The following is a 72,089-nucleotide window of genomic DNA, read 5'->3' as shown; positions in this document are numbered from 1 at the left end:
GTCAAAGGGTAAAATATGGACGCCGATGTTTTATTCTTTCCACCAGTCGGCGACCCACAACACGCGTGATTGTCGCGGCCTGACACCAATCGTCAGCCGATCGGCTCCGCGCGGATACCACCGCCGATCTCCTTCTCCCTATTGGCAACAAAGGCATTGATCGACCGGGCGGCGAGAGGAAGAAAGAAGGGAGCCCGAGTGCCATCACCAACATCAGCGAAGGGATGACACCGATGCCTCTCGAGTCCCGACCGAGTGAAATAGATCATCCGCTCGGGAAGAAGAAAACAGTAACAATGCTTCCTGAGGAGAGATAGGCATGATCGCCGAAGGGCTGACCAGCGGCGATTCCAACAGAGCCAGGAAGTCATACGCTCGGCAATTGGAGATTCACGCCGTGGGATGCAGCAAGGAGAAGGCCGAAGGGCCCCAAAACAATTTCGGCCCCAACGACTTGGAGGGGGTGGAGATCCCCCACGATGACGCGCTGATTATCCGAGCGGTAATCACTAATTACACAATTTACCAAACTTTTGTTGATACAGGGAGTTCGATGAACATTATTTTCAATAAGACATTCGATCAGTTACAAATTGATCGAAGTGAGCTGCTGACCATGACGATCCCATTGTATGGCTTCACGAGCAATGAAGTACTACTGCTCAAACAAGGTCGCTTAGCCATCTCGCTCGAAGAGGAGCTACTAAGGAGAACCAGGACCACCAACTTCATAGTGGTGGACGCACCATTGGTCTACAATATCATCTTGGGCCGACAGGCCCTCAATGAGTTTCAGACGGTAGTATCTACTTGTTGCCAAAAAAATCAAGTTCTCGGTTGAAGGGCGTTGGAATTCCGTTCTATTTCAATTTCTCTGTACAAAAAAATTGTACAAGAACAGAACTTTTTTAGCAACCCGCATGTTCGATCAATCATGTGTTTGATCAATCAAGCAAGTTCTTGAATGATCAAAACACACTTTGATCGAAGTACAAGATCGTTGGCCTCTTGTGTTGGTATTCCAAAAACGATACAAAGAAAACTAACTAATTACGCAGCGAAATTAAAGAACTAGTTGTACCTTTTCTTTGTATTTAAAGACCTCTTGATCTTCTGTCGTATTCCTCTCCTCTTCTTGGACGTCGTGTGGGCGACGATCTACCAAAACAATGTCACCCTCCTTCTCTTCTCGGTTTCCAAACCGCTGGCTACAAAAGGAGGCTCTAGGATGGGGCACCTTCTAATCTTCTTCCTCTTCTTCAAGCCGCCGGCCACCAATGGATTGCTAGGAAAGGGCGTCGGCCCTAGCTAGGAGAGGAAGGGGGGAGCCGACCCTAAGCAATGAGAGGAGGGGGGCGGCCCTTGCAAGGTGAGGAAGGGGCGGCCCTAGTAAGGTGAGGAGGGGCGGCCCTAGCAAGGGAAGAGGGGCGCCGGCCATAAGGAGAGAAGAGGATTGTGGAGAATTAGAAAATTAGGTTTTAGGAGTCACCACCTACTCCTTTTTATAGGCTTACCGTCGGTTACAAAGAAAGAAAAATAATATAATTCTGTTTTTAAAAAATCTCTCTTTCTATAACCGAATTCTGTTTAGAAAAAATCTTTCTTTCTATAACCAAGTTAAATCAAACCAAGTTAAGTTAAACCAAACCAAGTTAAGTTAAACCAAACCAAGTTAAGTTAAACCAAACCAAGTTAAGTTAAACTAAACCAAGTTAAACCAAACCAAGTTATGGATGGGTGGATGCGAGGCTTTATATAAATGCTACAACAGGGACCTAGAGGAGAAATTAGTTTAGGCCTCCTGATGGGCTTGGGCTTCCTGTGTTCGGCCCGGCGACCTTCCGCGGAAGCTGCAGGCTCTTGTACTCTCCATTCAGCCAGCACCTGTTGTTGTTATTGCTCCAATATCCTCGCCACTTGAGCCTGTATTAATGCATCGAGATCCTCTTGTGTCAACGTCACTGTGGTGAGTCGTCCAGCGTCTTCCATCTTCTTGATCGGATGTAAGCTACGTTCCCACAGACAACACCAAAATGATCATGTCCAAAGGCGCGAAGCTGGAAAGCCGAGGAGATGGCAGTTTCGCTGACTGGATGAAGACCTCGCTCTCTACAAAACAAAATCAAAATCAGAGAAGAGGTCCCTAGCGTTGTCCCTCCGACGCTCAAGTCAGAAACAGGGGAGGAAAATAGTAAGTACTCAGGATAAAGATTTTTCTTGCCTTCTTCATACCTAGCGTGCCTTTTTTATACCTTTTTTGATGACCTTCCATCTTCCCCTGTTTAATAATATTAATTACCGACAGAGGATGTCTTTGTTTTGACTTCTTCTCATTTAATGATAGATGGGGTGTTCTATTTGATTTTCTCTTCCCTTTATTAATTATCTATTTTATTGCTTGTATAATGCCAACACCATTCTTCGAGTCAGACGAGTGATCCACTCGGCTCGGGCTCCCGGCCCGTGTAGCTTGTTCTTTTGCCGACCGGACTAATTATACTGTTTACTCAGATGGTCGATCAGACAATATAATGGCTAATCGGACAAGGGCCTCTCCTATCGATCGCTGATCCATTTCCTTGGTGCTGATCATCTTGACTTTGCTCTATACTATGACAATTGATTCGTATCAAATAGACTCTTTCTTACCTCCGTATTAGTGGTGAAATATTGACTTTCGTCACTAAATATAGTTTACTATAAGCTTATAGCAATGATGTTAATAATAAATATTTATCGTCATTATTTATTGTTAACGAGTAAAAGATATGGGTGGACGACGAATTATATCGTCACTAAAAAACGTTGTTCTTTGTGTCTGTGCTTCTTCTTTCTGTGTTTGTGTTATTCTTTTCACTGTACACTAACCTAAGGAATAAACAAAAATGAAGTGAAGCCAATTGCCCCGACAATCAGTCCCAACAATTTCATCAGTTTAAACGGTCAACTCAATGACAAGGTGACTCATTGGTGCAGTTGTAAAATACTCGTAAATAAGAAGACGCAAGACCAGAGTTCGAATTCCACCGCGTTAACTCGTTCTTGACTTGACTGAACGAATTAAAAACAAATAAAATAGGCGTTAAGGCGTTCTTGACTGACTGAACGATTCAAAAAAAATATATAGCGTTAAGGCGTTATTGACCGACTTAAAATTAGAACTTTAAGCGCGTTCTTTTTCCAAACGGAAATTTCCATGAAAATGGATCAATCATCTCTATAAAATCGTTAATGGAGATTGAGGAAGCACCAAGCAGTTGTTGCCCCCACTATCCTCTGTCACTCCTTTTAAGCGACTTCTAATGGAGAAGGGGGCGCTATCAGAAAGCAAGCAAATCAGCAGCAGCAACCAGAGGACGAAGCTCTTCAATTTTCTCGCCTTCGTCGCATTCCTACTTCTCACGTTCACAACCGCCGAATCCGCCTACCGGTCGCGGCACCAACCCTCCGCCTTGGCCTTCACACTCTTCTCCTACGCCGACCTTGTGCTACTCTTCCATTGCCTCAAGGTCTTCGAGCGGCTCGGCCCCGACGCCACTCCTCGGAGGAAGGAAGGCCTCAAGGCCCTCGTTTGGCTCCTCGCCACCGCTCAAATTCTCGCCTTCACTTGGCGGGTGGCCGCTGAGATTCCGCTTCCGATCGCCGTCGCCCTGTGGCTCGTGGCTGGCTTAATCACAATCAGCGGATTTTATTTGATGTTCTTTCGCTCCGAGGCAGATGTGGTCGATAAATGCTGCCTCAATTGCAGTCCCCTGGTCAACCAAGAGCTCTCTCCGGACGAGAAAGTATAGAGAAGTGGATGGGAATATTATTGTATTATTACTATAAAACAAGAAAAAAAGAGATTTATCAAAAATTACATATTAAAAAATATTTTTGATCAAAATATGTAAGCATAATACAAACTATAAGTTATTATGAATAAAAGTATAATTTATGTTTGGAATAGGTGTGCTAGCAAATATAACCAGACAACTAAATATTAAAAGGAATGTGCATTTATGAAAATTTTCTAAAGAGCAATGAGGATTAAGTAGTGGGATAAAAAATTGATTTATGATATAGAATGGCATTCCTTAATTAGTATAAAAATATTATGTTTCGATGGAAGAGCAACATGCTATAAGTCTATTATATTAGAAAGATATCAATTGTAAAGAGAAGTTAATAAAATTACTATAAAAAGAAAAAAAAAACTCATTAAAAATATCATATTGGAAAAAAAATTTGATATATGTAAGCAATAATGATCATGATACAAACTATAGTTATTGTGAATACAAATCTAATATATGTCTGGAATAGGAGGACAACTACATATTAAAAAGAATGTGTAGTTATGAATCTAAATTTTTTCTAAAGGGCGTTTAGGATTAAGTAGTGGGATAATAAACTGATTTATGAAATTAATTATAGTGTTAATTACCAATTTCATCTTAAAGTTTACTAATAATATCGCATGGATGTTTATCCCAAAAAATTTTGGATCAATTTTCAACCTGTGTAAATGTGATAGGATAAAATGTTTATTTATCTGACTGTATTTTATAAAAAAAAATATGGAATCGTTACATCGATTCTCTTAGAGTCGGTCCTACGGATATGAAGAAAGATAAATACAGATATATAAATGGAAAATGTATAGCGAAAACGTTAACACTAGATAATGACATTCCGAAAAACAATCCCTAAATCTTTCGACCATAGAATCATGTATTTTTCATCTGTACTATACCCTGCGAACTATCTGACTGTATTTTATAATGGGACGAATGATACAACTGTTTAAGTTGACCTACGTCACATTTCCATGCCATTGCCCGTGTGAGTGTGGTCGAAGTCCGGTCTTTAGAAATCCGGCTTTACCAAAACTCAAAATTTTTCAATTTGTTGTATCCGGACGCTCCAACAGTATCGGCGCTTCCAAGTTTATCATGCACCATTGTTCTTGGTGGAGGAGGAGCCGCTTCCGGCTTTGATTTCGATGTTCTTTGGTTTCTTGGGTTCCGTCGGCTGCGTGCTTCTTATCGCCGTCCTGGAAGGTGGCTGAGATGGACCTGAGGTCTGCGTCCTCCGGCGGCGGAAACTTGCGCATGGATTTGTCCATGCGCCGTTCTGTCGGATGGTACTTTGCGTCCTTGTTCTCGGGGCGCCGGCGCTTGCCGTTGACCACCAGGCCGGTGCGGTTGTTGCCCTCCACTTGCACCTTCATCCCGTTGGGCTTGTCGCTGGGCATATCGATCTCCAAGACGACGGCGCCGGAATTAGCATGTATTTGTCTCAATTGTACTATAAATTTCTATCCTAAACCCATTGTTTTCGCGGTTTATTATATATACAATCAAACAGACCTGTTCATCCGATGATCCCCATCCATCGGCTCATTATATTGACATCTTCAGCGCCTTCTAGAACAAAAGCATTACAAGGCGGCGGCTCTGACGTCGGTCATTTTGAATCCCGGTTCCATTTCCGCATCTCTTTATTCTGCTTTCGTTCGATCGGATCGAAAAAAAAAAAAAAACGGATCCGAGAAGGAGGAGAAGACGGCATGGCGAGGTTTGTTGCCTCCTCGCTGACGGCGTTTGCAACCCTAGCCCTAATTATTTTTACAAATTAGTCTAATTAAAACAAAGATGTCTCCAACAAAGAATACACATTATTTAGGACCAAGCAAATGGGAAAAAAAACAGATTAAAAAAACTAAATGACAAGAGGATTTGGAATTGCTCATCCAATGCAGTCAACTCTTAATGCCCCAACGTGCTGGACCCTTCATAAACATCTCTCTTTTAGGCTCGAAGGAATCACAAACATGTTGGGGCGTGCTAACTAGATCTTTAAGGTCAAGAAAAGCTTTTAGAGAAGAAAATATTAAGCAATGAACTCTTGCAAATTTAGAGTTGATAGAATGTCATTTAGAAATTGGTAGAGAATGGGGGATCGGGATCCTATAGAGAAAGATATAGCATTTAGAGAAGAAAAGAACATGGGATTAAGCTAAATCAGCTATTTCTAATTGCTAGAAATTGTCATCTGGTAGACAAATGCACATGTTTATTAGTTGTCCAATTGGCATTTGCAACTATATTCCTATCTCGTGTAAATTTTCATTGTTATTGTTGTTTTTTGAATCATTGGGTTTCTAGGCATTTTTAGTTTTGAAGGGCTTTAGGAACAAATCTAGAAACATTTACAGGCGTATCTAAAGGGTTTTAGGATAGGTAGAAGGGTTGTATTGGGTTTTATAATCTAAATTCAAATACAAACTATGTTTCTTCCTTAACACTATGTCTTGGCACCTTGCATTCAATTTGCTCTCATCCAAGTGGCTTTTGCATGTTGACTAATTGCAATTTTCCATTTTTCTCTAAGCTTCACTAAAATGCTTTATTTCAACTCGTTAGTATTAATTAGTTGGTTATTGTCAAATTTAAGAATGCATTCTAATATTGTATGATGGTATGAACTGACATGAAAACTCGAGTCAATATTACTACATGAAATTTGAAGTCAATAATACAGTGGCTGCATCTTTCACTCTAAGTATAATCCTGCTCTGGTAATAGAAAGCTGATCATCTGATATTTTAATATGAGATAATATAAGTTGTCACAATATACCTTATTTAAAGTTGATGGTTGGAATCCTTTCTTGATGCATGCACCTCCATATCAATCAGTTGGGTATAGCTCATGTGGACCTTTTGAGCCATGATGGAAACCAGAGATGCTGTTTAAACTTACTTCTGTGCGGCTGCTCTGACCAAATTATTATATGTGGAAAACTTCAGATCTTAAGTAGTTTCTGTCTTCTGCTTCTAAAATTTGATTTTCCATTTCATGTTTTAATCAACTGTGACTGTACTTCAAAGGTATGCCATTTGCAACTATCAGAAGCATGCTAAATACATGCAATTCAATATTGGGCTGTTAATGCAATTTCCATTATTTGTATTCTTTTGTGAGCTCAGGAATATACAGAGGATTATGTCCTTTATGACAATTAAGTATAAATGTTCTTTTTCCTCTGGTTGAACATGAATGTTGTCTGATTCCTCATCTTCTTCAATAGTTTCGAGTTGGATTTTGTCAGGGAAAGAGATAAGGATGAAAATAGAATGCTTCTATGTTTGGTGTTGCTGATAAGGTCTGCTTTGTATTCTTTCAGGCAAAGAGATAAAGACGAAGATGGACGGCTCAACTTTCATGAATACTTAACAAGTTTATTTCGCTTGATAAAAAAATATGACAAATTTTCTAGTTCAACTCATGAGGCAAGTAGATCACGTGAGACACAAGTTAAACAATCCTTTGCCCGACTTTACTTGGATCATGATGGGTGTGCCTTTAAGTGATAAACTGTGTTGAAAATACTATGAAGGCATACAGCTTACTGGGAGAATCTTAACCAGTTAACCATTTCCTCTTTTTAGTTATCTATCTGCAAATGAACTGAAACCCATCATTAATGATCTGCACCTATCAGAACGATTCTTTGCAAGACAGCAAGCTGATGATGTAATTTCCCAGGTATTGTTGAAATTTCAAAATAATAAAATAAATGCTATAAATTTGAATACTTCATGAATCACATTCTGTTTCCTGCATTCATTGGTTGCATTTTCTCAGGAATTATTTTTCTTAATTATAAACAATTTTTAATAAGAAAAATGGGCGAGTAGTTTTGTGTATCTAGTTTCTGCATGACTTGAATACCCCCTTTGCCTTGCCTTTTGTTGATGCATCTATTTGGATTCGTTTTTTTTTTTCCTTTCACTAAGCTGATGAATGATAATTACAGGCAGATGCAGATAAAGATGGTCGGTTAAGTCTGAAAGAGATGATCGACAACCCTAATGTATTTTATAGCGTTATCTTCAGCGAAGAAAATGATTATATTTATCATGACGAATTCTTTTCTGTATCGATCTTCTTTTCATAATCTATATAGTCAAGGAGAATATTTCTGCTTTCACAGGTTGAAGTGCTAACAGATGTAAATGGTGCATGTTGTTTTCTTAAATTTTATCGCCAATAGATATTATTGTTTGGTTCTTCAGAGAAGGTTTTAGCAAAGTAAATTGATTGGGTGAATCATTCCAAAGCGATAAGCTAGATACTAGCTAAGAAGATTAGTCAAGATTTACAAGCTAAAGAAATCTATAAAATCCATTAAGCCAATAGATAAATTGGATTGCGCAAATCAATTCAGAGGCGTAAAATCAAGAATGTGAAATGGGTCAGATAAGACAAACAAACATATCGACAAATGAGATTGGAGGAATGAAGCAAGAGAGTCAAAGTGAATCTATCGAATGGCTTGGCAAATCAGCTGGTCAAATCTAAATTTTTTTTATAATGTTAGATATTCAATAGAGAAGATACCACCAGTTAAAATTTACCAAATGGCTCATCTCATTCCCAAATCATTTATAGATGTTGAAGAGGTGGGTGGTCCTAGTTTGGTGGTGCCAATACCACCAACACTATCTTAGTGTTGGTTTGTAGAGACAAACATTACCTTACAGCAATCAAAGGAAAGAAAAGAAGGTTGTTACATACCGGTAAGAGAGGAATTAAAAAAAAATGATCATATATATATATATATATATATATATACACACACACGTCTCTTGTCCGATTGCTAGTGATGCGCTGAAGTGCCGTTGCTGGCTTGAGTTTTTTTTATATTATTAAATTTCTTTTATTCTCTCACCCCTTCCTCCATTCAAACTTATTTTTCAACTTTTCTAAATCTAAATTTCCCTCGCTCTCGCTCCTTTTGTCGTTGTCTTCCATCGCTCTCGCTCCTGCTAGCAATGCCCCTTTTGGCCTCTCCACTACAAGCAAAGCAAAGACACTATAAACTAAGCACAAAATACAGCCGCAAGCTTCTTCTTGAATGGGCTAGAAACCTTCAAAATACTTTCCCAAATATGTTTTTTCTCTCAGTCGTAAGCTTTTTTTAGTGAATCTCCGTCTCCACCCATCCTCTGCTCAAAACCTTCAAAACACTTTTCCATATTTGTTTTCCCTCTTAGTCGCTCCCTCGCTTAGACGCGCTCACTCTAAAACCTTCATCGTCGCCGCCAACTACCCTTCTGCTCATCCGCTGTAAGCTAATCAAAGGCGCTGCAAAGCTTCTTCTCGAATGGGCTGGAAGCTTCCCAAACTGCCACCACAAACAAAGTCGTTGCTACCACTCCTACCTCTCCATTCTCTCAATCCTAAGCCCTTCCTCCCGTATCTATTTTTCTCTCTGTACAATATTTTTTATTAGAGTTTATGCTACAATATACAAGCCCTAGCTAGCTACACATCGTAGGAGCTACTTGTATAGTAGCTACAATGTGTATCAACTACTTGTACAGTAACTACTACACGTTGATTGATACTTTGATCCTTCTACTTTACAAATTAGTGATGAAGAATATACATGACATTTGAAGTTATGGTGTTTATAGGTCTTCTGACTTAAACTTTTCCATGATGTATTAACTCTTAAACAAATTAGTGATGAAAAATAACTTTTTAATTTGTTTTGTCGTTATGTTTCTATCCAATATTAACTATAACGTGTAGCTGCTAGCGGTACAAGCCAAACAATCTTTTCTTAAAATGTGAATAATCTTTTTTGATAAATTTTAATTTTTTTTTTGTTATATCATGTGTAGGAAACTTGTCAAATATCATTTTTCACATTTCATTTGATGATAAGTCGTTTCATATTACGTTGTAATTTCCTATAATCATAATATATTATTTATACATGATTCTAAATGATGTATTTAATATAAAAAAAATTATATATTGTCTTTATTAGGCGTTAGCCGGGTGTTTATGACACCTGAATAGAAACATCTAGACAAATTAATGGTTTTATGGACGATATACACCAGTCCTTTAAGAATAAAAATGAGGCAAAAAAAACTTTTGAAGTACACTTTGATAAAAATTTAGCACCTACCTCCTTTACATCGAGAGGAAAAAAAAGTTCGTGTGCAGATTCAAATATAATATCAAGTTCAAACTCAGAGAGAAAACTATCGAAAATTAAAAAATTTAGAAAAGTGAAAGATGCATTGGAAGAGATAAAATAACGGTTAGATTCTCTACAAATTAGTGATGAAAAATAGATATGGCAGTTGAAGTTGTAATATTTATAGGCCTTCTAGATTAAACTCTTCCACTATGTATTAACTCTTGAATAAATTAATTATAAAGAATAGACATTTAAATTTGTCTGATTGTCATTATTTCTATCAATTATTATAGTTCACATGTTTAATACAAGTCAAATAATCTTTTCTTAAAATGTGAATAATCTTTTTTGATAAATTTTAATTTTTTAGTTATATAACTTTTTTTAGTAGCTACACTTTGTAGCAGGTAGTAACTCCAAAAATATTTTTAAAATTTGTACCAACTTGGTAAAAAAAATATTTAAATTTATTTAAAATTAGTTAAACATACTTTAAAATTATTGTACATAGTAACTACTACACGTTGAAGTAACTACTATACAAGTAGCTACTGCAACATGTAACAGTTACTGCCTAAGTAATTGTTACACGTTATAGTAACTAATTTGATAGTAACTACTACAAAAGTAGTTACTACAAAGTGTAACAGTTATTTCGATAATAGCTACTACAAAAAATAGCTATTACAATGTGTAGCATTTACTTGGACAATAATTGCTACAACATGCAGCAATTACTATGTATTACAATTTTAAAGTAATTTTAACAAATTTAAAATGATTTTAAATATTTTTTTATGGAGTTGATAAAAATTTTAAAAATATTTTTAGGGCTACTAGCTGCAAAAAAAATAAAATTTATCAAAAAAATATTATTCATGTTGTAAGAAAAGTTTGTTTAACTTGTATCAAATATGTAAACTATAATATTGGATAGAAACAATGACAATAAGACAAATTTAAATGTCTATTATTCATAACTAATTTGTTCAAGAGTTAATACATCATAAAAGAGTTTAAGACAGAAGACCTATAAACATTACAACTTCAAATACTATATCTATTTTTCATTACTAATTCATAGAGAATCTATTTGTTATTTTATCTCTTCTAATCCATCTTTTACTTTTCTAAATTTTTCAGTCAATAGTTTTCCCTCTAAGTTTGAACTTGATATTATATTTGAATCTGCACACGAACTTTCTTTTCCTCTCAATGTAAAGAAGGTATGTACTAGATTTTTATCAAAGTGTGCTTTAAAAGTTCTTTTTGCCCCCTCTTTACTCTTGAAGAACTAGTGTATAACACCCTTAAAATCATTAACTTGTTTAGATGCTTTTATTTAGGTGTTATAGACACCCGGCTGACGCCTAATAAAAATAATATATGTTTTCCCCTATATTAAATATATTATTTAAAATCATGTATAAACAATATATTAATATTAGAGAGAGGTACAATTTAAAATGAAATAATTTACCATCGAATGAAATGTGAGAAATGATATTTGACAAGTTTTCTATAAATTATATAACCCCAAAAAATTAAAATTTATCAAAAAAGATTATTCACATTGTAAGAAAAGATTATTTGACTTGTACCACAAGAAACTACATATTGTAGTTAATATTGGATAGAAACGTGACAAGTAGACAAATTTAAAAGTCTATTTTTCATCACTAATTTGTTCAAGAGTTAATACTGTTGGTGCAAGGTGCGCCAGAATCAAACCTGAGTTTTGATGTTGTCAAAGGTTCAAGTTAAGTCTTGTTATGATCTAATGATTTGGCTAAGTGTGTAGGCTATTTACTCAATCAGGAAAGCCCTAGTCACAACCAGACACTAAAGTCCAAACAGGTCTGGAGGACCTAACGTTTGACAGGTAGGTTGAGGTAAATAACTGGAGGAACAACAGTGAAGTCGGGTTCCTGAAGGGAACAACCTAAGGTCGCTGATCCAACTGAAGAAATCGGGAATATTTTTAAGTTGAGATCAAGACAGTCCTAACTGTTATACTCATGCATATTATTATTCATGTATTATAACTGTGCTAACTTTGTTTTGCAGGAATACTATTGTTATATCGAACTAACTTTGTGTTGCAGAATCATATGACCCCTTGAATTTCAAAGGGTCATAGCTTTTGACTCAGAATTCAGAATCAGGATCTGTCAGCGGTCACGCGTCCAACACTTAGAAACCTTCATTTTACCAAGGGTTCAGTCGACTGAACATGAGGTTCAGTCAACCGATCAAGGCATTTTATTAGTCGGCCGAAAAAAGGTTTGGTCGACCGAACAAGAAAATTTGGCAAAACAGATCAGGCTCACAAACATAGTGTCACAGCATGATCGGTCGACCGAAAATAAGGTTTGGTCGATCGAACAGTAAAAGTATTAACGGAGCATTAAGTGCGAATCTCGGCGAGAAGGGAAGTTCACCATTCAGTCGACCGAACAAGGTTATCGGTCGGCCGAACCATTAAAGATCAGTTAATGCTCGAAGATCAAATCTCAATGAATCTCAGCACAGAAGGAAGGGAGCGGGTTTGGTCGACCGAACCCAGGGATCGATCGACCGAACATCGACGATCTTATAAAAAGAAGCTCGAGGTCTGAGGTCGCGCAATCCTTACTGATCATCTCAAAGCTCTCCTCTGCGCAAGCTGCTCGTGCTACAAGTCATCTACAACTCTTCAAGCTACTCCGTCCGAAAATACCGATCAAAGCTTCGACTTCAATATTTGTCGGTATATTTATTAGCTTGCATTGTAATTAACTCAAGTAAGATAGTAGACTGTTACTATCTTACTCATCCTGCTTCTTTATGAGGTTTTCGGAAAGAAGAGACTTAGTGGATTGCTCATCGATGCGGTCAAGGATCGCGGGCCTTGGAGTAGGAGTCGACCTAGACTTCAAACCAAGTAACCGAACAAGTTTTTTATTCTACCTTCCGCTGCACGACTCTGTTTTCTAAAGTAAAAGAAAAATTTTAATAGCGCGATATTCACCCCCTCTATCGCACTCATCCGATCCAACAAATATATCGTGGAAGTGTTAAACCTAGAAGACCTATAAACACTACAACATCAAATACCGTATATATTCTTCATCACTAAGGATCAAAGTATCAATTGACATGTAGTAGTTATTGCACAAGTAGCTGATATACATTGTAGCAGCTAGAGCTTGTACGTTGTAGTATAAATTCTAATAAAAAATATTGTACAAAGAGAAAAACAAATACTGGAGGAAGAGCTTATAATCGAGAATGGAGAGGTGGGAGCGACAATGTCATCTTTGTTTGCAGTGGCAGTTTGGGGAACTTCCAGTCTATTTGAGAAGAAGCTTGAGCACCTTTGATTAGCTTGCGCCGGATGAGCAGAAGATAGTTGGAGGCAGCAACGAAGGGTTTAAAGCAAGAACGTATGAGCGAGGGAGTGACTGAGAGGGAAAATAAATTTGGAAAGTGCTTTGAAGGTTTCCAGCTTATTCGAGAAGAAGTTTGCGATTGAATTTTGTTGTTAGCTTGCAGCATCTTTGTTTTCGTTACGACGAATGCGCTAGAGGGGGAGTTGCCAGTAAGAGCGAGAGCAATTGAAGATGGCGACAAAGGAAAGAGTGAGAGCAATAGAAATTTAGATTTGGAAAAGTTGAGAGAATAAAAGCTAAATAAAAATTTTGAATGAGGGATAAAAGAGGAGAGAGAATAATAATAATTTAATAATATAAAAAAATTGAGTTGACAATGCCACTTCAACACGTCACTCACAGTCACACAGGAGGAGGTGTCAGTCAAGATATCAAGTTTATATATATAATTTATATTGTAATTTGATGAAAATTGGTAGAGGCACCCGAATTTTTGCGTGAGTGATATTCTAATAAGTTTGAGGGTGAAATTCGAAATTTACCCAAATTAAAATGGGTCGCACACCAGTTTCTTTATTAGAAGGCTTTTTTTTTTGTCCTGGGAAAGGAATGATTGATTGCTATTCGCTAGGGAAAGCGAGAGGTATGGCGAATAATGGCGTTACATAGTTTGACCTTGTTAGGGCGAAATTACAAGGGCGACAGCAGCGCGAGGGAGCTAACGGATCTTCTTGCGTTTATCTCAAAAATCTTCTCACCCTCTTCCATCGTCATCCTAGTCACCGCTAGGAAAGGCAGTTTGATTTGGACGAATCGAACTGGCCCGATCGCTGATGAATCGGGGATAGCGAGGGCCGATCCCTCGGGAAATTTGGTCCTGAGATGAAGGGAAGCTGCGACGTGGACGTTGGGACTACGGCGGCGGAGTCTTCTATTCCGCCACCACTGGAATGGAAATTCTCGCAGGTTTTTGGGGAGCGGGCAGCAGGCGAGGAGCTCCAGGAAGGTATCGATTTCTTGATTTCTTACTTAGGTTGGTTCTTGGTGCTCCTAGGCGAGGTTAGGGTTTCTTAGGGATTTTATGTCCGCTGGAGATGACAATTTACCTTTCACACTAGTTTAGCCATATATTTGCTACTAATTATGTAGAGCTGAATTGTACGACTGTACCTCTTCCTCTTTCTGAAAGAAAAAGTGGAACCTGTTTCCTTCTCTGAAGTATAAAATCATATCAATTATGAAACTACTGCAGGATACGGTCCTACTGTACTTTTTTTCCTTTCGTTTCCACTTTGGTATTTGTGACCGTGGACTGCTTAGCCGTTTGTTTTGCAATTATTTTCCTGAGAAATAAATAACTCATTCATACACCCGATGATACATTGTGGAAGCGTTGGCTGATTTGCTAATTCTTGCATACCAGTGATGCTAGTGCCATTCTTCAGTTAGCTATCAGCTACTGATATATCGAGTTCTTTAACCAGCTCAGAATACCCCCCCTAAGTTTTCCATCTTTGTTAAAAGCATTTTCTCACCACTTATCTGATATGCCTGAGTAGGAGCTGATACAATGGAGTTGGGGGATGTCCTGTGAAGCCACTTATGTATCTTTTGGTAATGAAGAGTGGAATACCCTTGTCATCATAAGAAGATTGACATCAATGTTTATGAGGAATATTTGTTTTCTCCCGACATTACTTTCATCATTGCGTCTATCATTTTGTTTCCTTCTTCACGCCTTTAGGTGAAATGCTTCACTTCCTTTACACTTTAGGTGAAATGCTTCACTTCTTTTCCATTTTCATTTAAAAGTAATGCAGATTAACTTGTGGGCATGTTTCTTAAATAATGAACTACTTAGTTTAGTTTGAGTCATCACTTTTTTTTATTACTAATTTATGTTACATTTTTTCATTTTTGTAAGATTTTGATACAGGTTCAAGTTCCTTGCAAACCAATTGTTTTTAGGATTTGTTAAACATTGGTTGATATGAATAGTTGTTTATGACGATTGTGACTACAACAACAACCATCAAGTCTTATCCTACTAGGTGAGGTTGGCTATATGGATCCTTTTATGCCATTAAACTCTATCTCCTACTATATCATTATCTATACTTAAATAAATTTTATCTTGTTTTATTGTTGCTAACCAAGTTTTTTGTTGGTCTTCCTCTTCCTCGCTTGATATGTGTCTGTCATAGTTTCACATCACTTAACCGGAGCGTTTATTGGTCGTCTAAGTACATGCCCGTATTACTTAAACGTGTCTCTAAGAGTTTTCTCTCCATAGATGCAATTTTGACTTTCTCTCTAATGTTCTCATTTCTTATTCTATCAATTCTCATATGTCCACACATCCATCTTAACATTCTCATCTCTGCAAGTCTCATCTTCTGCTCATGTGCTCGAGTTATAGCCTAACATTCAGCTTCATATAACATAGTAGATCTAACTGTGATTTTGTAGAATTTTCCTTTAAGTTTTAGAGATATTTTATGGTCACATAAAACACCCAAAGCTCGCCTCTATTTTAATCATCCTGCTTGTATTCTATGTACGACATATCTCTCAATCCTTCCATTGTTTTGCAAAAATGAATCTAAATATTTAAAGCTCTTGGTTTCGAGAAATTTGTCATATCCTATCTTAACAATTGTCTTATTACGTCTAATATTGCTAAACTTAAATTCCATATATTTTGTCTTTATTTTACTAAGTCTACAACCTTTCCCTTCTCATGTTTTCCGCTAAGATTATAGTTTAACATTTACTCTTTCACTTATTTCATCTACCAAAATAATATCATCTCCAAGCAACATGCACCACGGTACTGTGTTTTGAATGTGTGTATTGAGTTTGCCCATAATTAGTGTAAAAAAATAAGGACTTAGAGATGATCTTTGATGTAACTCTATTTTTATTGGAAATGCTTCAGTTATTCTGCTTGAAATCTTTACTCTGATCGTTGCATTCTCGTACATATCCTTAATTAGTTCAATATATGTGACGCTAACATCTCTCTTTTCTAGAATTCTCCATATAATTTCTCTTGCGACTCTATCATAAACTTTTTAAGTCAATGAATACCATATGTTGATCTTGTTTTTGCTCTTGATATTTTTCTATTAGTTGTCAAAGAAGATGTACAGCTTCTGTCGACCTTCTAAGCATGAACCCAAATTAATTTTCGATCACTTGGTCTCCTTCCTTAATTTTTTTCTATTACTTTTTTCCAGAGTTTCATGATATGACTTATTAGTTTAATATCCCTATAGTTTGCATAATTTTGTACTTCTCCTTTATTCTTATATATAGGAACTAGAGTACTTATCCTCCATTGATCAAACATTTTTTTCATTTTCAATGTCATGTTAAATAACTTTTTAAGTCATTCAATACCTTGTTTCCCGATGCACTTCCATATCTTTATCGAAATATCATATAGTCCCATGACTTTTCCATTATGCATTCCATTTAAAGCTTGTTCTATGAAGTTTGAATTATATGATAAAAATTTAAATTTTTGTACTCATTTGACCTACTTAAATTATCTAAGTTAAGTTGGTCACCTAAATCTTAATTAAAAAGTTGATAAAAATACCTCTTCTCCATCGTTTACTAGTACTTTATTACATTCGTCTTTAATTCATTTTATTTGGATAAAATCTCTTGTCTTCTTTTCTCTCACTTTAGCTATTCTATAAACGTCTCTTTTCACTTTTTTTATCCAATTTTTGATGTAATCTTTTAAAAATTTCATTCTTTGCTTTATTCACTACTTTCGTAGTCTCTTTCTTGGCTATTGTATATAATTTTTTAAAGTTTTCCTCATTCTTATATATAATTACTTATAAGCTGTTTGTTTTTCCTTCCCTTGCTCTTGTATTTTCTCATTCTACCACCAAGATTCCTTACTTAGTGGTGTATGCCTGCTTGATTGCCTGAACACTCTTAGTTATTATTTTCAACTTTGATACTATCTTATCCCATGTCGTATTAAAGTCACCATATATTTCACCTAATACTTGTACTCCTATCTTCTTTTTAAATATATTTTGCTTTTCATTCTTTAACTTCCACAACTTAATTTTAAGAGTTATATATATTTTCTTTCTATTGATACTATGCTTGAGGCGTATATCCAATACTACTAACATATGTTGGGTAGTTAAGCTTTCTTTAGGGATAACCTTTTAATCTTTACAAATCTTTCTATCATTCTTCCTAACTATAAGAAAGACAATTTGCGATTTATTATTCTCACTCTTGAACTCGACTAAGTGTTCTTCTCTTTTTTTTAAAAATGTATTAGCTAATATAAGGTCATCTGTTATCGTAAAATCTAATATAGTTTTTCTTTCTTCATTTCTCGTTTCAAACCCATAATCCCTATGTACCCTCTCAGCAATAATAACAACCAAATCATATCCTACTAGGTGGGTCGGCTTGTGACTAATGTTCAAATGAAACATAAATAATCAGTTTTCTCCTGGCATTTTCACATCCAAAAAATGTATGTACTAGCATCTGGCAGCTTTCCTTTAATTTTCACTTATCTTCTCAATAAAGGTAGTAAAATATCTATATGATTTCAACACTCTTCGGCTACTTCTGTTACCATCACCTTAGTCAACTACTACTAGACAACTGTATTATGACTGATGTTGAGTTTTGCTTCAAGTTCCTCTTTCTTAAGATTTCTTTCTCATATCTGACATAAGATGGTTGACATGAGCTTAGGTACCAATGGTATAGTTGCCCACGCATAAGGTACTGTTCTATCCTATTTCCATCGCTGCTAAAAAAAATTGACCATATGGAATAATCTGGTCCTAACTTCACATTCTATTTTGTCTAGTGACAAAGTTTATGACTTTTTGATACCTTTTTCATATTGAAGTTGCATATCTAATCTTATATTCTTCAAGATTCTGTGAGTTGCTATGTAACATTCTTAATGTCTGTTTTGTTGCAGTTGATATTATTTCAGCCATTGAATTTGACAAGTCTGGAGATCATCTTGCCACTGGTGATCGAGGAGGGCGTGTTGTTTTGTTTGAAAGGACAGATGTTAGACATGTATGCATATCTTTGAACTTCTTGTTTGTGTTTTTTTGTTATCCTGTTTCACTTTCCACATTTTCCATTTTGATTTACAGAATGGTTTCCGAAAGGACTTGGAGAAGCAAGATTGTCCAATTACTAGGCACCCTGAGTTCTGCTACATGACTGAGTTCCAAAGCCATGAGCCTGAAGTACTTTGTTCTAAATAACAACTATCTACAATGTATCGTGATATGTAGTAGAAATGTAGTAGAAATCTGATATATTTTTTTTCCATATTGTGCTGCAGTTTGATTATCTTAAAAGCTTGGAAATAGAGGAGAAGATTAATAAGATTAAATGGTGTCAGACAGTCAATAATTCTCTTTTCCTTCTTTCTACGAATCACAAGACTATTAAGTACTGGAAAGTAAGACCTTTTCTTATCCAGGAGATTGTCGTGCTTTTGTTCAATCGCGTGCAATATACTATTTTTCCTTCTAATTCTAAGTCTAGTTAATGTAAGAAGTTGTGTGATTGTTAACTTTTTGATTGTGCATAATTTTTTTTTAAAATTTTCATAAGAAACATTTTCTGTTTATCTCTATCAATCTATAGTAGCTTATCATGTATATTTTGTGGGTTTTCATATAATTTTTTTGGCATCATTAGATTCATTCTGATGTAGACCAATAATTTCAGAGTTCTATCGAGGATTATATATGCTAGCATAATCAAAGATGATAAAAGCAAATAGTTTGTTATTTCAACTTTGCATGCTCAATATTAAGAGTACATAAAAACTTCACTGAGCTGCAAAGGGAGCTTTTATAAACACCATATATCTTAAGGGATAAATTGGAAATTTACTATAACAAAAAGTGTAGGTAGAGAGGAGTACCTCAGGGAAATCCCTAATGGCTTTTCCATTTACCTTTTTCATGGTTTTAGAGGGGCGTTGTTCACTCTCTGTATTGTGAGTTGTCTGATGTTTGGCATCTATTATGAGTTGCAGCCACGCCTAGGCAATCCTTTAGCACATCTTGGAGTATGATATTTCTGTCGTAATGACTAAGAGTCGATTCTCAGAAACTGACGAGCTGGGTTTATCCCATTGTGTCTAACGCATGTGTACCTGCATTTGCCTCCATATCCATGGGGTCGGCACTAGGGGGCCGTTAAGATAGTGGATCATTTTTTTTTTTTGGTTTAGCACACCTTGGAGCAATTCCCGTGCAAGCATCCCTGTTCAGCAACATTAGCTCCACAAGCATTTGATTTGACCTGTCTCCATGAGCATCCTTGCTGTGTCTATATGTGTGTGACATCACCTTTGTGGGTGTCAAGTGACGGGCTCAACCTTCTGCAAACCAGTCATCTTCACTAAATTAATTTGCTGCCAAACGACATAGACTACTTTGTTGTTCAGTGATCTTGAAGCAACTCTGCACTACATGGATATGGTTATTCTCACACCACAAGCAGCACTTCTCCATAATTTTTTTTATTTTTAATGTCATCTATTCTTCACATAGGTTTTCCAAATACCACCAAGGGAAATGACTTCTTTTCATGACCCATTGTATAAAGACACGCCTTCATCAAGATCTATCTTTAATTCAAATGTCGAATTTCTCAATTACGGCTTTCATCTGTGTCCTTTTTCCAGTCTTCTGAGTTTCTTGGGTGATGATGACCATAAAGAAGTTGAATAAGAGAAACTATACCTTGTGGTTCGCTGCAATTCAAGATTGGTTCATGGGCCAAGGTATTTTGGATCTTCTCTCACCATGTACATTGTCGATATCCTTGAATCTAATTAAGTCTCATGGGAGCAAATTGATGCACATGTTTATCCTTCTTCTTTGTCGGACTATCAATCCTAGTGTTATGAGAACATTTTGTTATTACTCACTACTATTATCTTGGGATTTGTATAAGGGTGAAATCTTTCAGGTGTATGATGTGATTGATAATCTCTTTCAATAGTGACAACATGACACTAAGCCCTAGTGGGTGCTCAGTTGGTACTTGTATGAGTATTTGCTCCAATAAATCTTGGAGTTAATTTCCAACGGGTACAAAATGTTGGACCCCGTGGTTATTTTGATGTGATCAACCAAGTTAGGTTAGGTCTTGCTTTGTTTTAATCCTTGTGTCTAAGTGTGCAGGAACTTAAGAACGCAGGAAGTCGAGCGGAAGACGCAGCTGGCGAGAAGGACGGCACGGGAAGGGAGCTGACGGGCTCGGTGCGTCCAAGGGATGAAAGAGTTGCGAAAGAGTACACCGGTGGACGAGAAGAACGTACGTGACGTTTGAGGGACGAGAAGTCGGAGCGGAAGCCTGCTCGAGGAGAAGGTCGGAAATTGGGTTCGGGTGAGCCCTATTTCGGTTGGCCGCAATTACCGAAGCGATTGGAGTTTCGGAAGAAGAAAAGGAGCTGGAAAAGCAAGCTGAAGGCGCCTTCGATGCGACCTAGGCGCCTTCGCCTTCTTCAGGCGGGAGGGCGCCCTCCATAACTATCCCAGGCACCCTCAATGGCATTGAGGGCGCCCTCGACCAGTCAAAGATGACCGTTTCAACGGTGGATAAAGTTTTATCCACCGTCGCGCTGGAGGCGCCCTCCAAGTCTCTTGGAGGCACCCTCAACGCCGTAGATAGAATTTCCAGGCTCTATAAAAGAGCCCCTGGAGCTAGGAAATGAAAATCAACTCTTATACTAACTTCCTAGCAACTCTTAGAGCTTTCAGTGTGTAAAAGACTTTTCCGTCTTCAAAGAAGGAGATTCTTAGTGAGTTGTTCAATCGTCTTGGATTAACAACCACCCAGGTTGTAACTAAGTCAACTGCTGAGTCTTCTTTAGTGTTGTTATTTTATTGTTGTTGTATTTTTAGAGTTGAAAGAACTTGGAGGGTATTTTTTCTATTTCAGGCAATTCACTCCTCCCCTCTTGTCGGCCCGTTGCGCCAACACAAAATGCCTCGTTGGGTGCTTGACGTCTCCTATGCAAAGGGTCACTCCGCTAGGGCAAAATGCCCCTCGTGATTTACCTGCCTATATTTTGCCATGGGAGCAATATCATCTTTTGCTTCAACATAACGCTAAGATGACCACTCGCATAGTCTTCGAGGCTTTTTCAATCGATTTTATAGACATCTTTCCCATCTAATGTTATTGCAAGATCACTTTGGCAAGCTCCTCATAAGTGTCTTCCTTTATATCGTTCATCCTAAGTTGGAGGCACTGAAGATTGAAATATTGGGAGACCTTTCCATTCTACACTTCAGATGTGTGTATATAGATGTTGTAGGCTTTGATCATTGCCTATTATCCTTTGATCCTACAATGGTTCTATTGGCATAATTACGTAGTAGTAGAGCATTCCATTAGTGATGCATGGTGGTCATGTTATTGAACAAGGCCTGCTTAAGTGAAAGCATTATAAAAAGTTTAGTAATATGTAGGATGTTTACTATTCTTTCTATGATTACTTAGCCATCCATGACATACATGTTATGTGGTCTAATTAAATGTTACTTCTTGGACTTATCTTTAAACGCACACGCACTACTACAGTCTTAATTCCACCATTTTATCCAGACTTCATCTGTTGGGCCCTTGAAGTAGTTCTTATTGCATATTAGATGATATCTGGTTCTTTTACTTTATAACATTGCCTATTAAAAGCATTTTTTTGAGTAGTAGAAGTGTTCCAAAATAATTTTGTGCTTTTATCTAGGTTAGCAAAAGTATTAATTTTTTATTGCTCCAAAATTACATGTAAGTATGAGAAGAAACTCAAACTCGTGGTTTTGTTAGAACTTACATATGATTTCAATTCTTAGTGAATTGTTGTAAAATTTCAAAGAAAATGAGATGATTTTTCATAATTTCATAATGGACCTTGAAATTGTATGTTTTAGACTGCTCTATTAATTGTTACTTCTTGAAACTAAATAGGTGCAAGAAAAGAAAGTGAAGAAGTTTTCTGAAACCAATATAGATACTTCAGAAAATGGGAGCATTGCTAGCGCAAGTATAACTGCTACAAGATTTGTTCCGGATGGTGCTTATGCAGAAAGACCCCACAGCCACTTGAGCAATGACTTTTCCATCCCTCCCGGAGGCTCTTCGTTGCTTCGTCTTCCAGTGGTACTTGTACTTGTCCTATTGAATTTGCAAAATATGATTTGCAACCTAGATGCATTAAAATCTACAAAGGGAGTTCATCCATTGAACAAATCAACCTTGCACTTATAGCTATACTAACACACCCTATTGCATTCACCTTTGGCTCATGCAATCTGCAACCTTTCACAGATTTTGCTTCTTAAACTTGTATGCATTCTGTTTTACAAGTTGTAATCAATTTTAAGTATGTATCTTTCTATGCAAATATAGGCGACGAGTCAAGAGACAAGCCTTATTCCTAAATGCCGAAGGATATATGCTCATGCCCATGATTATCACATAAATTCCATCTCAACTAACAGGTGAATCATGCATCTTTCAATTATCCTCGTCCATTTTTCACGTGCTCTGTTTTTTGTGTTTAGTTTCTTTATGGCAAAGCTCATTTAATCTTCCTTTTAGCTCAATTAGTTATGTTTTTCTTTTGGGCAGCTCATCCTTTTAGCATGAAAATATAAACATGCTTCTTCTATAGGTAGTTATTTTCTTTTTTACATAATGTGGATGTCAACCACTAAATTTGATCATAAATTGGTTGGTTTTGGTTGTCTGATTGATGTAATATTAACCAAAGATTAAAATTTTGACGCATTTCACGCGATATGGGTGAAACATCTCGTTCCACCCACGAACAGACACTGTCACAACGCCGACATTTAGAGGTGTCGCCCAGGCCCAACAATTCGTCAGAACTTGTCGTGCGAGCCTGGCGATGTATCCAGACCTGTCATGTGAGACAGGTGACGTGTTCGGATGCGGTACGCGAGCCCGACGAAGCATCCGGAAGTGGCGCGTGAGCCTAGCGACGAGTCCGGATGTGGTGCTTGAGCTCGGCGACGCGTCTGGACCCGTCACTCGAGCCTGACGACGTGTCTGGATCCGTCACGCGAGCTAGTGTGCTTGCGGTCGTTGCAACTAGTCGTGCCAGTCGACGTGCTCGCGGTCGTCGCAAAACAGGGAACAACGTTATGTTTTAACTTAGACTTTACTAATAAACTTAGGTTAATAATTTTAATCAACTCTCTATTATGATTGAGATAATTTAAATAGTTTATTTAAAGGCTAATAAAATTACTTCATTATATATATATATATCTATATATATATATATATAAAATATTTTATATCTTTTATTTTTAAATAGTTAGATTTAATTTTTTATTTTTAGTTAATATATTTTATATTAAAAAAAAATACTGAAACCAATGTTTAAAATCTCGACCCGTGCCATGTTTCGGTCCCAGATCGGAGCAATACGATTTCGGTATCATTTCGTGCTGCGTCGATACGCTTTCAGTATTTTTTTTTATATATAATAATTATTAGATAAATATATTTATTATGTATAATTTAAAAATAAATTGTATATTGATTTTATATAAGTTCTCAATTATTGAACAATTTAATATTTTTCGAAAAGATATAGTTTTCTTTAAAGAAAATTGATCTATCAATAATTCGAATTCAAATTGATACATCATAATATGTTACCTTTCTAATACCAAAAGTCGTGGCGTGAATCAAATGGAAGCATTAGTTCTATAATCAGTATATAAATTAACACAAAGATGATACTTTGTATATAATAATTATATAAATTAATTATTTATTCATTTAGTTAATTATTAATTTAAATAATATATGTTTAAAATAGTAAAAAAAATCAGAATACCAATTAAGTAAAAAAATATAAAATAATAAAAAAAATTAGAATATAAATATGATTCATTAAATTTTTTTTGAATTTTTAAATAAAATTTAAAATAGTAATTTTTTAGAATATCAATTAATAAAATTTATTATTTTTTTTTTAATTTTAAATATATATTTTTATATATTTTATTGAGATAATTTAATTAGGGTTTATAAAAGTCTATTCAAAATATCACATTAAGTTGGGAATTGATTGAATTATTTAAATCCGCAAATTTACTTTTAAACCAAGAACTGTGGGCATTGTGCATGCATGACACAATCAATGATGCAAGCAAAATTGGCCCTTCATGCTGTGCCGGTGCCACTCCCGTGTTGGAACGGTAAAAACCGACCATTTCGAGCGGCACAAAAACTATATTTGAATTCTTGATTGAAACTATATCGGGATAGAACGATACGGTATTGAAATTGTATGGTTCTGATCTAGGATTGAAACCCTTCAGCACGGATCGAAATTTTAAATGATGATATTAACTTTTGCTCTTTACCAATAGCCTCTTAGAGGGGGGGGGGGGGGGGCATGGATCTATGCATCTTTTAACTATGGATTAAAACCCTTCAACAAGCCCCCTTTGTGGCCATTTGTTTTGAAATTATCAATCTCCATTGAATTATTGTTGAAGGTGGTATTTTTGCCCGTTATAGTTTTGTCCTTCACAAAGGTATTTATGATCTCAGTAGGTCACACAACTTTCATGGAGCTCATTGAGGAGTTGCATTTTAATGTTTTTTATGGCTTTAGGTAACTCGCCCATGGAATGGCATTGATACCAATTACTAGAGACACGATCAAATACCAATGCATGAGGATAACTAATATTTGGTTGATTGAGGAGAGTTAAAGACCAAAAGGTCTCTTGGAATTCATTAAGAGAAGAGAATTGAGGTTTTCTTGGAAGAAGAAATTTGGGATTGAACTTGTTTGATATTATTGTTATAAAGGGGAGCCTTGATGCAACGGTAAAATTGTTGCCGTGTGATCTTGTGGTCACGGGCTGCCGAAACAACTTCTTGCAATGTAGAGTAAGGCTGCGTACCCAATGTGGTTGTGGTCCGACCCTTCCCAAAACCCCACATTTCGTGTACCCGGCTGCATTTTTTTACATTTAAGGGATAGTTGAAGTTATTATTATTTTTTCTCTTTTTAATTATCATTAGATATTAGTGCTTTGGCTGCAGTGGTTCTGACATTGACAGAAGATTTGAGATTTCACTTCGAGCTGGGGTTTTGATCCCTAATTAATGAGATGTTTCTGTGCCATGTTGCTAATGCAGAAATATGGTGCCAAAGTTATTGATGGGAAGAGGAAGGAATTGGAGAGGAGAAAACATGATAGGAGGAAGAGAAAAAAGAAGAGGAAATCCTAACCTCATCATAGTTGTTGCGCACAAACTCCTATCTCCTTGTGGTTGATGGTTGGATCTTATGGAAGCTCATGCCAAGGATATGATGTCATTGCTGGTGGTGGTGCATCATGACAGCCTAACGTGAAATCTTTTAAGTTGTAGTGGTCATTATTGTCGAGGTCTGTGTGACCTTTGTCATCTCGGATAACTCACAGATGACTTGCTTAAACTCTCTATAAAATTGTTATAGTGGTAGCCATGTGGTGGACTATTGTTGAGTTGGTTTCGCCGTCTCAGTCAAGTTTAGGTTGTTGATTTATTAGGAACCAAAACTGGTCCCGCATCTTAACATATCTTACAGATATTTGTTTTTCTTTTCCCTGGCGTCTTGTAAACTACGAGTTATTCCATCCCGCCAAATCTAGATCTCATTTCGATGGATAAGTGAACAAAGAAAAGTTTCATCCAAATTGGTCCCTTAAAATCCTTTTCTTTCTAGGTACAGTGGGGGATGACTCTTGGATATACCGTAAGGAAAATAACTTCCTTACATTTGTTTGTTACACTTGCATATTGTCAATTTTAAGTAATTAGGCCCTTTGGCCAAACAACTTTAGCTCCATGCAGATGAGCCTCTAGCCTAAACCACCACTTAGCCTATGAAGTCTTTCATGGATAATCTAAGTAACCAAGAACTGAAGATTGCCCTTGGCTAATGGACTTGCCACAATAGCTACACGGACGCTGACCAGTTAACCTGCTACAAATGATATTTGAGCCGCCTTTGCTATAACTTTGTTGCACCAATAACAAACTCTTCCAAGCAAGAGTGTCTAAAATAAAAGGGTCAAATAGATATCACTCAAGGCAATGCTGGGCAAGGCTCTCATGGGATCTCATAGAGTAATATGCTGATAGCCTTGCAAAGAGATATTAGAATGATTAAGGTGATTCATCAGCCATAGGAAAATAAAAGACCTATAAGCTCTAAAGATAATGATTATGCTTCAAGGAAGGATGCAACGAAATGTGAGAAACAATTATCTAACTAGTCCTGAGCATGGATTAGATAGTCAACTGCGAGCCCCAAGGAGCATATGGGACTTAAGGAAAGAATTGAACAATGCAGGATTTCACCCTTGAGTCCATTCAACTTCTACAATATGAAATTGTTGAATTGAGAGTCATGCTTACTTTACTCAATCGAGAACTAAATGCTAGGGGATGTGGCCCAAACACCCCCATCTAACACTTCTGAAGACCCTAACCAAAATGTTATAATGAACTTATAGATTCAAAGAAATCACAAACTTCTTATTCAATGTAGAACAATTTTTCCAAACTATGACTTGCAAGGAGTAGAGGATATATGTCGCCACTATGTACTTGTTTGTAGTACTGAGCAAACTTTGTTGATGAATCAAATGCTTAAACTTCCCAAACACCCTTTACACTTCCCATTTGTGCCTCTGACTTCACCATTAGTGGGGTACTTATGTAGAATGTATACTCAGTTGCATATGAGAGTGAGAAGCTCAATGATATGAAATAAAGATGTCTTGTGCACGAGAAGGAAATGATGACAATAGTCCATTGTCTATGAGTTTGGAAGCATTACTTGCTAGGTTTGCATGTTGTAGTCAACATCGATAAAATTACATTTTGCTATTTTCAAGCTAAGAAGAGATTGCCTCCAAAATAAGCTTGTTAATAAAGTTTCCTTGCTGAATTTGACATGTCAATAGAGCACAAGCTGAGTGGAACACTTGTTGCCATCGAGGCTCTCAGTCGCAAGATTGGACCTCTTCTAGGAGACATGACAGCTGCAATAATGTTAGTCAAGTACAATCCTACTTTATAAGACACTCAGAACAATCTTAGTCACTTACAAACCCACTTTATGGACAATATTTGATTGAACTTACAAAGTGACCATCAAGATGAGACACCATTGAAAGTGATTAAAGATAGCAAGACTCTAAGATTCTAGTTCCAAGTGGAATTTATCTATTGCCACAGGAAATCAAGTCTATGTTCCAAAGTTACCAGGGCTTTGATGAGAACCATTCTTTTAAAAAAATACTATGATACCTTATGGACGGGAACTTAAGCTGCTTTAGAATGCTCTTTTCTGGACAAGATGGAGGATAAAAGGGTAGTCCGGTGCACGAAGCTCCAACCAAAGTTATTATTGTATGAATGCTCTTTTCTGGCCAAAGATGGAGGATGATGTTGACTAATACATTAAGACTTGCTTAATCTGCTAGTAAGAAAAGTTAGCAAGCCGAAAGCCATCAGGGCTTCTAGTGTCAATGCTAGCTATCCAAACCGTGGTAAGGCATCTTCTTGGATTTTATACTGAATCTTCCTAAAGTTAGAGAGCCTGGGTCAAATCTAGTAGTGGTTGATTGATTCTCTAAGTATGCAATATTCACTCACTCTTTGACATTAGAGGTGACAAAAATCTTGTGATCAGGTACATTGTCAAATATTGGGGTGTCTTGCAATATCATCATCCAAAGACTCAAGAAAAGTCATGAATGAACAGCTTTTTAAGTTGTTGATGAGATACTTCTCCACAAATTTACATCTTTAAACTTATGGGAAAATAGAGTGGTTCAATGAACTTTTAGAACAGTATCTCAATCTCTTTGTGGCAGCCAACCGAAGGGATTGGGTGAAGTTGATTGACATGGCTCAATTCTCTTATAACTTGTAGAAGAGCTCAACGACTGACAAGAGTGCATTCAAAATTGTGAACGGGCAACCGAACATCCCCACCCATTAGCAACTGGCTATACTTGAAGTGGTGGTGTTGCATACTTGATGGCGAAGAAATGACTAAAGAAACAAGAGATTGCAAGTTCTATTTGGAATGAACAGTTAGGAAGATGAAAAGGTGGACAGATTCGGAAAGGATACATGTGAGCTTTAATATTGGGGATAAAGTCCTAATGAAGCGCCAACCTACTCCTTTCAAGATGTTTCAAAGCAATATTCACAAGGGTTTATTCATTAATTACAAAGGCCTCTTTCCCAGCACCAAGAAGGTTGGGGAGGTTGCTTATAAGTTGCAACTGCCAACATGATTCCCAATCCCATGCAGGATTGCCGACTTACAGGAAGAAGGTTGCAACATGCTATGGCATTCGCTACTACCGAAGCCGTAAATCGAGGAGTAGACGAGATCAGTTACACCACTTATTAGAAGAAATGAAATATAAATGAACAAATTGAAATATGAAAACACACATTATGAAGATGCTATAGAATATACTAAACAATTCTCCACTACAAAAGATGACGGATATTATCAACTTGAACTTCTTGAAAAAGGAGATCAAATTCAAGTACAACAAAATAATACTATTATAGCATTAATTATTTCTTTTCATTATAGATTAACTTTAATCGAGACAAAACTTCTCCAGTTAGAAACTCAATACTTCTGGGAGTTTTCACTCCAGTGAGCTTAAGGAGGCTTTTGCTAAACTTAATAAAGATCTAAGCCAGTTATCTTTAAGCAAAACTCTTCCTAAGACACCTCCTGTCACTTCAAAATTTTTAACTTATGAACAGAATGAGTCTCACAAAAACTGAACCTTCCAGGACAGTAAAGTCTATGGAAGCAAATACATTTTCTTCATGGTTAGATGCTATAACCAGAAGAAATAGTACTTCAACTTTAGGACCCCTCAGAGTAGAGGAAGTAATTGATGTTGATAAAGATCTTACAATTTTTTCAAATGAACAATTAAACACTTTAAATCCCAGAAAATTATATAGTCAAGGAATTTAAAACTTTTCAATATCAGTATATAGGCATCACAGACAAGAAGCCCTTCATCTTCCCGATGGAGGAGAAGTCAAACTTGGACTCATGACAGAAGAGGTTGCTAAAGCCTTATATCTTAGAAAACATAATTGGACTTATTGTGTTTGGGCTACGAGGTCTAACTCGAGCCAAGTTAGGAGGAAAAGTGTTATTAGTCTTAGATGATACCCGTTTGTCAAATACTGAGAAAGCAATCATTGGACTAATAGAGGTAGACATGAATGCCAACTTAGGCATTACATACTTATGTCCAAATTTTAATATGACCATACAAGACTTTGTCAAACATATTCAAATTTATGTCCAAGCCAAAGGCTATGACCAATCCAGGGAAATAATCTTCAATTAGATATCATTTTTTTAGGCAAAACGATGAATCACATGCATAATCATTTTAAAATGACATACACTTTCTCAAACCCAGAGAATACAACTCTGAAACTGAAGCAGGCTTAGAATGGAATATTAATTTACAAAATCATGACACCATGTTAAAACTAACTTCATCTCTAATGTACAAAGATAGACAACCAACTTTCTGTCAGATTTTTTGGATACCAGCCTACATCAATGGCACCTGACATTGAAAGAGAAGAGGAACATGTAACGCAATTAAACTTAATGAATCAAGCAATAATCCAATATCAATTACTGTTTGCTTTGGGTAAAATACATTTACAACTTGTGGCGCTCTATATGAGAAAGGTCGAATCAGGACCTCTTAATCTAATGAATCCAGCTGAATCCTCTGCTACTTCTAGACCATATGATGTCCGCCTACTTGAAAGCACCATGAAAACAATGGATTATGGTCAAAGACATCCACCAAGAACATGAATTGGACCATATACAAACAATAACCCCTTAGTCAGAACCATAGGCAAATGTAGACCACCAGAAATGACTTTTTTCGGTAAGGATGTTGTTTTACTTAATATAATTGAATGTGATCCTTAGTTATATGATACTTAGAACAATGGATAGTCTCTGTAAAGCGAGATTATTAAGCCAAACATGAAATGGACATAGAAATAGGAGATGCTATGATCCGTGTAGGAGAAAATTACTTAGGAGATGTAGTTAGAGCAGCTTGGGAAGACTTTAAAACTCACTTTCTAGAAGAAGTAGCTCGTATTGCCTCACAAGGCAATAATATTCTTAATTTTTGTCATGCAATTCATAGACTTTTAACTACACGAGATGCGACTAGATATTAGGCAAAAAGAAGCTATGAGAGATTTAAAGCAGTTCTAATTATTTAATTGGAATTATATTAAACTCTTCTATAATGACTTTTTAGCGTTCACAATAGTATCATGAAATTATTATAATCTAGCTCCAGGGAAAGACTTTTCAGTAAACTACCAGGAGAATTAGGCAAAGAAATCCATAAATCCTGGACAGACTTACAAGTGTCAGCCTTATATAATAGCATTGGTGTACGTATCCAACATATTTTAACTACACTTAAAACTAAATGCACTTACATACAAATTCAAAAACAACTTAAGAACCAACAATATGAGTTCTATAGTTAAATATTCACACTGTAACAATATGGAAGTCAACAAAAACAAATAAGATACAAACAAAGACATCTGAATAGACTTCCAGCTCCTAAACCAAAACTGACTCCGAAAAAGACTTATTACATTAGGAAAAGCAAAGAAAGGAAGCCCTATTTAAACAAAGAGAAACATGTGCGACGCTTTAAACCAAAGAAAACTTACTCCAATTAGTCCTTTACTTCATCTGGATAATACTATCCAAGAGACAAAACATACTTAATGGCAGCAACTTCAGCCATCACTAGTACTCCAGAAAGACGAGATACTGATGTATTGTCTGTTCCACTTAGACCAAGGCAATATCAGTCATTGAAAGTCTTACAAGCCAACACAGAAAGGCACAATTTTCTGTCCATCAAAGCACTTCCTGAAGACATACTTATCTTCGAGATTTGGGTGATGCCTCCTCCTATAAATAGTTTCTTGAACTTGAAGAAGCCTTGAATTGGTTTCATCAAAATCCCACATTTGGGATAACTATTACTTATGTAGAGGAATACACTTATTAAATCAAGTGTACAAAATCTTTTCCTCAATGTTCTACTCCCGGAACTTCAGACTTAGGTTGTAGATGCCAACTTCTTTATTCCTTCAAAAAAGCCAATATTCATGCTGACAAGTTCAAACACAAAAATTATAGAGGAAAGTTAATTACTCCTCTTACTCTTATGAACTTGTCTTGGCTATTTTCGAGAGCTCTCCTTCTGAATGACTATCTATACAAACTGAACCTGCTAGACATCTAATTAAACTAGATGTCCAAGGACTTAATATACAACTACTTGCTTTTGAAGAATATCCGTCTCACACGGAGAAGGAATGGACTTTGCCAAAACCCTGGAAGAACAATTTAAGCATTGGAGATCCTCTCTCCAAGGCAGTTCTTGCCTTTGGGATCCCTATTAGGATTCCATAGACTATACTTTGGCCGGAGAAATCTTTACTGAGAAAATTTATTGGGCAAAAACTTTTGGGACAGTATTTTTTCCTCTCACATATTCTACTGAACATCCAAACTTATGCCAGTTCTATCAAAAGAAAAATACTGCATGGTTCTAAAAACAAAGAACGACTACACCTTTAGCAGCATCAACTTCCACTTTACCTCTATCTATGGGTCAGTAGAAGAAGCCAACCTGATTAACATGATGGAGCTATGATGCAAGCCATGAGAATAGAAAGCACTTAATTCAAATAGACGTAAGCAATATTATCAGTAGGAGACGTAAGCAATTCAAATAGACGTAAGCACTTAATTCAAGCCATGAGAAGGATCTGGGGGATTTATCTTACTTTATAAGAATATATGGGACTTTTCAGTAGTATGATTTTATAATTTTCTTAATCTTGCATACTGCAATATTATTATATGACTGCAAATATGTTTAAATCTACTTGTAATTTGAGCATTGTTGAAACTGATATTTTTTATCTTTTCAACTCAGTGATTGTGAGACGTTCATATCAGCTGATGATCTGCGAATAAACCTTTGGAATTTGGAAATTAACAATCAGAGCTTTAATATTGTTGATGTGAAACCTGCAAATATGGAGGATCTAACTGGTATTACCTCTTAATTGGAAGTTAAATTAATTCTTTGCTTTAAAACTTCGATCGGGCACTATAAGTGTGTTAGTCATTTTTGTAAATTTTTAGCACATTCTGCCTACTTAAGATGCAATATTAATTGCCTTGGGTTTTTATTCAGTAAGTGATTTTAATAGACCCAACTAGGCATCCATTGCTTTGATTTTCAGAAGTTCATTGGATGACATGGTTAAGAAACTCCTAAACACTACCAATACACTAGCAACCACCAACTTTGTTAGTATAATTACAATCAGATTACTTAAAAAAAAATCATCAATACGTTTTGTTATAACAGTTTTCTTGGTTCACTAGTTTGCATGATATAAGGGCAAAAGCTGTTCCTAAATTCTAAGTGGAAGCCAACATTGGAACCACAATTACACTGGCAGTCCAATCTCATTTTGTGTGGATCTGAGATGCATTCTTGTAAATAACCAGGAAGCAGGTTAGTCTATCCAAATAGAATTTGCCTCTGCTTGACAATTAATTTCTAATTAGTCTTTTTTATTTGTGTTTTTTTTTCTGATAAATAAGCATATTTGTTGGGTTGTTGATTGGTGGCTCTTTGATATGCAATAATGCAATAGGAATATCACGATAAAACTCAGCTTACTAGATAATCTAGCTATTCCTGTACCATTTCTTCTACAATCCTTCTACATGTTCATCTTACTGTTCTCTCTGATAATTCGTATGTATATATTCACAGCCTACATTTAGAAAACTTTTGTATGTACTACTTGTTTGTATTTTTGATGCATTATTACTAAAAATTTATTTTTCTGAGTTATGATTTTTTTTTGAAATGGTACATTCTATTAGAGGTGATCACATCTGCTGAGTTCCATCCAACCCACTGTAACTTGCTGGCTTATAGTAGTTCAAAGGGCTCAGTCCGGCTTATAGACTTGCGACAATCTTCTTTATGTGACAATCATTCTAAGATGTAAGAAATTCCTTTCCTTATTGTATTGATGTGAGAATGACTTGAGGAAAATCATGCGCTACTCACTAAGTATATTTTATCTCAACTTCTTGAAGTTATCTAGTATGGATAATAAGATACTTTATCAACAGATTTGAGGAACGTGAAGCTCCTGGTTCAAGATCTTTTTTTACAGAAATCATTACATCAATTTCAGATATTAAATTTGCAAAAGATGGAAGACATCTCCTTAGTCGTGACTATATGACTCTTAAGGTTGCTTTCTTATCCTCGCCTCTTTTCATTTTCCCCTATATCAGCACATTTGTGCAATATCATGGAAGCACAGGTTAGTGTCACTTGGTTTGCTATTTCAAGTGGGATAAAATCTACTCACTGATAGTCACTACCACAGTAGACATGCCATACTAGATTAAGTACTTAATGTGTATATATTAATTGAATTTTGGTTATTTCAAACAAGAATTCTTGAAATTCTTGTTCGACATAGGCGCTTTTCATATTTTTCTATGTAGATACTCCAAATTGCATTAGGATGCACTTGTGTCATCTGTGACTAATTTTGCACCATTATCTGTAGAATTGACAAAGGCCTCTGAGTTTGTGCCAAAAAAATTCTTATAATTTAAACCAATATCATACACACGTTCCTGTTGTATGAGTACAATCCAATCTTTTACCATACTATATGAAGAACCTAGAGCCTGCATTCTCATGCTAATCAAGTCATTATTTTTAAGCTAGATTGGAATATTGACATTTTCCCTCTGTTCTGTTCAGTATCAATTGCTCAAAGTAACAAGCAGATGCAGATCATCTGTTGAAAGAATTTGCTTATAAACTATCAATTTGCTTATAATGATCATCTTATTATTGAGCATGTTTGTTCCAACTGTTTGCAGTAATGACACCCTTTTCTGCCTTGTAATAATTCTCTAGGCCGTCTCCACATCATGATGTTCTCCCCTCTACTCTTACCATAAAGTTGCCCCTATCACTCAACTGTTTGGAGTCAACTTCACGAATTTATCCCTATGTTAATGGAGATTTATGCATGACAATATCACTAGTAATATTCAAATTAATTAATTTTTTATTATATTAATTAATATTGTTTTACCCTTCTACTTATGCCTTCTATGTTAAATGATCCAATTCTTCTTTTTAAATATACTCTATACCATCTCAACGTTTCTTTTAGAGTAATGATACACGGGGAAAAAATCTCAGGGAAAAACTCAGATAGACACATAAAGTCATGACCCACCATTTTCACTTTTGGTGGATCCATCAGTTTATATGTCTATCCTTTAGCTTTTCCCTGAGATTTTCTCTCTCTGCGTATCATTTTTCTTTCTCTTAATATTATCCTATATTGAAGCTAATATTTAATTACTCTCAAATATTAATATGTATATTTTATCTCTTCTAGTAATTCTACAAATCCATCTAGTATTTTATTTTTGCTACTTTTACTTTTCCACATGTTTTATTCCCTCCTGCTTTGATCTCTAAAAGTATGATGGATCAAAGCACATTTTTATTATACCTTCCTTTGAGGCTAATGGAGATAAAAGAATCAACATGTTATTTTCTGACAACCCAACATGATCTATAAAGTATGATGGATCAAATCACATTGTTATTAAATGTCCCATTGAGCCTAATAGGGATATCACAATCACACAAGATTTAGAAGTCTCTCCATTTTGTCTAGTCATTCTTTATCTTATTAACTAATCTTCATCAATATCCTCCCCCCATGCAATGGGCCACTATGCTAGGACAAAATGTCTCTTATGATTTACTTGCTTGCATCTTGCCATGTGACTATTGATACTGGACCGCTTGGGGTGAGCGATATTACCTTTTCCTCCAATAATAGATTCAAGATACCTAAAAGCTCTTACAAAGATTTCATAATATCCATTAGAACTATTCTACTGAAACTACATTTGCTCCACAATTCAAAGCTAGAATTAAATTAAATTACACACATCAATTAGCACAACATCGTCTACAAATAAATTTTGTAAAAAATTATTATAAAGATCTACTTGAAGCTATGACCAAGCCTAGATGGATAATACTCATGTGGGTGTGGGTTTAAGTGTTTATATTTTCATTGTAAGTTAAATTGTGCCATGTTCAAACTCGATCATGTCCTTGAAGCTTAATGGGGTGAAATTCATGAACATCTCTTACATCAAGCCTTGGAAATGCATATAATGTAACTACTTAATATTCTTTTGTAATTCAAGTAGCAATTAATTTATTACATTGAAAACTAATAATGTTCTTTTGGCATGAGAGCCTAAATATTTTCTATTGGTTGATTTGTAAGTTGAAGTTAGTTTTATTGAATTTAATGTAAAATTATAGGACCTTAATTTGTCAATAGTTGAATTTCCCCTCTTGGCTTTATGTTATTGTGTATACTAAAATAATGATGATACAAGAATATATATATATATATATATATATAAACAACAATACTACCAGTATTGCTTTTGAAAGCTCATCAGTGATGTAGTTCGACAGAAATTGTGTATTTTCATTGATAAGATGATCCTCCTCATATACAAAGATAAATCCCTTAAAATTAGGGATGCGATAAGTATGAGTTATAATTACAATCCAATCTAGAAAATAAATAACAAAAAATAAATCCCTACAAAATAGGGATAAAATAACAAGTTGCCTAGTTTGAATTTCAACACTCCCCCTCAAACTAGGCGATAAATGCTCTCTAAACCCAGAATCGAGCTCAGTTCGATGATGTTGGGTCATAGTGCCTTTGTCAAAATGTCAGCTGCCCGGTGTTTTGAAAGCACATGGCAAAGCATTATGTCTTTATTTTCAATCTTCTCACTAAAATGTCGATCAATTTCCACATGTTTGATACGGTCATGATGAACTGGATTCTTGGAAATAGCAATAGCAGACTGATTGTCCTACATAATTTGAATTTGATCTCTTGTTTTTAGCATGAGTTCCGTTAGAATCCATTGTATCCAGATTCCCTCACAAATGCCCAATCTCGGAGCTCGGAATTCAGTCTTGGCACTACTTCGAGCAACAACTATTTGCTTTTTACTATGCCAAGTGATCAAATTTCCCCAAACGAACGTACAATATCCAAAAGTATATCTTCGATCAACATTAGTGTAAACCTCCAAGGTTTGTCTGTATGTCTTTCTAAACATGAGTCCTTTTCCGGGGTCCCTTCTTAAATATCTTAATATTCGAAGCATAGCATCCATGTGATTAACTGAAGGATTTCCCATAAATTGGCTAACATAGTTGGACAACAAAACTTATATATGGACGAGTGTGAGTTAGGTAGATAAGTTTGCCTACCAATCGTTGATATCGTCCTTTATCAACTTCCATTTCATCCGTTCGAGACCTTAACTTGGTATTAGGAATAGGATTCATAGGTATATCAACTGGCTTATATCCACTCAACCCAATTTCTTGTAGTAGGTCAAGAACATATTTTCTTTGAGACACAAAGATTCCTTTGTGACATGGCTACCTCCATTCCCAAGAAGTATTTGAGTTGTCCCATATCCTTGATTTCAAACTCCTTAGATAGGGAATGACTTAAGTCTTTTGATTTCTGGTTCATGGTTTCCTGTGAGGATAATATCATTAGCATATACAATTAGTACTAAGATTTTCCCACATGGAAAATGTTTCACAAATAACGTGTAATCAACTTTAGATTGGGAGTAGTCATCTCCTTTAGGGACTTTAGCAAATCTATCAAGCCAAGTTCTGGGCGATTGTTTGAGCCCATGCAAGGCTCTCCTTAATCTCTTAGTTTGCTGACTTTTCCTTTTGTACTATTTGTCTCAAATCCAGGATATCCATATAAACTTCTTCCACAAGATCTCCATTTAGAAAGATGTTCTTCACATCTAGCTGGATCAAGGGTCAATCTAAGTTAGTAACAATAGACAGTAATACTTAGATGGTATTGAGTTTTGCAATCGGTGCAAAAGTCTTCTGATAGTCAATCCCATAGGACTGGGTGTAACCTTTTGCTACCAATTGAGTCTTGTATCTATTTATGCTTCCATTTGGGTTATGCTTGACTGAAAAAATCCACTTACATCCCATAGTTCTTTTCCTTTGAAGTATCTCAGATATTGTCCAAGTCCCATTTTCTTCCAGGGATGTGTATTCCTCTAGGATTGCCTTGTGCCATTCAAGAACTTTTAGAGCTTCATACACAAAATTAGGAATACTGATCTTGTCAAGTGATGTCACAAATGCTTGGTACCCTGGAGATAGACATCAGTAGGACATATAGTTGTGTGTTGAATGAAGAGTACAAGATCTTTATTCCAATGTGGGATATGTTTGTGGAACTGGTTCTATTAGATCCTGCTGCTTTTCATGTTCAACTTGGCCTCGAGTTGACTCATGATACGATTGAGTTTTGTGTAAAGACACAGCCACACATAGACTTTCACTATGTCATGGGAAGGTGGTGTGTTCTTTTGTGGTTCCGGAATAGGTGGTACATGTGATTGTGATGATGATGGAGAGAAAGGAGTCGATGAGGATGATGGAGGGTTGAGTGATGATAATGGTAAGATCGAGGAAGGACTTGGTTCAAAAAGGGACTCACAATCCCAATGCTGCAATTCAATTTTGTTCTCCTCCTGCATTGTGGTATTGGAATAATATGGAATGTATTCAAAGAAGGTGACATCCAGAGTAATAAAATTTTTGGGTGATAGGAGAGCACTTATAACCCTTTTTGTTGGCAGAATATCCTAAGAAAATGTACCTAAGTATCTGTGGATCAAATTTTCCCCGATATTGAGAGTGGATGTGGACAAATGCATTACATTCAAATTGTTTGAGAGGGTTGTTGGAGACAAGTTTGAGTGTAGGATATAGGTTTTGTACAACTTGAAATGGAGTGTTGAACTTGAGAACCCTGGAAGGGAGACGATTAATAAGATAGGCAACTATTAGAACTACTTCCCCCCAAAATTTGGTTGGAGCATGGGCTTGGAAGAGTAAAGAGCGGGCTACCTCAAGTATACGACAAATTTTCCGTTTAGCTACACAATTTTGTTGGGGTGTATCAACACATGAACTTTGATGGACTATGCCATTGGATTGGAGATAGGCGTTGAGGTTGGAATTAAAGAAGTCTTCGACATTATCTGTTTTTGTATGTTAGCCTAGAATTGGGTCTTGATCATGGTATGAAAATTCTGAAAGATTTGTGTGGTTTCAAAATTTTCTTTCATAAAAAAGATCCAACACAACCTTATGTGATAGTCAACGAAAAGAACCATCTAGAGTAGTAAGACTTGGATTTTTGAATGGTCCTCAAATGCCCCCTTGAATGAGTGAGAGAGGTTGTGTTGGTTGATATTGACGGGGTGCATAAGTGTGTCTGGTATGTTTAGCATACTGACATAGATCACATTGAAAGAAATTAGGATTTTTATTGCTAAATAGTGAAGGAAAAAGATGTTTCAAATTCTTAAAATTTGGATGTCCTAATCGATAGTGCCACATCATAATTTCACTTTCATTATTGGATAACTACTAGACCTAAAACTATGGATTGGTTGACAGTTGAGCTCACTAGATTGGCTAGATGTAGGGGAGGATTCAAGAAGGTAAAGTCGTGCACGAAGTTTAGCACTACCAATCATCTTCCCGCTGCTCAAGTCCTGAAAAACACAATCACCAAAAAACTTGGTTTTACATTTATGGTCTCGGTTGAGCCTACTAACCGACACAAGATTACAAGCAAGTCTAGACACATAAAGCACAGAATTGAGATTGATATTGCTGGAAATTTTAACGGTCCCCGTTCCAACCACTTTGGTAGTTGTGTCGTTTGTTATACACACCATTAGATATTTGCCACATAATGAAAATGTTAAGAATAACATGTTGGTCCCTTGACGACCGACTAAAGGGAGGGTGAATAGCGTGCACAATAAAATGAAAAAGACCTTCCTTGACTTGTAGCTTTATCAAAATAAACGCTTGCATAAAAAGTATTAAAAGATAAAAAAAAGAAGAGGGAATTACTTGGTTACAACCGGGGAGGTTGTTAATCCAAAGAAGATGAAAAACTCAATAAAAATCTCCTCTGGGCGGAGAAGCTTCTTACAACAATTAAATCTCACAACTAGAAAGCTAAACTCAAACGGAATTGATTACAAGTGTTGTATTTTGCTTTCTGGACCAGAGCTGTATTTATAGCCCTGGTCGGGGCGCCTGAAAGGGTTCCAGGCGCCTGGAGGGGGATAAAACTTTATTTCCGTCGTAACGGATCGCGTTTGACGTGTTCCGGATAAAAATCCTGGTCCAGGTGCTGGGAAGGGTTCCGGGCGCCTAGAGTCTGGCGAGTCCGGGCGCTCGGACCAAGAAAGTCAACATCCTGTTGACTTTTGGTCCCGGTCTTCTGCTTCGGTTTCGCTCGCCTTCGTCCCAATCTTTCGCTCCGGCTCCGCTCTCTTGGGTGATCTCGACCATCTGGAATAGGGATCATCCGAACTCAACTTCCGGCCTTCGAGCAATCTTCTGCTTAGGCTTCTCTCCCTCGAAAACACCGCGTGCCTCATTCTCGTCCGCCCGTGTACTCTTCCGCAACACCTCGTCCCTCAAACGCACCGAGCCCGTCTTCTCTCTTCCGTGCCATCCTCGCTAGCTGCGTCTTTTGCTCAACTTCTTGTGCTCCTAAGTTCCTACACACTTAGACACAAGGGTTAAAAATCAACATGACCTAACCTGACTTAGTTGATCACATCAAAGCTACCTTGGGGTACTAACAATCTCCCTCTTTTTGATGTGATGAAACCCAAGTTAAGTTAGGGCAAACAAACATAAAGAAATAAGAAGGTAATAAATTTGCAACTTAATAATTTGCAAAAAATTAAATTACCCTCCCCTTAGACTTAATCTTCCTTTCTCCCCCTTTGATCACATTAAAATAGAGTACTTTAAAATGATTTTGGAAAATCTAAATTTAAAGTCTAGGGAAAATAAAAAAACTCTTAAGTAAAATTGGAAGTTTAAGTAAGATTTCAAGAATTTTGCATTTTGAAAAAGTTTTCTAATGGAAAAATTTCAAAAAAAAAAGTTTAGATAAGATTTTACAAAAAAATAAATTTGCTAAAGTAACTCTAACAAATATGATTTTTATTAATTCAATTTTTAATGATAAAAAATTTTGACAGACAATTTAATGCATTTTTATAACTACTAAATGCTTAACAGTTAGTCAATTAAATACTTATTTCAATAATCGGCTTCCAGGCTGTGGTGAGACACTAAGCCTTCTTGAATATTGAAATAATAACCACTTTATAGACAAAGTTTTTTAAAAATATTGGATATTTAATTTGCTCTTTGAAAGCCCTAAGTCCAAAAACAATCAACTTAAGCATGTTTTTGCCGCCCAATATAAGTTCCTTCCTATTGGGTCAATTAAAAATTTTCGAGGAATATAGTTTTTAGATAATTTTTTAATTTGACCCTTATGATTTTTGAGATACCAGTTAAGTCCTGAATAATTTCTAAAATTAGAAGGAATAAACTTTGAGCATGTATGACTTTTCAAATTTTCTATTTCCTTTTTCAATTTTTCATTTTATAATTTTATTTTGTCGAAATTTTCTAATCGATAAGAACCAACTAAGACTGATTTTAAATCCTTATTTTCTTTCTCTAATTTATAGCAATTTTTTGATAATAGTTTTACAAATTCAAACATTTATCCGGAGGTGGAGATCGTACCTGACTTACCTTGTCGATTTCGTAATCTGAAGCTCCCCCTGAAGTATTGCTTTCTTTCGATGTCGCTGCCCCTTTATCAATGCTCTCGATGCTCATTTCGGACGAGCTTGTTTCGTCTTCGTCTTCTTGGTGACTTGTTACTAACAAAGTCCGGCGAGGGCTTCTATCTCCGATTTGGATGAGGTGTCGTCTCACGTCGCCTTTAGATTATACTTGGGTCGGATTGGTCTTCAACTTTGGGTAGTGATCTTTGACATGCCCTTCTTCATTCTAGTGGTAGCATCTTACTTTCCTTTTTATTTTTGTACCCTGCACTTGATTAAAATTATTAGATTTAAATAATTTTTTAAAATTTCTTACCATGAGCGTTGTTTCATCGTCATCAAGAGACGATTCATAATCTCATTCATCCATCTTTGCCTTCAAGGTAATGTTGTGCTATGACTCCTTCAGATCTGCACATCTTGTTTCGTGGACTTCAAATGTTGAAAATAATTCTTCTAAAGTAATTAATTCTAGATCCTTAGACATATAATAAGCATTTACTAATGATGCTGATTCAGTATTTCTAGGAAATGCGTTAAGTGTGTACCTTAGCGAATCTCGGTTGCTTACCTTTTCTCCGAGATTCGTAAGTCCGGTGATGAGCTCCTTGATCCTTGAGTGAAAGTGTGCAACGATTTCGCCTTCTTTTAGTTTGATGTTGTTGATCTGGTTTCTGAGCAGATTCCGTCTCGCGAGTTTCGCCTCCGAGGTTCCTTCATGTAGGTCCAGGAATTTCTCCCAGAGCTCCTTGACAGACTCGTAGGCTCCGATTCGGTTGACTTCTTGTGGCGGTAAGACGTTTAGCAGATTGAACTCTGCTTTGCCATTTGCCACAAAGTCGGCTTGCTCCTTTTTAGTCCATTGATATTTTTCTTTTCCTTCGGGTACTATAAAACCAAATTTCATTATTAAGAGTAAATCAAAATCTGTCTTAAAGAATACCTCTATCCTTTTCTTCTAGATTATGAATTTCCCCTTGAACTTGGGTGGGTAGATGCTTGGTCCAGCCATCTCGAGTGCTTCGTTCGGCGGTTAGTCCTCCTGAAGTTGTTGGGTTTTGATACCACTTGTTGGTCAGCGACCGACTAGAGGGAGGGTAAATGGCCTGCACAATAAAATGAAAAAGACCTTCCTCGACTTATAGTCTTATCAAAATAAACACTTACATAAAAAGTATTAAAAGACGAAAAAGAAGAGGCTTAGAAAGAGTTACTTGGTTACAACTAGGGAGGTTAATCCAAGGAAGATGAAAAGCTCGGTAAAAATCTCCTCTGGGCGGAGAAGCCTCTTACAATAATTAAATCTCACAACTAGAAATCTAAACTCAAACGGAATCGATTACAAGTGTTGTATTTTGCTTTCTGGGACCAGGGCTGTATTTATAGCCCTGGTCGGGGCGCCTGGAAGGGTTCCAGGAGCCTGGAGGGGGATAAAACTTTATTCCCGTCGCAACGGATCGCGTTTGACGCGTTTCAGATAAAAATCCTGGTTCGGGAGCCCGGAAGGGTTCTGGGCGCCCGGAGTCCGGCGAGTCTGGGCACCCGGACTGGGTCTTCCGTCCAGTTCGCTCACTTTGGTCCGGGTCTTCCGCTCCGGCTCCGCTCGCTTGGGTGATGTCGGCCATCCAGAATAGGTCTCACTTGAATCCAACTTCCGGCCTTTGAGCAAGCTTCCGCTCCGGCTTCTCGTCCCTTGGAAACGCTGCGCACCTCCTTCTCGTCTGCCCGCGTACTCTTCCGCAACATCTCGTCCCTCAGACGCACCAAGTCCTTCTGCTTTCTTCCGTGCCATCCTTCTCGCTAGCTGCGTCTTTTGCTCGACTTCCTAAGTTCTTGCACACTTAGACACAGGGTTAAAAATCAACAGGACTTAACCTTACTTGGTTGATCACATCAAAACTACCTTGGGGTACTAACATAACATTTATATGTTCAGATGCTCCTGAATCGATGATTCAATAGGAGGACTTGCTTGTGTGCATTGCCATAGGATTGCTCGTTGACAAGTTGAAATTTGAACTCTTAAATAGATTGTTCCGAAATAACTTTTGGAGCATATCCAACTGCTCCTTGGAGAAAGGAGAAGTCACAAATTTTGATTTGATGATGATGTGCCTTTGCCTCTTGACTAGGAAGCTTCCAATCGACTAGCTTTCCATGGAGTTGCCAACATTGTTCTTTGAGATGGCTTGACTTTCAGCATTGAAGATAATTGTGACCCTTAAATTTGAGTGGTGATGGGAAGGAGATTGCCTTATGGAGAAGAAGGTATGACGTAGGACATGCCGGAGGAAGTTCCTATCGTGTCTTGCACAGAAAAATCAGAGTTAGCCATGATCTTGTCACACCTAGAAGTCGGTTGCTCTATTTGTTGTTGATGACAAAATGGAGATGCTGCTGCCGGAAGAACTAACAATCGTGCAGCTTTGTCTTGAGGCTGGAGGAAGAACTCGCTACTAGGGTTTCGGCAGCAGCAGAGAGAGGCCGAGAGGAGTGAGTCCAGCAGAGAAGGAGATAGGCTAGGGTTTATGCTTCTGATACAATGTAGCTTGATAGAAATTGTGTATTTTCATTGATAGGATGATCCTCCTTATATGCAAAGATAAATCCCTTAAAATTAGGGGTGTGATAAATATGAATTAATTACAATCCAATCTAGGAAATAAATGACAGAAAAAAACTCCCTGCAAAATAGGAATAAAATAACAAGTTGCCTAGTTTGAATTTCAACAAGTGATAATAAATTGTAAAAGAAAACACGTGAAGAATTGAACCTTTGACATTTAAATATAAAAATGAATTATTTTTGTATAAACTTGTTTCTTATGTGTTTTTGTTGTTTGTTCAACAGCTATGGGACATAAACATGGAAGCTGGTCCTGTTGCAACTTTCCAGGTCCATGAACATTTAAGACCTAGGGTAAAGGCTTGGTTTTAAGTATTCTACATTTTCTCTGATCGAATTAATAGTATTGGCTGTATACTATGATGGAACAGTTCCAGTGACTATAGTTTGTGCTTCTCTGCAGCTTTGTGATCTTTATGAAAGTGATTCAATCTTTGACAAATTTGATTGCTGCCTTAGTGGTGATGGGTTGCATGTCACAACTGGAAGTTACAGGTATAATCCAGCATGTATCGTAGTGATGGTACTGCATTCTTCTGGCATATTTCTGATATTTATATCATTGGTGAACTGCAGCAATCTTTTTCGTGTATTTGGTTGTGTTCCTGGCAGCAATGAAGCAACCACTTTGGAAGCCAGTAAAAATCCAATGAGGTACAGTGGCCATAAAACTAAAAGAAATTCCTATGTTCTTTCATTATGTCCTCCAGAAAATGTCTATTTAGCAATATATGGACATAGAAAGTAACAACCTCAGAATGCAAGGCTGTCTTCTTTGAACTTGTATAAAAGAAATAAGTCTAACATGGTGATGGTATTCATTTTTATATGTTCATAGTGCAAGTAAGTTTGTGGGATTCGATTGACTTGATGACCAGTGCCCCAGTTATAACCATCTACTACTTTGCAGGGATTTTTTTTTCTCCTTTAAATCCTTTTAGATACTTTGGATGTTATGGTTTTCTTCCAGCTTAGAGATCTTTGTTTCTGTTATTGATTTTGGTAACATCATATAGCCAATCGCAAAGACTTGATGAGTGCTATTATTTTTTGAGGCACTTATTGTCTGTTAGCAAGCAAGGTAATATTTTGTTTATTCTTCAACTGTTTCTATTCTTCATGTGAACCAGCAGACTATTTTCTTGACTTATTGTCTGTTACCAAGCAAGGAAATAAGTCAAGAAAGTTCTGCCTAATGGAACTTGGTTTCGGCACATTTTCAGCAGTTGAACCAGCAGACTATTTCTCCCCTTCTCTCCTTCAGAAATTGATATTTAATGGACGTTATGACCTTTGTGCCTCTACTGTAATTTATTAGAAATATGTGAATGGAATTAAGTTTGCAGTGGGCTATAGTAGTTTGTCTTGCTTTATGATTGAAGCATCAGGTACGGGTTGACTTCTTTTCATGTGACTATAGGCTGCAAGTGCAGAACTCAAAGTCCGCAAGATCTAGCAGCTTAACACGGGTTGTTAGACGAGGTTTGGGACCTCTAAACTATATTATTTTCCCAGCAGTCTATTGTTCTATGCCATCTTATGTAATCTTAAATGCCACAGGAGCAGAAAGTTCTTCAGACTCTAACGGCAACTCATATGATTTCACATCCAAATTACTCCATTTAGCTTGGCACCCAACAGAAAATTTAATTGCTTGTGCTGTGATGAACAGTTTGTACATGTATTATGCATGAAGATACTAGGAACGGAAGTTTTCATTTTTGCATTTTTTTTTTGTTATGATTTGTTCCTCGAGGCACTTAGCTTTCGATGTTCAATGAGCTAGGTGTGGGAGCATGTGATTTTTTGCATGCTCAGTGTGGTAAAAAATTTGCTACCCAGGCTCAATAGACATTCTACTTTCCATGGAAGCGTCTTCTGATTAATTTTGTGGGAGAGATTGAAGATCTTCACTAAAGTTTGACGGCACCCTTGTAGATTGCTGCACCTATTGCAGGTGTTTTCATGTCTCAAAGCACGGGCTGTTCTGCATCTGGATGCCAGGGCATCTGTACTTGTTGGACATGTATACCAGAGCTTGGGGAAGTTCTTCACTTGCAAAGCGTTCACATATAATATTATACACGGAAATCCTTCAGCTTTTTTTTTTTTTTAATCTTTGGAATATAGTATGTTTTCAGTTTAGAAATTGCTCAGACAATGTAATCTTGTTGGTCATTGATATTTAATTTTTTTAAGCTGTCAAATAAGTAGGCTTGGATGCCTTCTGCTTCTCGAGTTTTATTTCAGCTGTAATTTCATTTCCACGGTTTGTAACCCATGAATGAAGGGGTTTGTCACACTAGTTCATCTTTTTATTAGGAAGAAAATGCCATAACCATCAAAAATACGAATTTTTTTCTCTTAGATTGATGATTTAAAGGTATCAGTGTAAATTTTAAGTTTGATTCGAGGTTTCAGGTCAATGAAAAGTGAGGATTTTTGGAAGGATACTTTTCAAATGCGTAGTGACCATTATGATAATTCCTAATGATGTCATTAAGTGCATAGTAGGCTTGTTGAACATTGTGTTTTTTAGAGTATAAGATTAATTTATGATTGTTTTAATCAATGATATCTTGGTGAATCTTAAATTACAAGTTTTCATGAGGAATAGTTTGGAGACCCAGTGAAAAAAAAAAAGTTTGCCAAATTTAGTCAGCGTGCTTTTTGATTGCCGAGTGTTGGATTTTAAAGTTCTAAGAGCAGAAGATAGAGGCCATGTGCAGTGGGGGTAATGTGAGATTGGACAAGAGATTTACAACTTTCTGGGACTTGTAGGCTACTAACATTGATTCTTGAAGAGACTTCCAAGATAGTGACAGCTTGACTAGATTGACAAAGAAAGAAGTGAAGTTCATCTCAAGCTGGTAATTGCTTTAGTTCCAAGTTTTCCTTTTGGTGAAGTTTTTATTTGTTTGCTATTGCTTGCTATTCTTCAACCGTAACGAGGACATATCACCATAAACTTCATGTTAAGACTTTAAGATTAAGGGTCACAATTCAATTTAGGTCACTTTGGAATGATTGATTAAGTCAGATCACTTCTCAATTTTCTAAGAAATCAACTCTCAAGACATCAATTAATATTGTTTCAAATCATGATATATATATTTCACTTTGATATTTTTAAAATGACTTTAGATGCTAAGTAAAAAGTGATTATGTTCACCCAGACACTTCTCATAATACTTCTTCAAATTATATAAAAAGAGATAAATCATCGGATCAGCTTATAACTTCACTTGGTATTTTTAAAATGCCTTTACAGCACTTTGGAACTACTCTATGTAGTCTTGTCTATCTATATATTAATAAAAAAAGATCAAATACTTATGAAAGTTATATTGTAAAAAAAATTATGGATTGAAATGATTTAAGGAAATGAAATGCTTCAAATAACAAATTAAAGTGAATTTAATATATCAAAATTTTAAGTTCAAAATGTAACAACTGAAAGAATTCGACAAGATCGAAATGTTTTATTTTATTTATTTATTCATTTTTAAGTTGTTGGTCTCCCACGGCAAGATCAAATTTTGGAGGGCTTCAACATTTACCGTGTATCATCAAGGTGAATCTCCCAAGGGATCCTCACGGTGAAAACAATGCTCCTCCTACTCCTCTTTTATCTTATTTTAATTTTTTTCTTCCATTCTATCACTGACACTGACAGCTTCTTCTATTTCTCTTCCTCCTTCCCCTGATCCACCTATTCTTCTCCTTCAACGTCTCAATCTCCTCTATCCCTCTTTCAACCTCACATTCACTACTTCCTTCATCAGCTATTGACTGCACATCGACCGCAGATTCAACCTGTCAACCACTGCCCCCTTCAACTACTCACTCATATCCATTTTTTTATTACTTATTTTCATTTACATGTCATTAATTAATTAGATATGGTAGCACCGCGTGCATTTGTTTAATCTATTTAAATTTATCTTTTGTTTCAAACTATTTGTTTGGATAACACGTTGTAAACTCGTTTGCGCACTGATTTGCCACGATTGATTTCTCTAGCTATTTAAATGAGAATTTCAAAAAATTATTTAACATTGAATTCTATGGGATGATTTCCTGTTGCCAGATAATTTATTTGCTACAACATAAATTAAAAACGATGACAGAAGCCTCAAAATGGAAATATTATTTTTTGGAAGAGTCGATGTTTGTCACTTCTAGAAACACACGTTGAGGCGAGAAGAAGGCTGAGGAGATAAATACCCAAAGACCAAAGAGAGACGATTCCATAAATTTCGTGAGAAAAAAATAAAAATTCTTAATATTACATGGCCTTCCTTGTCCTGCTTACTGTTGAAGGCTGCTTTAGGATTTTTTCACCTATAATATATTTACACACATGCAAACATATTATATTATAATTGGTATCCATCAAGTGATCTACTATTTAGCTGCCGTGGCTTTGAAGCAACATATAGATTCATCTCTCTGCACAACTCTCTCTCTCTCTCTCCTCTGAGAGCCTCTGCTCTCAGACCAGTCCACAAAAGGATCATCATATCAGCACATCCCAAGGTCTCTTGTTCCTCACCCTCTTTCTTTTTCCCCTTCTCGGAATCCTTCGTAGCCAAAGCAAAATAATATCCTGTTTCCATCATTTCATGCAAGGAAAAAAAGAAAAATACTGAACCAGCTCCAACTTTACCCATCACGCCAAAAATATATTTAGTTTTATGTTATGCATAACTCTCGCAAGGGGGTGGTGGCGGTGGTGGTCGTCTTTCCTTAAGGAGACAGATCAGAATTGTCTTTTCCCTTTATTTATGTATTTTATATATTTATTAAGGGTTTGGTTCTTCGTTTTGTGAAGTAACAGCAGTGAACAGCCGTTTTCTTCTTTAGCTTTAGTAGCTGAACTGCCCAAATCTAAAAGCCCAAACACCTCTCTCTCTCCCTCTCTCTTTCTCTCTCTCTCTCTCTATTTGGTGTCAGTGTGCTTGTTGAGAGAAGCCTTTTCCTTTGATTTTTTTTCCCTCTTGGGTTTCAGTTAAAGTAGAAGGCATTCTCTCTTATGTAAGTTGTTCAATGTCTTCCTTTTGCAATTCCTACTCTTATTTCTTCTTCTTCTTCTTGTTATTCTGGATTGGTATCATATCTTTGTGTCTTAGATATCTGAGTTATCTTCTGAATTACTGTGTTGATTGTACACGCTTGTTTTTCTTTTCAGGCGATCAAGAAGAGATCGATCGACGCATGCGAGTGCTGATGAGTGATCATAATTCCAAGAATTAAACAAAGCCATGAACGCAAGCCCCATAAGCTCAGTGAGCAGTTCCAGCCTCATCGACGCCAAGATCGAAGAGCATCGCGTACTGTCTGCATCCAAACTCTGCCCTGGCTGCGGCCACAAGATCGATCCAAGGCCGGTCTGTGTTCATTAATTTGTTCTTCTTAATCTTGAAATTAACAAAAAATATAATATATATATGTTTTTAAAACAAAACAAAGATTAATCTTTCCTGTGTGTGTATATATATATAATTACAGGACTGGTTTGGGCTACCTGCCGGAGTAAAGTTCGATCCGACAGATCAAGAATTGATAGGGCACCTGGAGGCGAAGGTTAAAGCAGAAGAACTAAGATCCCACCCTCTGATAGACGAGTTCATCCCCACAATTGAAGGCGAAGATGGCATCTGCTACACCCACCCTGAGAAGCTCCCAGGTTTAATTAATTAATTAATTAAATAAATTTCCCTTTGTTTATAATTACGACTTGCATTATTACATTTTATGTGTTGCTGTTACTAATTAATATAATTACTCTGTCCAAGTTATAAGAAGTAAGTTAATTAAATAGACAATCCAATTTTTCCAACTTATATATATATATACACACACAGTTTGGTAGGTGGTTCATCTGACAAGGAAAAGGAAAAGAAACCAAATTTCAGTTTCTTGTCGCACCTAATTAACCTAGCTAGCCAATTAATTAACTCACTGATCCATGCATGCACTAATTCGAAGGGCAGCACTGCTGCAGGGGTGACAAAGGATGGCCTGAGCAAGCACTTCTTCCACAGGCCCTCCAAGGCCTACACCACCGGCACGCGGAAGAGGCGGAAGATAATAAACCTGCAGAGTGGTCAGGAGGAGCATCTCCAAAGCCAGAGAGGGTCAGGGGAGACCAGGTGGCACAAGACCGGCAAGACCAGGCCCGTGATGGTCAGCGGCAGGCAGAGAGGGTGCAAGAAGATCCTGGTTCTCTACACCAACTTCGGGAAGAACCGGAAGCCCGAGAAGACCAACTGGGTGATGCACCAGTACCACCTGGGGGAGGCGGAGGAGGAGAAGGAAGGCGAGCTGGTGGTGTCCAAGATCTTTTATCAGACCCAGCCGAGGCAGTGCAACTTCTTGATTTCAGACAGGAGTTGTAATGCAAACAGTAGTAAAGTAGTAGTGGAGAGTGGAAGTAGATCCTCCAAGGAGGTGGCGAGCAAAAGAGACCATGTCGAACATTCTGTCTCTGGATACAGTAGTGGCATTGAGGTGGTGCACATGAAGCCAGTTGAGGCCTTTAGCTTTGCTCCTTTTAGAGAATGTTTTTCTGAGGTAATTACACATGACGATGTACGTAGTAGTGATTCAGAGAATTTTTTTAAGATTGATATATATGGAATAATAATAATAATAATAATAAGTGATTATTAATTATAATGGAACAGACCGCCAAGGCTCCAATTGGGAGATCTGATCATGAGCGTGGAGGAGAGCTACAGCTACGGGATCATCAGGTGGTGCAAGCCTCTGCAGCTTTCCACATGACAAGGCCTCCTCCTATGAATACCATCTCCGCCATTAATGCGCAGCTTTCCTCCTTGCAAGGCATTGCAGAAGACCCTTACCATATGCTTTTGCATGCCCAAAAGTCTCAGGTGCATAGTAATATTATTAATTATTTCAATCCCAAGTTAATTAGATTTTAGAAACAAATTAAATTATTGCCAATTTTATTCTTTTTAATTCTTCTAAAGAAAATTAATAGTTATTTAGAATATATATATATGATTTTGAGCAGCAACAACAACAACAACAACTATCGCAGAGACAACAGAAGGTGGATAGTAGATCTGCTTCTTGTTTGGAAGAAGTTGTTATGAGTTGCACCTCTGCCGGAAGTAAAGCAGTGAGTAGCATTATCACTTTTTTCCTTTAGAGAATTGTGTGTGTATACATAGATGATCAACAGAATAATTAAGAATATATATTGTACATTTGATTCATTAAGATCTCCTAGATGAATTAACTGATCATAAATTTATAGAGAAGAATTACATTTCTATGCGAACACATATTAATCGTGTATTTTGAACATAATTATTACCAGTTATTGCAAGGATCCTCTCTTTTTCTTTAATATATGCAACTTGTAAAAAGTGAAAAGGGGTAATTAAGCTTTTGATCTTTCACAATAGCTAGACTCTTACTGTCTTAAAGTATACATGGTTTCAATTTAATTATAAATAAAGATAAAGGGAAAAGAAACTAGAGAGACTTCTTTTCTTCTTTAATTCATGACTGCTGATTTATGCAATATAAAATAATATCCTTTATAACATTATGGCAATAACTGTGTAGCAACACTGTGCAAAAATGAATAATCCTCATTGCACCCATCTTCTATATATTTTTGTTTATTTGATTTTGTTTACCTTTTTATTTGAAAGAAAAGGATTGGCTAAGCATGAAATGATATATGCTAAAATAATTGAATTGCTTATCCTTTTGTTAGAAAAAAACTGAAGAAAAATGGTGAATTTATTTCTTAATAACTAAATCTACGTACTCTAAAATGAGATCATATATAACTGAGCTATAATACTATCTATTATCACTCAATCTAATATATGTTGATTCTTGTGCTATATTTTATTCACTTGAGTATGCTACTCTACTTTCTTGTTGCTCGTGTGCTGTTGATAATTTGCATGCTGTGTGGCAGGAAGCATCAATTCCAGAGGCTCAAGAGACAGAATGGCAGTACCCATACTGCTGGCCACAAGACCAAGATCATCATCATGTCTAATGAGGAAAATGGACAAAGCCAAGAACCATGAATTATGAGAAGAAAGAAAGAAAGAAAGAAAGAAAGAAAGAAAGGGAAAAAGGGTATAATCATGATCACTCTGCTGTCTTTAGTGCTTTGTCAAGTTGAGAAAGAGAAAGATTTGAACAAAAAGATCTATTCAACACATCAGGTTTGGATAAGGAATCATAAAACCACAATTTAATACATACAATTGCAATTTGCTAATAAAAGACTGTTTTGCCAAAAAAAAAAATGAAAAAAAAAATTGACAGAAATAGTTAGAGAAGCTAGGAAGGCTGTTGATTAAGAAACTGCATGAGCATGCAAGGGTTATGTGTATGTGTATAGTCTTCATAAATAACTGATCACTGTATTTTAATTGTAAGAATCATGCTAATATCTTTATTTTGCTTCCTAGTTTGTTAGACAAGAATTTTTTTTACTAAAGGATATACTTGTTTGTTTTTTGTTGTTAATTACCAAAGCATAAGTTGCTGGCCAAATTTGATAAGAATATATATAAAAGAAATGTTATCATGCATATCTTACTTGCACATTCCGTGAGTATTTTTTTTATACTTAATATTATAGTCCATCCTCTAGACTCTAAAGATAAAAATTTAGTAGCATAACTAGGATCTTAAAAAAAATCACCGTGAACGACGCTCTTATATATATATATATATATATATATATAGAAAATATATGAGATAGATGAATTGGAAAGAAAAGATTAACACCCTTTTCTAAATTAGAGAGGCACCTTAACATGAATACTTGACACCACATCTTTTTAGATCATCAAAGCCAAATTGAATAATATATAGGTGGTTTACACAAATTTTGATGCGAAAATATATTTATTAAAGTTTATAATCCAAATTCTGAGGTCTGACCCTAAAAACTTGCACTGGTACATATATGATGCAAGTAGGGTTTATTATTATTGTTGTTGTTGCACACATATTTATATATATATTTATGAAATTATGTTCAATTTGCAGTTTTATGAAGTCAAAACTCTCCTCTTATACCAATTTTGATAAAGCAAATTCTTCTCCTCTACTCACGGTTTTTTATTTGTCTAGAAAAATTTTCTTCCTTTTTGTTGGTTGGATAAATTAGTTATTATTCCTACAATATATAATATGTTCATGAATTTCAAATTACTATCTAATTTCAAACCAAATAATTCACATGGTCTATAGATGATGTGGTTTTTTTACTGTTATATAGAGAATATAACATGATGATTTATGGTAAAGATAGTTCGGTACCACTAATCTATTGCCAATGTGGGGTCTGAAAAAGATGACTTGAACCCTTGACCAGAAGATCGTACGATAATAATTTTACCGTTATACTAAGGCTCCCGTTCAACATGATTCATGCATGCTACAATATATGGTAATTAACTAAAATATATATATATATATATATATATATATAATAAATTGTTACGCTAAGGACGAAGTCTTGTGGACTTCGTCCGTGCTAAAGTACTTTTTTTGTTTATTTTTATTAAGATCTCGGTTATGCTAATAAGATTTTATTTTTAAAATTTAGGGATTAGGTTATAGTACTAATCATAAAATAATTTTCAAACTGATTTTTTTGAACGGGGTGTCTATAGGAAAATCCTTAGAGTAACATTACTAAATACACACACGAGGATCAAAGTGAATAAATAGAAGATTTATCTTATTTTTCTTAGTTCAATCTCCTTGTGCTAGTTGATCTTGGATACATAACCTGCAAAAGTTCTGTCATGCGTTTATCACCTGTGCTTCTTGAACCTCCCTCCATATGATATGAGGCCATTGTAAGGGGCGGTTAATATGACGGTTCCATATATTTTTTTTTTTTTAGATACACTAGTTTTGATATAAAGATATCTCAATCAAATCACAACTCACTTTTCAGTGACCATACTTTAAGAAGAATCCAATTCTGTTTAGCACTATAAGATGGAAAGTTTACCATCTCACTTCAAGTTGTGCAATGTGGCAGATATACTTGGAGAAAAAGGTTGCCATTAGTTAGGAAGATTTTGACATTCATTAATCCCGCACTGATCACGGATATATAATCACTCGCACATTATTTTTTTTTCCTTTTCACAATCATTTTGAGAATCCTAGTATGAATGCCTCTCTTTATGTATAATAATTATGTTTGTGTATGAAATGTTGAGCATTATATATATATACGTGCGTCCCTTTCAGCAGGAGTTAGCAAAGAACCACTGTCTTCTTCATATCATAAAGGCAATGCTTATCTCTCTCTCTCTCTTTAGAGGATCTTGGATGCCCTTCAAAGGGCATTTGGTCCCATAAAGAAATTGCAGAAGGAATTAATTGGGTGGTGGAGGAGAGAATAAAAGAACATGGGGACTTCCTTTCTTGATTCTTCAAATGACTGCATGCTTTAAATTATAAGGATGATTCTCGTCCTTTAATGCTCTCCCATGTCCCTTAGTTAAGCATACTTTTAGGGTTTGTGGTATGTGTGGAATAAAGACATTATAAGGCTAATGTTGAGCGACTCCTTTTACACCAGGGAGTTGTTTAGGCAGAATAAGCACGCACACTCTAATCCTTTGGTTTCCATAGCATTTGTTCCTTACTCTCTCATCCTTTTTTCTTGTTGGTAATTTAGGGACCTCGAGTTATTCTTTTAACATATTCCACTTTTTGTGGTTTGGACTCTATAATGCTAAAACAATCTTTGACAAATTACTGAACCATATAGCTAAAGTTTCTAAATACTAAAATCATGTACCTAAATTTTAAAATTTCCAAATCTCATATCTCATACTCATTTTACCTCTCTTTACTCTTCCCAATCTATTGGTAGATTTACCAATTGTTTACTACGATTAGGAATGATTTTGTGGCCATAAACTCTAAATTTAATTTCTCTCAATATAGTATGTTAAATTGATATTTGATGGTATGAATATAACTAGACGAACACATATAACCTAGTTCCATGTCATTCCAAGCTCTTTAGGTCTATCAACTGATTTCGGCAAAAATCAGTTGATGGATCTAAAGAGCTCAGAATGATATATGGAACCAAGTCCTATATGTTCGTCTAGTTCTCCTGATTATATCCATGTTCTCGAATATCAATTTAACACACTATATTGAGAACAATAATTTTTTGAATACGAATATATCCAAAAATTTGGTTCGTGTTAAAAAATAATGTTCTCAATATATTTGATCAAATTAATGTTTACAGACATTGGTATAATTAGGAGAATTAGGCCTTATTCCATGTCATTCCGAGCTATGTGAATCTATCATTTAGTTTTGACCGATTTTTTGACAAAATCGACAGTTGAACTTGGAAAGCTTGTAATGATTTGAAATTAAGTTTTATGTGTTCATCTCGTTCTCCTAATTATATCCATACCCTCAAATATCAATTTGATCCAATATATTAAGAATAGTAATTTTTTTAACACGAATTAGATTTTTCGGACATATTCGTATTTTAAAAAATCACTACTCTTAATATAGTATGTAAAATTAATTTTTAAGGGCATATATATAATCAGGAGAACTAGACGAACACATAGGATCTGATTCCATGCCATCGAATATTAATCTGACCCACTATATTGAAAGTAGTGAATTTTTGATACAAATCAAATTTTTTAATCGATTGCTACAGTCTAACAATTTATTCGGTAAAGTTCCATGACTATGTGACTATGAATAGTAACTTTAATAGATTGTTATATTGTAGCAATCTATTATTATTATTATTATTAAATGATTGATTGATTTTAAAAAATTATTATTCTCAATATAATGTGCTAAATTAATATTTAATGGCATAGATATAATAAGTAAAACTAAATAAACATATAGACGCTAGTTCCATGTCATTCGAAGTTTTTTAGATCTATCAGTAAATTTTTGTCAAATCGGCTGATGAACTTAGAGAGTTTGGAATTACATGTGTCTAGTTTTCCTGATTATATACATGCCCTTAAATATCAATTTAACACAATATATTAAGATTAATGATTTTTTAAACACAAATCAAAATATATATATATATATATATATATATATAACAATCTATTTGGGATTTTACTGAGTTGATGAATAGTATCCCGAATCGATTGCTACATTATAGTAATCGATTGAGATAAATATGAAGGAGCAAAATGGATATGGAGTATGTGATTCAGTAATTTTAAAATTTATATATATGATTTAGATATTCCAAAACTTCATCTGTTCGGTGATTTGCTGAACAATCTTTAAACCTTAAGCCAATGTCTGCACCAACTGCTTGCTCTTAAAAACAGCGAAAGGACAAGCACTCGAGACCAATTCTCTGGTTAATTACTTGGAACATACAGCAAGGCTTCATCCAAATTGTCACTGCAATAGAATACTAGTGCTCAAGTCCAAAGATGCTTGAGACAATTATTTTGCAGTATCAGCTGACAATCACGCACTTAGTTAGATTCTGAACACCTTTGAAATTAAAAACTAAAATAACAGTGAGTTCAGAAGCAACTGCATTGCCTAAAACCCACGGAATATTTTCATGATAATTACGTAGGCACGGGTGACTGAATGTAGGATGTTGAGATGAACTGGGCCTGAACTCTAACTACGATCGAAGGGGTTTATGATGGGCCTTGTGGACGTAGGCCTTCAATGGATCTAGAGAATTAAAACCATCGTCCGATTTAATTTTGAAGTATAAACCAAATCGATTTCGTAGCCATGCAATTGGTAAACTTCATTGCATCTGACGGGGAAGAATTACACCTCGAAGATGGAAGACAGAGAGAACTTGGTTTTACTTTCTCATTCCCAGTTAGACAATCTTCAATTTCAGCTGGTGTGCTTTCAGCTGGAACTAATGCAGCATATGTAGAGAGTTCAAATGCAATGCCCGAGTGGCATGGCCTCCAACCAACCTCAGGGGAGATGGAAAGGCTTCTTTTGATTCCTCTGACAGATTTTCATTGTGTAGCTTAGCCTGATAGATTTTCATGCGTGAATTTGAAGGTTATAAACATGGAGTAGGGCAATTTCCAGTCATGCCATCTTCCTCTGACAGAGTATGACCGAGCATTGGAATGTGAAAGCATGAACCCTGGTGAACAGGCATGATACTAATCAGCTTGATCGCGCCAATCTTTCTTTTGAGCCAGACTTGAATGCTCATGAAATCTTTGTGTTGTTTTCAGATATTTGAGAAGTTGATTTCAGGGATGTAACTTGGAGGACTTATTAAAGAAATGATTGACTTATTAAAGAAAGGATCCTAATTGATTGATATAATCAATTTGATTAAATAGATATATTCTATGTAATTAAATGATATCAAATTAGGCCTTAGTTTCCTTATTTTATGTAATCAATTGTAAAGATTAAGGAGCAGATTTAACGGTAGAGAAAATTATATATATTCTTATAATTGATTATTGATGAATATACACATAATTAACAAAGGTTTCTTCCCACTTTTTATGGTATACACTTCCAGTGCAATAATGAGAGAAGAAAGCTTGAAAAAGGAGGAGGCAACCAATCAGATCCTCTCGCTTTGTATCATTCCGATCATTCCGGTCTGGTTCTCGTCTCCAAACTACTCGAAGGAAATAATTATGGGCAATGGAGTCGTGCGATGCACATAGCTTTAAGTGTGAAGGACAAAATTGGTTTTGTCAATGGGACAATCAAGAGGCTGAAAGAAGACCATGACACATTTCAAACATTAGAGCGTTGTAATCACATGGTGCTTTCATGGATTATTAAGTCTCTTGATTCCAACATTGCAAGTAGCATTATCTACACAGAATCCACAACCGATGTATGGAATGATTTACAAGATAGATTCTCACAAGGAAACGACACTCGAATTTTTGAAATCTATCAAGAAATTGTAGAACTTCGACAAGGACACCAATCTGTGTCAATCTACTATACCAAGATGGCAACTCTTTGGGATGAACTATCGTACCATGATCCAATCACTTGCACTTGTGGTGGCTTCAAGGACCTCGCTGAAAGAGAAGAAAAGAATGAGTCATGCAATTCCTTGTGAGTTTGAATGATTCTTTTTTCCATAGTTCGAGGATCCATACTTTTAATGAATCATCTTCCTGACATTCAGAAGGTCCATGCTCTTATTTTACAACACGAGAGACAAAGTGATGTGGCGACCAATAGAGATAATTTTGGACATGTTGTGAACTTTACACAACCCAAAACACAAAATCAAATGACTACTTGATGGGTCACCGAGGTAGAATCTCACCAATCAGTGGGCAACAAAAGGCTCTACTGTACCAACTGTGAAATAGATGGATATACCATTGATCATTGCTTCTATATTCATGGTTTCCTCTAGGACACAGATATCATGGAAAAAGACGTCAAACCGAAAGGCAAAAAATCTATAAATTCCTCTGTTGCTTCCAAAATGGAGACGGGTGAAACCAAGCAGTTGACAACAAAAGAATATGATTAGATTATGGCCCTCCATCGCAAAGACATCGGTAACACTGAACCGCTTATCAATACTTTAAGTATCAATTCTATTTACACAAATAGCACATGGATTTGGATAGTCGTGCCACTGATCACGTATTTAATACTCCACCTACTACAATTAAATTTGTCTCTAAACATGATGTTGTGCAACTACCAAATGGAGGACATATAGAAATAAAATCCATCCGGTCTATGAAATTAAGCAACAATGTGACTATTGAGAATGTGCTCCATGTTCCAAAATTCAAGTTAAACTTGCTTTCGATTAGCAAACATACACGGACCGTGCCCAGCCTGGCCCAGCTCACTATGCGTGGTTGTGCCCAATGGCATGGGTCATGCCCGGCTCGGTCAACCTACCACGACTGCTCATGCACAGTGGCACGAGTCGTGCCCCACTTTGCCACTTTGCCATAGCCACCCATGACCAGCGGCACGGGCCATGCTCCGTTAGATCCAAAGCTCCCATGCCTGACATGGGCGCTCGTGCCTAGTGGCACGACCCGTGTCGAGCGTCTAAATTTCTACACTATAAAAGGAGCTCTCCTAATTTGAATTAAGTATCTGGGACCAGAGGACTTCGTCCTCCTCCTTGGGAGAGGGTTTCCCCTCTAGGGGAAATTCTAAAGCAATCATCTTCATCCACTCCGGCGATCCGTCCACCTTTAGCGCAAGGGAACCACTCTAAAGACACTAGAAATCTTCTCCCTAAGTAGTTCTCTATCTCTATTCTCTGTTTTGATCCGTAAGAATTCTTTTTTATTAGTGTCTTTAGTTTGTAATTCCTTTATAATGGGATAGTTCTCCTAATTTTAGGATGTATGGACTAGTCCTTTTGATATGTGAACATCTTTTTGTTTAATTTATATATTTTGTATATTTCTTGTTTGATGAAATATGTGTTTATGGTCTAGATCTACTATATTAACACGATCTTGATGCCAAAAGTATGAGATTTGTATCCCAAAAGGATTTAGGAATGAACCGAAAGGAGAACCTGACCCTCCCACCCATAGAAAACCTAGATGAGAGTGTCAGATATGAAAGTATAACCCGATATGCCGCGAGGAACCCTAGTCTGTCATAGAGCTTAATGGATCAAACCTAATTCATTGTCACATAATAGGAAAAGTGGTTAATTAGAGGTCGAGGGATCTAGTCACAGGGTCTCCCTAGGTTTCGATCACTAGTTATGATCATTCCAAAAGTAAATGATGATTAGGGTTGATACACCATTGTAGAAGAAAAAGTTTACATCGAATACCATAGGATGATTTGCCTACATAAATACCATTAAGGATGCGGCTAGTATGCTCAGGAGCTACGATATATTGTCAACAAATGTTCGCTGCCTAGGAATGTTGGTTGCTACTCGGAATACCGTCCTAGTTCCCCTGTACAAAAATTTATACAAGCATAGAACTATCCTAGCTACCATGTGTTCTATTAAAGTTAAATTTGGATTGCAAACAATGCTTAACATTATTAATTCAAATTCTCCCTTTAGAAGTTAAACTTGAATTGGGAACGAAATTTAACATTCTTACTTCAAGTTCAACCGATGTGATCTTCCTAAGTTAAACCATATTACAGAAGTTGATCAACTATCTATTTCAAGGATTGGCTTCCAGGTCAAACGTGGTGAGACACTAGACCTTCTTGGGTATGAGATCATCCACCACTGCCTAGAGCCTTTCAAAAAAATCGGATATTTAAACTTCTCACAGTAAACAAGGTTTAACAATAGAGACCTCAATAGAAACACATTATCAAAACATGAAATCGAAACGAAAATTGATAACAAAAATGATAATTAAAATCGATAACATCTTGTGTTTGGTTTTTCAAGATCTATACAAAAGATGAACTAGTTATGATGTGGAAACTAATAACTAGTTATACCTCTTGTAACTTATATACCTCTTGATCTTCTATTGTATTCCTCTTCTTATCTCGGACGTCGTGTGGGCGACGATCTACCAAGACGAGAATCCGCCCAAGCCTTCTTCTTCCTTTCAAGTTTCGGCCACCAACTTTCTCCAAGAGATGATGAAGTTCGGCCACCAACTTTCCTCCAAGGGATGCTAGACAAGAGAACCTCTTTCTCTTCTTCTTCAAGCAACCGACCATCAATGGATCTCCACACCAATATGCCGCCGGCCACCAAGAGGGAAAACAAAGGAGAAGAGAGAAAGAGTAAGGGCTGACCACCACCAAAGAAGAGAGGAGAGGAATAGAAGATGTATTGTTGTGAGGTGAGACATCTCTACCCTCTCTTTTATATTCCTTGGTCTTGACAAATAAGGAAAGTTTTAAACATAATTAAAACTTCCTTATACTCCTTGAAAAGGAAAGTTTTAAAATAAAAAATTAAATCTTCCTTTTCTTCTTGTCATGGCCAACCACATGCTTGTTCTCCAAGCAAGGAAAGATTTTAAACAAAATTAAAATCTTTCTTTTAAAAATCCCTTTTGTGGATAGTTCTAAAAGGAATGTTTTATAAATTAAAATCTCTCTCTTTTAAATCCTTTTATGAATATCTATAAAAGATAAAATTTAAAATAAAACATGGTTTCAAGAAAGGAAAGTTTTATCAAAAAAATTTAAATCTTTCTTTCACATTATAGATAACTACAAATAAGGAAAGATTTCAAATCTCTCTTTTATTCCTTTGTAGAAAGCTATAAAAAAAAGATTTTAAAAGTTTAAAACTCTCTTTTAAAACCAACATAAAAGGAAAGTTTTCAACAAAATAAAAACTTCCTTTTATTTCCTTTTATGACTGATCTAAAAAAGGAAAGTTTTATATTAAAATCATCCTTTTAAATCCTTTTAATGGATCTCTATAAAAGGAAAGATTTTACGTAATATAACTACCTTTTAAATTCAATGTGGCCGACCACCCTTGCTTGGGCTCCAAGCTAGGGCCGACCATAACTTGAACCCATCTAACCTTGGTTTGGCCGACCCTAGCTTGGGCTCCAAGCTTGGCTTGGCCGGCCACCTTAAGGTGGGTAAGAAGTTGGGTTTGGGTGGATATAAGACTTTATAAATAAGAGGCTATAATAGGGACCGAGAGGAGGAATTGATTTTGGTCTCCCGATGAGCTTGAGCTTCCCGTGTTCGCCCCGAACACACAACTCAAATTCATCAATAATATCTCATTCCACTAAAGAGTTATTATTGCACTACCGCACCAATCCCATATTAATATATGGGCTCCTTCTTATCATGAGTGTGTTAGTCTCCCTGTGTTTAAGATATTGAATGTCCACTAATTAAATGAGTTACTAACAACTCACTTAATTAATATCTAGCTCTAAGAGTAGTACCACTCAACCTTATCATCATGTCGGATTAAGTCCACCTGTAGGGTTTACATGACAATCCTTATGAGCTCCTCAAGGGGACATCATCAACCTAGATTACTAGGACACAGTTCCATTCTATAATCAACAACACACCATATAAATAATATCATTTTCCAACTTATCAGGCCTATTGATTTAACGAGCTAAATCACACTCTTTGATAAATCAAATAAATAAATACTAAGTATATGTGCTTGTTATTATATCATGATTAAGAGTACACACTTCCATAATAATAGAGGTATTGTTCTTTTATATAGTCAGTATAAAAAGATATTACCTCAATTGGTCATGCTCAATACACTCATATTGTACTAGTGTTATTTATTAGTCAAGATAAACTAATACCTAATTACACTACAACCACTCCAATGGTTTGTCCCATTCCATTTTGGTTGTGAGCAACTGTTTATAATTTATAAGGATCTGATAACATGACCTTCTGTGTGTCTCCTCATACCATGTTATCTACAATATAAATTAAATGGACAACTACACTTAGCATAAATGTAGGTATTTGACCAATGTGATTCTTATATGTTTATACAAAAGGCTAGACTTTTAGTATACACTCCAACAAGGAAATCATCCCCGGAGCATTATTCACTCTCTCAATAAACCAATTGACGAGATGATCAATCATCAATCAGATTGGAGGACCTGTTCACCATCTAATGGTCCCCAAGAATCTTCCTGGCCATGTCAAAAAACTGACCAGGAGAAGGACAAGAGAAAACACAAAGTTTCCTCGTAAGGGATTGTCAATATGATCTCTAGGGGTCCAATAAATGGAGATTCTCATCAGATCAAGAAAGACAACATGCGAAGGATGGAAAACTATAGAGTCAGCACCGGTCGGAGGCAAATAGATGACTCCCAATTTGTTGGGGTTGCAAGGTTGCAAATAAAGTTTCACATTGAAAATACATGGGAAAGATAATGAAATTATAAGAGAAAGATATCTCTATTGGAATGAGGCCTTTGGGTAAAATCTAAAAATAAAATCATAAGGGATTATGCCTAAAGTAGATAATATCATACCAATATGGAGATATCTAAATTCCTTTGGTTCTAACAATTTGTATCAAAACCTAAATTGACAGAAGGTTTAACTATCGACTATGCACAAGAGTTATGATCTAATCGTTTCATATGAGTATAATATTAACCTCAAACAAAAGAAGTGTGGGCTCCTATGTCAGAATAAAGAGGATTAGACACTTGGCAGGAAGTTTTGGCAGTCAACCAGGTAGAGAAGCCCTAGGCAAGATGTCTTGGTGGACAGCTAGACAGAGAAGCCCTAGTTGCAACTAGGCAAAGAAGACCTAGTAAGTCATTTGAACTAAGGGACAAAGAAGTCCTAGTAGGTCAAGTGGACCGAGGGACAAGTAAATCCTAATAGATCGGGTGTACTGAGGGGCAGGAAAACCTAGTAGGTTGGTTGGATCAAGGGACAGAAAGACATGATATATCAAGGATCTGACATCAAATGGATAGACTTTCCACTTGAGAGGGGTCACATGGTCCTTCATTTGAGGAGGGGAGGGGGGTGTGGGGGTTGTAAGGTTATAAACAAAGTCCTACATTGAAAATATATGGGGAAAATCATGAACTTATAAGGGAAAAATATCTCCACTGGGATGAGACCTTTTGGATAAAGATCAAAAATAAAATCATAACGACGTAGGTCCAGGGTAGACAATATCATACCATTATGGAAAATCTAAATTCCTTCAGTTCTAACACAATCAACTTCAAGCCTAAAGATTTGGAAGGAGTATAAGCTCCTCATGAAGACACCTTGGAAATCCACGCTCTCAAAGCCAACTATAATATGAAGAGGGTATTTGTAGCAAAGGTAACTTAATGAATATTATCTTTAAAAAGGTCTTCGACTAGATACAGATTGACATAAAAGAACTGCAACCCATATCCACCTCGCAATATAGGTTCATCATGAATAAAGTGCAACCCCTCAGCCAAATCAGTTATCCTTGGGAGAGGAACCATTGATGAGGATGAGGCATACACCCTTCATTAAATTGGAAATTGCCTCCTAGAGTTGGACCTTTAGCTCGTCCAATTCTTTCGATGGCATACGGTAAGGAGCTTTCGATGCCGGCACGGTCCCCGGAATTAGCTCAATAGCAAACTCCACTTGCTTTCAAGGAGGCAAGCCTGATAGCTCATCTAGAAATACATCCGGATACTCTCGGACCACTGAAACATCTAAGAGTTGAGAACTACTACTGTCGTCAGTATTAATTAACAACAATAGAAATCCCTGACAACCATGTGACAACATTTTCTATGCCTGAATCACAGAAATAGTCGAGATACCGTCATCCCTAATGCTAGTGAAATCCCGCGAGGTTTGGTTCGGAGGTCGGAATGTGACCACCCTCACCTGATAATCAACCGTGACATGATATGTTGACAGTCAGTCCATACCAAGGATAATGTTGAACTCTACCATTTCCAGTACTAATAAATCTACCATGAGTATATTGTTGCTGAAGTTCAATGGGTATCTTCTGACCTCCTGAGTGACGTCCAATGTATCACCGGGCGGTAGGGCGACGGTCAGTCATCGCGGTATAAGAGCAGATAGTCTACCAATCTCTCTCATAAATGCACGAGAAATAAAAGAATGCGAACTACCAGTAGCAATTTGCATATCAGTAGAAAATGCATAAAGTAAAACCGTACCGTGGAAAACGGATCCGTCGGCCCGCTACGCATCCTCTCTAGTAACCACGTGAATTCGTCCAGTTTCTAGTGGGGGTGGTAGCATTGCCAGAGGATGCTGCGTTTGGGCCTGAGCCTGCCACTGAGTCGGTGTCGGATGTTGAGCCAGAGATGGATATGAGGGTTGCGACTGATACTGGACCGGTGGCTAAGGCTGTGACTGATACTGAACCAGTGGTTGGGGTTGTGACTAGTACTGAACCAGTGGCTGGGGCTGCGTTTGATACTGCCCCTGCGTCAAATGCTAAGGTCCCAAAATCGGACTCTGTGATACCATAAGGGCACTAGAGTGCTCCTGTCCATGCATGCCATATACATCTATTGTAGGTAGGGTTGCCCTCTGTTGACGATGCAAAGATTGGCCTTTCTACTCCCCTCGCTGAGTCCATGTCTGATTAAACTAACCTCCCTGAACAGAAACACCATAAGCTACATGCTGAGCCTTCAGTGAACAATCTCGGCTCATGTGCCTAGGCAGTTTGCAATAATAGCAAACTGACTGTTCCAGGGAATAGGCTGATGTGAGGTGATCTCTGGACCCGCATCGAGTGCAGTAAATGTCTCCGGCAGACTATTTCCGATTCTTCTGAGAAGTCCGGAACATCCTGATGAAGATCGCCCTAACTTCTGAGGTCAACCAGATGGCCCAAAAGTACCTTGACCTGACTGTCTACGACCACTCTGCTGCTGTCCGATAGCCTGTGGCTGCTGGGTCTGCCCTGAAGTCTGATCTGTCTGCTTTCTTTTCTTGTCAGTATTCACTCTCTGTTGAGCTGCCTCAATCATATATAAGAGCTCAATCAAATGTCTCTATGTAAGATGAGTAACCAAAACCTGTAATCTTTACTTGAAGATGTCCATCCAGTCTTTGGACGAATTGAAGCATACGTGGAATATCCTCGGCAACTAACTTGGGATAAAATCTAGCTAACCAATTAAATTCAGCGTTGTATTCCATTACTATGCGATTGTTCTGCCAAAGACTTAGAAAATCCTGACGGCATGTCATCTAATACGACCGAGGAAAATATTGATTCTCAAAAGCCTCTATAAATCATGCCCAGGTGATGTGCAACTCACCTATGATCGAGTGCTGCGTATCCCACCAGATATCAGCCTCGTCCCGTAAATGGAAAGCAGCCAGCTCTGCCTTATCTCACTTGGAGCAACCCATATAGAAGAAAGTTTGCTCCATAGTCTCTATCCAGGACTGAGTCACGCTCGGATCGGTCTTCCCGTGGAATAGCGTGAATTGACTTTTCATCGACTCTGCCAAAGTTGGGATCCAAGCTCGTGCCACAATTATATCGATAAGGTGAGTAGGGACTGCTGCGGGAATCGGTGGTACCACTGGAGTTGGTTCTCTGAGTGGTATGGCTGGATAGGCCGGGGTAGATACCCCTGGTGTTGCTGCATATGCCGGGGCCAATACTATTGGTGGCACTGCAGGGCCAATATAGGTAGTAGGGGATGGGGGTATGGTAGGTGGTGGTACCGGAGGAGTGACTAGCACTACTGGTATGGGTGTCGGGTATGCAGTAGCAGGCATAGGTGGCGGTGGTGCCGGGTATGTAGTAGGCATAGTAAGAGGGGGTGTCGGGTACGTAGCAGACACAGTTGGAGGAGGTGTCGGGTAGTCGCAGGTGGTACCGGCAGTGACATTGTGAATACTGTAGGAGTGGGTACGGTGAGTACGGTTGAGGTAGGTACCTCTGGAACCGTCGGAGTCTGAGAGCTCGACGCGCTCGCAGTACCATGAGGAGTCTGTCCCTGAACGACAGGCTTGATCACAACAGACCTCTCTGCCGACTCTGTTGCCAGAGATGCCAACGTCCTCTTGCGTGGTCGTCCAGCACCACGTCTCGGAGCGGGAACATGTGTTTACACTTCGTATCTGCTTAATTATTACCAAAGTATTACTACGAGTACCAAAACTATAAAATTAATCATTTTACCTATTTGTCGTCTGGAGATGTCCTGTCGCTGCTAAGTCCCCAAATATGTCCTCGTCAAAGTATACCTCGAAATTCTGAAACACGAAAAATCGACGAAAATCGGTACAAATCCAAAAATACCCAGATTGACTCACAAAACTGTGCTATGATACCAAATAAATTGTTACACCCCGGGAAAGTCCCTGTCAGAAGAAATTTCGACAGCATCTCCCCTGTATGGGTGACAATCTGAAACTTATCTACATAGCCCTCAGGGCTCACAATCATCAGCCAACATGGCTGGAATATATATCATACAAAAATGAAACAATCCACACAGTTATAATATATCAGCCTCCGATTGTCATCACAATACGAAAAGAAATCGAAAACAACATCCAAACTTACCTCTTCTGCCGTCTGGCAGGCGCATAGCAAAACATACCAAATAGAAACCCACCAATCAAGCAAAAGACCAACTATTACAATGCCTTAAGAAAAACCATACAAATCCAGAGTGCAAAACCAATACAAGTCTGAAACACAGCTCTAAGCAAATAAACAGAATACCAAAAGACCAATACGTAAACTCTTGTGATAAGGGGACTAGCAACTGGAACCTCCTGACAACTTCAACTTGAAATAGGAATAAATCAACGGTGTGAGTTCAGCAACTCAACAGATACCGGATGGACATGCATAATAAGATACAACTAACAGTAATAATCTTGCGATAAATGCAGACTGAAAAGGTTGAAAAAATCGTACTCACCAGAACCTCCTATCCAAAAATAAGGGTCGTCAGACCAGATACAAAATGTCACCTGTATGCATGTCAATTATATGCAACCACCAAAATACAACATACATAATGCAGCAAGCAAAAACAATAAATGAAATTCATGCATATGATGCAAAAATGACATGGTCACCCTTGACGCCAGTTAGCCATCTCACACGCGATGGTAAGCCCGAGTGGGTAGGACTATGACAACTGTGCACTTTGCCATCACTGCTCCTGAGTGACCGAGTAGACAGAATACTGTCGGAGTACACCTATCCTCCTACCCCAAACAAAGTGGGGGAGCTCAATGCTCTCATCTCCCTGAGACAGTCCAGAGGAGGGATCCCTATCTGCTACCACGCTGTAGTCAAAACTACCCATAAGCGGACCAACGGAGCCTGATAGAGCAAACTTCACACACCCTACCTGATATACCACTAACCCATGAGTGATTGTGAGTACAGATCATGTAACTGACGATGTGCTCAACAATAATGGAGCTGACAATTGCTCAACATACAATCATGTAAGATGGTGCATGACACTAAACATGTAGATACTGACAGTATACACCTCCATATAAAATGTACCAAAAAGGAAATAAATCCATACAATGATCAAGGTAGCAATAAACTAGGTACACAAGTCAGACATGTCAAATAACTAGACTACTACACAATAGAGTAATGTATGCCACTATTTCTATGAACATGAGCAAACATGACAACAAACAAGAGAATATAAGTATGAGTGCATAATAGATAGGAATATAGGCAGACTACAAGAATCAAGAAGTGATATACCAAAGCAGAAGTAAACACAATCATTACTACTAGCTATAAACTACTATGCATATAAAAAATGACCATATCAAGGAGATAAATCAGAGGTACCCGCCTAAAAAATGGAGATCGTATCGGATATATCCCATGTCGAGACCCTCGTCTCGAATCAAAGTCCTGCACATCGTATGCTCAACATAGCTAAATTTGATCATAACCCACTAAACAAATTAACCTCAACCATCTCACTTCCCAATTAGGGTTTGCTACAAGCGTAAACAATCCAAAACTCACCCAAATTTTGAATGCTCCACTGTTAACTTGAAGCTAGGGTGACTGAAGCTAGATGAGCCATTGACCCCAAACTAATATCAATATATATCCCTCTCTCTCTCTATAGCTGCAGTGGAGTAGCACTGATCAGGACTGGCTATCGGCGGGGACTAGCCGCTGGCAGTAGTGGAGAGGAGGAAAAGGTCGACCCGAGTAGATCAACCCTGAGATCGGAGACTCGGTGTCGAGCAGAGATCCGACACGATCAACACTTCTAGTAGGGATCCAGCCTACTCGGTCGGTTGGGGATAGACGTCCAGGGCTCGACACTGGTTGGCTACTCTGTAGTGGCCGAAGGTGGGAGTGAATTAGATGTCGACGCTCGAGCAGAGGGAAGGAGGGTCGGCCGAGAGAGATGCAACTGATCTGGAGCTAGGGTACAAGCATCAATTGGAAGAAAGAGATCATCGAGGCTAGCTTACCCTCGGGTCCCTGAACTCCCACCCACACTGGCGATCAGGTAACACTGGCTCGATGAAGTGGCGATGGCAGTGGATTGATCGCGAGGAGGGTGAATCCAACTAGGGCAGAAGGTGGCTAGGGCACAAGCAACCGATCGGGAGAGGGACAGCAGTCGGATCTGCGACGGTGACGAAGAGGAGGGGAATAGGTATCGGCGGTGACGTCGGCTCGGGAGGAAAGAGAAGATCGAGATGATGTCGCGAGAGGGTGAGGGAGGAAAGCATGAGTCCAACGAAATTAGGGCATAGGAAAGGAATTTAAAGAAAATGAAAAGACACATTTATGAAAATTAAACATTTCCTTGTTCAAATAGGGTAGCTTAAATAAGCTTTTTCCTAGCCCAATATTTTATCCCCTTAACATACGTCATACGAGCTCTGAAAAATTCTCAGAAAATTTTTAAAAATTCCTAAAATTTTTGTTAAGGTTATTTGCCTATTAATCCTTATTATTTAATTATTATCTAGGTGTTGTATTTTACAATGCCAGTGGTCTAAGGGGGTTCTAACCAATGCAGGCTTGTACACTCCCCTACTCGTTCTTGAAGTTCCTTAGCTCGATGTCAGCATAGATTTCATATTGGAATTATCCCGCACCCAACGAACCTCTCAGTTCTTATTGTCATTGACAGATTCTCAAAGATGACACATTTCGTAGCTTGCAGGAAGACTATGGATGCTACTTGGGTTGCACATCTTTACTTTAAGGAGATCGTGCATTTACATGGCGTTCCTCGGTCCATGACTTCAAATTAAGATACTAAATTCATCAGTCACTTCTGGAAGAGATTATGGGGAAAATTGGGGACACAATTAAACTTTATCAGTGCTTACCACCCTCAAACGGATGTTCAAACTGAGGTGGCAAATCGGAGTCTGGGTAATCTTCTGAGATACCTTTAAGGAACTAAACCAAAGTAGTGGGATTTGGTGTTACCTCATGCAGAGTTTGCCTATAATAGATAAAAAAATAGGATCACGGGATTGAGTCCTTTTGAGATTATCTATGGTTGAAATCCATCAGGAGTTCTAAACATAGCCCTTGTTCCACGTGTAGGGTGAATTTGTCCTAAAGCAGATGAGATGACAGAGCATCTTCGAGGTATTCATGAGTAGGTGAAACTGGCAATTATAGAAAGCAATACTAAGTATAAGGTTTGGATTGATTGCCATCGTCGATAGGTATTTTTTGAGATTGGAGATTTTGTCTAGGCTATATTGACTTGTGATCGTTTTCCTATTAGAGAATATAATAAGCTAAAGGATTGAAAAATCGGACCATGTGAGATATTGTAGAAGATTAATGACAATGCCTACAGGTTATGCCTTCCTAGTCATCTCAAGACTTTTGATGTCTTCAATGTGAAGCACCTAACTCCTTATTCGACGGTTGTTAATGAAGTTAATCAGAACTCATGGGCGAGTTCTTTTCAAGCCGAGGAGACTAATGCAAGCCCAACCCATGTTGAAGCTCAATATGAGTCTTCAAACTTCAAATGAGCATAACTTTTGACTCGGGACTCGGAATCAGGCTTTGTCTATCGTCACGTCTATAAAATTTAAAAATCTACATTTATTATGGGTAAAACCATAAACGTAAAATTTTTAGCCCCAAATTTTGCCGTTTAAACCCTTTTTAGGGTCTTTTTACTATTTTTGATAATTTTATTTTTTAGGTATTTAGGGTAATTTTCATATTTCTGGTATTTTTTAGAGAGGATTTGTTTTGATCCGTGTCTTGATTTGAGTTAAGATCGTTAAGTTAATTACTTTCCCAAATTCTGCCATTTAAACCCTTTTAGGGTCTTTTTGCTATTTTTAATAATTTTTATTTTTTAGATATTTAGGGTAATTTTCATATTTCTGATATTTTTTAGAGAGGATATGTTTTGACCCGCGTCTTAATTTGAGTTAAGATTATTAAGTTAATTACTCTCTTTTTCAGGTAAAAATCTGTTTCCTTTCTTTACAAAATTGAAATTAAGATATATTAATTGTAATTATTGTAATTTCTTTTCTTATTTGAGTCTTAGGTTATAGTCTATATAAGAGTTATGCTTAGATATTGAGGGATTAACCCCTCAAGTTTTAATAAAAAGTTTCCTTCTTGGATGTTCCTCTTCTTGTCTTCTCCTCAATTTTCCTTTTCGCGTCAACCCACAGGATAATCGCTAACCTACCCGGCGTCAGTTACCCTCCAGAAGATTGAGTCGATAATCAGAAGGCAAATGAGTTGGCCAAACTGGCTAGTTCACTGGTTACCTGGACTTTGGTGAACTCGATGATTCATAATCTATTGGTGGCTCAAGTGGATCAGGAACCAAGTCCAAGTGAAAAGGCCAACTGGATAACTCCACTCATTTCTTTTATTTAGCATGGAACTTTGCTTGTCGATCTCAGTCCTGTACACATAAAAGAATAGGAAAGTGTAACAATCCTGCACTTTTCTTTTGCAGATATGTAAAGCAAGTACAAAATTAAAACCAATTACTAACACGAAGACATTGAAATGAGAGCTCTTGTGTGTCAGTGATAGCCTGTCTACAATAGTCGGGCATGGCAGTGTCGTCGCAAAATAGCGGTACAAAGTCAGAGTAGTCGAAACTTCGGATGAACGCGTAGAAGCTTGTAGAAGAGTTGATGAAGAGGAACGGGTCAAAGCTCTCTTTTATAGAGCATTGAAGGTGCCTCCAATGCCACTGGAGGCGCCTTCCATCCACTAAGTTATATCATAAGAAAATAGCTTCTTATCGTCGTCAAGGTCTTCTGTGTTATCCGACCGAAGGCACCTTCAAAGCCCTCCGAGGCACCTTCAGCACCCAGCTTCAAGGAGCCTTCCTTCGCATAAAGGGCGCCTCCATGCCTTTCTGGGTAAGCATTTGACCAAGCCTACGTGGCACATTCAACAACACCAAAGGCGCCTTTATTACTATTCAACAGGGCATATTTTATTTTCTAACTCCTGCAAAATATGTTAGTCCAACAGAAAAATATCTAACTTATAAAACAAAGTTAGCACAATAATAAGGTAACAGTAATAAAT

General features: G+C 37.0%; 3 protein-coding genes across 9 annotated transcripts; all 3 read left to right on the top strand.

Moving 5' to 3' along the window:
* The first annotated feature begins 5,551 nt into the window (after nt 1–5,551).
* Nucleotides 5,552–8,040, top strand: LOC122026566 (calmodulin-like). Its single transcript, XM_042585302.1, has 5 exons — nt 5,552–5,559; nt 7,171–7,341; nt 7,436–7,532; nt 7,804–7,860; nt 7,981–8,040. The coding sequence occupies exons 1-5, from the start codon at nt 5,552–5,554 to the stop codon at nt 8,038–8,040; spliced, it is 393 nt and encodes a 130-aa protein (XP_042441236.1).
* Nucleotides 8,041–13,939: 5,899 nt separating this feature from the next.
* On the top strand, nt 13,940–46,254 carry LOC122028153 (serine/threonine protein phosphatase 2A 55 kDa regulatory subunit B beta isoform-like). Of its 3 annotated transcripts, none has more exons than XM_042587178.1 (15): nt 13,940–14,361; nt 15,292–15,406; nt 18,334–18,437; nt 18,518–18,613; nt 18,712–18,831; nt 22,362–22,553; nt 22,803–22,894; nt 32,504–32,622; nt 33,472–33,595; nt 33,727–33,850; nt 44,273–44,341; nt 44,451–44,542; nt 44,624–44,701; nt 45,468–45,529; nt 45,608–46,254. In XM_042587178.1, the coding sequence occupies exons 4-15, from the start codon at nt 18,584–18,586 to the stop codon at nt 45,739–45,741; spliced, it is 1,236 nt and encodes a 411-aa protein (XP_042443112.1). In that variant the 5' UTR covers nt 13,940–14,361; nt 15,292–15,406; nt 18,334–18,437; nt 18,518–18,583; the 3' UTR covers nt 45,742–46,254. The 3 variants fall into 3 exon arrangements, with proteins under 3 accessions (XP_042443112.1, XP_042443111.1, XP_042443110.1); XM_042587177.1 differs by having other exon boundaries at nt 15,280–15,406; XM_042587176.1 differs by lacking the exon at nt 15,292–15,406.
* Nucleotides 46,255–48,478: 2,224 nt separating this feature from the next.
* Nucleotides 48,479–52,147, top strand: LOC122027717 (NAC domain-containing protein 75-like). 5 transcript variants are annotated; one of them, XM_042586718.1, is made up of 7 exons: nt 48,479–48,586; nt 49,239–49,437; nt 49,559–49,736; nt 50,055–50,641; nt 50,737–50,946; nt 51,087–51,197; nt 52,014–52,147. In XM_042586718.1, the coding sequence occupies exons 2-7, from the start codon at nt 49,312–49,314 to the stop codon at nt 52,095–52,097; spliced, it is 1,296 nt and encodes a 431-aa protein (XP_042442652.1). In that variant the 5' UTR covers nt 48,479–48,586; nt 49,239–49,311; the 3' UTR covers nt 52,098–52,147. The 5 variants fall into 5 exon arrangements, with proteins under 5 accessions (XP_042442652.1, XP_042442654.1, XP_042442653.1 ...); XM_042586720.1 differs by lacking the exon at nt 48,479–48,586 and adding an exon at nt 48,593–49,084 and having other exon boundaries at nt 50,055–50,623; XM_042586719.1 differs by lacking the exon at nt 48,479–48,586 and adding an exon at nt 48,593–49,084 and having other exon boundaries at nt 51,090–51,197.
* Nucleotides 52,148–72,089: the final 19,942 nt, after the last annotated feature.

The sequence above is a fragment of the Zingiber officinale genome, chromosome 10A (assembly GCF_018446385.1).
Source record: "Zingiber officinale cultivar Zhangliang chromosome 10A, Zo_v1.1, whole genome shotgun sequence".
Classification (NCBI taxonomy): Eukaryota; Viridiplantae; Streptophyta; class Magnoliopsida; order Zingiberales; family Zingiberaceae; genus Zingiber; species Zingiber officinale.
The sequence above is the reverse complement of the archived record's forward strand: the minus strand, read 5'-3'. Positions and strand labels throughout refer to the sequence as shown.

What these genes read in the sequence shown, in the direction of transcription:
- LOC122026566 (XM_042585302.1), top strand. An exon ending in CTTTACTTGGATCATGATGG is followed by an intron (nt 7,342 to 7,435) that starts GTGTGCCTTTAA and finishes TCCTCTTTTTAG; the next exon opens with TTATCTATCTGCAAATGAAC. An exon ending in CTGATGATGTAATTTCCCAG is followed by an intron (nt 7,533 to 7,803) that starts GTATTGTTGAAA and finishes TGATAATTACAG; the next exon opens with GCAGATGCAGATAAAGATGG.
- LOC122028153 (XM_042587176.1), top strand. Translation starts at nt 14,238, where the DNA reads ATGAAGGGAAGCTGCGACGTGGACGTTGGGACTACGGCGGCGGAGTCT. An exon ending in AAATATGGAGGATCTAACTG is followed by an intron (nt 32,623 to 33,471) that starts GTATTACCTCTT and finishes ACATTCTATTAG; the next exon opens with AGGTGATCACATCTGCTGAG. An exon ending in GTCACAACTGGAAGTTACAG is followed by an intron (nt 44,543 to 44,623) that starts GTATAATCCAGC and finishes GGTGAACTGCAG; the next exon opens with CAATCTTTTTCGTGTATTTG.
- LOC122027717 (XM_042586718.1), top strand. Translation starts at nt 49,312, where the DNA reads ATGAACGCAAGCCCCATAAGCTCAGTGAGCAGTTCCAGCCTCATCGAC. An exon ending in ACAAGATCGATCCAAGGCCG is followed by an intron (nt 49,438 to 49,558) that starts GTCTGTGTTCAT and finishes ATATAATTACAG; the next exon opens with GACTGGTTTGGGCTACCTGC. An exon ending in CCTCTGCCGGAAGTAAAGCA is followed by an intron (nt 51,198 to 52,013) that starts GTGAGTAGCATT and finishes GCTGTGTGGCAG; the next exon opens with GAAGCATCAATTCCAGAGGC.